Source organism: Manis javanica, chromosome 7, assembly GCF_040802235.1.
Source record: "Manis javanica isolate MJ-LG chromosome 7, MJ_LKY, whole genome shotgun sequence".
In the NCBI taxonomy this organism is placed as follows: Eukaryota; Metazoa; Chordata; class Mammalia; order Pholidota; family Manidae; genus Manis; species Manis javanica.
This window is the reverse complement of record NC_133162.1, coordinates 119,097,850-119,169,938: the sequence shown is the minus strand read 5'-3', so window position 1 is coordinate 119,169,938 and position 72,089 is coordinate 119,097,850.

Below are 72,089 nucleotides of genomic sequence, written 5' to 3'. Positions count from 1 at the left end.
CTGTTTGCCTTCAAAGATGGCTTAGTATCTTTTATCAGAGAAGAGGGAAGATAAAGAGCAGCTTCTCCCACCCAGGTGCAGGCTGCCAGGTGATGAGCTGGACCCAGTGCTTTTGGTTGCCTCCTGAATGGATCAGACAAAGAACTGAGTATTTCTTTATCTTTCCCTGTCCTCCAATTAATTTGTGGCCAAAGAAGCCTGAAATAACTACAAAGAGAAAGAAAGGGAGCTTGTGGTTTGTTTTCAAATTTAAAACTCATTCTAAATATGAAATCAAGTACATTTGAAGATTCTTGACTCTAAACTTCTTCTGGGTGCATGTGTTCCAAACACAAGTCGCTCTCTGTATGACCCTTCCCCCACTTCAACCTGCTTTAGTTTGGAGCATCTTTATTTAATGACCCTTTTACCTTTGCCATTTAATGGGGTTTGAAGAAATTACAGAAAGAAGGTTTGTCTTAGCAACTGTTTGGTAAAGAAATAATAGGAGTATCTATCAAGGATACTTGATACAAGGAGTATCGTATCTACCAATAATAAAAATTTATTATTATTCATCTAATAAAATCAAGGTTCCCAGAATTTATTTGCTTTCTCTTAGCCATGGTTGTGATGAAAGACTGACAGAAACTTTTGAGATTTCAGTAGAACTTCAGAAGCTAATGAAGGAAGGTTTTGAACCAAATACTTGACATGAAGAGATCACTGTTTTTCACAGGCTAGCAGAGAAATCCATTGAGTCCCAAGACTGCCTTCCAGCCAGCGAACTCTAGGCCATGCACCTGCACTGCAGGCTTTTTCAGTACCCTCTGGGCTCAGCCGTGCTTCTAGTCTTTTCCTTATGGGCTGCCTTCCTGCCTTAGGCTGCTGTGCCCCAAAGCACCAACAGTTCTTTAGCCAGGCTCTCTGCCCAGCTTGGAGCCGAGGGGAAGACTTTACACTAGCATCCTCCTTGGCTGGAGGGGTCACTCTGCAATCGCAGCTTCCTAGTGATCTGCAAAATGTGCAGTTCGCCTCTGGTGAACAGTCAGTGGAATCCTCTCAGGGAGCAGTTAGGTTTAGTAGCTTTACTCTTCCTCTGACAAATCCTCAGAACTCAGTGGAGTAGAAACGGCAGGCAACTTTTCATATGAACCAGCTGTTCTGCATGATCTTAGGGGTGACTTGGAGATGGGTATGTGATTTTTGTAGCCTTGAGTGTCTCCATCAGGGCCAACTCTGAACATAATTTCCAAGTCAGCTAAATATTCCTTCGAATTCTTCTCATCTCTTCTAACTTAGCCCTTATGGCTTCTGGTGTCCCCAGGCTTGACATGTGCTTCTTCCCATACTCAGAGTTTCCTATGCTCCAAAATTATCTCCCTTCTCCTTCCCATCAGAATTTAGTACCAAAGTCTCTGTTTCTATTTTCTTTTTACTTGGGTTGTTGATTTGATGTTTAAATTTTCCTCGTTCTCCCCTGGTTTTGCCTTCCATTAGTTGTGCCCTTTTACTTAGAGTCATGGAAGAGTGGAGAATGCACTTGTGCCCAAAGCATGTTCACAATTGGCTCCTTTCCAATGTCTGTGACGGCAGAACAGGAGGGGCAGCATGGAGTGCTCAGTGGGCCCTCCCTGTGAAACTAGAAGCTACGTGGTCTAGCACCGGGGCAGCTCAGCTCCTCAAAGGCAGGTTTTCCCGCTCTGTTCACTGCTCTGTCCCCAGCCCCTGGAACAATGCTTAACCCCTGTAAGGGGCTCCACAAATACTAGTTGACTAAATGAATGAATGATTTGTTTGTTCTCCATTGCCTCCCAAACACCCAGACCTCCCTCCATTGCAACTCACTCAACTCCCAGGCCTCTTCTTCTCAGCCCAGACCCTGGAGAGGGCCTGGGTACCCTGGGTGTTCTGTAAGTTTCCCATGGCAGTGCAGCCCAGCAGTTAACAGAGCTCACCTCAGAGGCTTCTAATGCAGATGCATATGTTAATATATGTAAAGTGCTTAGAATAGTGCATGGCACATAGTGAATCCTCAGTAAATGTTACCTTTTCAAATTATTCTTATTAATTTAGTGTTTACTTTTTATTAAGATTTTTTTTTAAGGTTCACAGCAAAGTTGAGAGAAAATTAAGATTTTCCATCTACTGGCTGCCCCAACTCATGCTTAGCTTCCCTGACTATGAACATTTCACACCAGAGTGTTACATTTGTTATCATTTGTGAACCTACACTGACACATCCCCATTGTCCAAGGTCCATACTTTACATTATAGTTCACTCTTTGGGCTGTTAACTATTATTTTTAACAAGTCCATGGTTATAAAAATTCTATTCAGAATTATTGTTTGTGTATTCATAATACTAAAATAGGAAAAATGTATTTCTGATGTTCTCCAAATCAGGGAAAATGCAAAATGGGTAAGTTTTAGTTACCAGATGCATCATAACAAACTTCCCCCAAATACAGTGACTTAAAGTAACAATAATCATTTATTACCTCTCAGTTTCTGTGGGTTAGGTTGGGGCTTGGCTGGTTGGTTCTGGCTCACGGACTCACAGAGGTTGCAGTTCAGTAGTGGTAGTGTGTACCTGGGGCTGTTAGCCAGGACATACAACCAGCTGGGCCCTTTCCATGTGGTTCGGGCTTTTTGATAACATGGTGGTCAAGTTCCAAGGGCAGCACTGAGAGAAAGACAAGAGTGAGAGAGGCTGAATATGTATTGCCTTTTATGACTTAACCTCAGAAGTCATGCCCCACCATTTCTACCAGATTTTATTGGTCAAAGAATTTACAGGGATGCCCTGAAGTTCAAGAGGAGGAGACAAAGCACCCACGTCTTGATGGAGGAATGCTAACATTTCACCATAAGAAAAGCATGCAGAATGGTATATAAATATAAATTGTGTGACCATTTTTAGGCAATACAATCTTCCATAAGATATGACTCCAGTTCATGTATTCAATACATATATATTTATATGCATACAGTCATGCACACATGCCCTGACTATAGTGGGGTTCAGCCTAACTAGGACTCATCAGTTTAGATTTCAAATAGCAAAGGATTATGGGGTTCCTTCCAAAATGTTTGCCTGTAGAGATGAGAATCGCTATGTGCAGCCGCTTACAAAAGCATTCATTGAATTGCAGTCTGACACTCATTTGAAGGGTGTTTAAAGAAAAAGGAGTCTAGGAGTCAAAATTGAAAGTGCAAATTGCACATGCTTCCCTTCTAGAGTGATAGGGCTATAAATACAGAGGCTGTTTCTGTTAAACAAGAAATGGAAATGCTCCAGAATCAATGAGAGGTGTTAGCAGCAGGGAAAAACAGCATCTTAAATCCTTACGCTAACAATTAAACCAGATGCTTTTGACACTTTATCTGAGACACTCATGGCAGGACTTTATTCTTCGTGGCATGATTCGGGAGCTCCCCGCAGGTGACGAACAGACTTTGGAGGATCGGCTTTCTCAGCACTCTCCCCAAACACAACTCACTACATTTTATTCAAGCCAGTTTCATATTTTTGAGAAAAGCTGATCGGTGAAAATCAGTGGATTTCTAGAAATATACTTAATGGCCTCAAGAACACAAAGAACTGAGCTGCTCAATAACAGTTGGATATTAACACAATCAGAAGAAAGTGACTTATCTATGAGACCTCAAGGACATTCACAGTTTTAGTGAATCATGATAAATCTCCATCTGGAACCTCACTATATGTCATGGTTATTCAATGAGAGGAAAAAATATTTTGTGTGTGATCATTGTAACTGGGTTGGTTTAATAAGGTATCCAAGCCACTCAACAAATAATAAAATGAAAACAATATAACTCAGGATTTTAAGAATCTCATTTCTCTTACATATTCTAAATGCTTTAAGCCTCCAGGAATAAAAATCCTAGATTAGAGACTCTTAAAGCATTGCTCCACCACACCTGGATTATGAGGTGGAGACTGGAGATGTTAATAACAGGAGCAGCCACTACTCAGGGCTCTCACCAGGCCCTGCTGCCAGTTTCTGAGCAGAGCAGCTGACATGGTGGCAGCCAGTGCCCCAGAGGCTGTGTGTGGTAATGCTATAAGCTGTGCAACTTTTCTGGGTGCCTAGACATCTCTGAGCCTCAGTTTCAGCATGGATACAATGGGATGAGAGAACCTGTCACATGTTCAGGACCTAGCCATGTGAACCCAGAGTAAATAAGTGGTAGCAGTTAATGTTATGGGTGACCTCTGACTTCCTCCATCAACCCCATCCTTAGGTACCTAGAGGGAGTTCGAAGACTTACAATGAGGGTTAGAACCAACTATGGAAGTCCTGCAAAGTACCCCTGCTAGGAATCAGGGGGTGTGGCCTGAGGAAGCACAGACCATCGTGTAAACACTGGCAGGCATGCAAATAAACCTAAGCACCTGTGTGCCCTCCAGCTGGCCACCTTATTCCAGTCCATGAAAGACTGACACCAGGCTTGTCTTAGGGATTTTAGGGCAAGGACAGCCTGAGTTCTTGACCTCTGTAATCCTTTAGACTCACAGACAGGGTCAGGCATGTGCTCTGCAACTCAGTACTTTTGTCAGAAAGCTTGATCTGCTCCTGTGGGTCCCTGAGGGAGAGTGGGAAGAGGGCCCTTATACCAACCAGGGGCTCCTTCTACCCTCAAGGTGAGACCGAGGGAAAGGCAAGTCCCAGGCCCATATCCACTGTTCCCCATAGTCTCCTCTGCCATTTAACTGCCATCTTACTTGTTTGGGGAAGGGAGCGATGAGAGAGGACGTACCAGAAACTCTCCAAGCACACAGCAGCAGTCCGGGAGACAGGAGGAACATTCTCAACCCTAAGTCTTAGGTCTTCGTCTCTACGTTCTGTGCAGTCATCAGAATAGAAGCTCCCGGTTTAGCCCTTAGAGTAAAAGCCAAATTTGGTGCTTGTACAGCGGCCAGGATTCCTGGTTTTCTCCTTGTTTTTGATGTCCAAAGCTTCCTACTTTCATGATGCTCAGAAGGTATTTTTGTTTTGTTTTGTTTTGTTTCAAGTTACCCAGAACTTTATTAGTTAACTTTATCGGGGGACTTAGTAAATGTATTCAGAATAGACAAAAGAATCTCCTGGGCTAAGTACAATCCCTCATGACACGAGCATGCCCACTTCGTGGAGAACGCAGTCCCTGAGATGGAGTCCAGCTATTACCTGACTCATGCAGTACTTGCTGCTTGCTCCACAGCTGCTCCATGCCCTTGTGTTATTGTCCTGCCTGTTTGGCATTTTTCTCCAAGACTTGAAAAGAATGAGACTATTTTCATACCTCTTTCCTTAGACAGGGAACAGCGGGTAAGCTACATATGCACGATGGGAGGTGCCTGGAAAAAGACTGAGAAAAACAACTGTCTAATCACATGGTCTTTGAATGACTCAAAACAATCCATGAAATAACGCAATGGGAATGGTGAAATCCAAGGTGAAACAGAGCTTAGGAATGTTGTATCCTTTCCTTGTCCTCTTGAACAATGCTTTCTCTTTGGGCCACCCAACTTTGCCATGTGGTAAGCATTACATTTACATGTCTTTGTAAGATTGCATTGTGCCATTCTTAGTTTCTGGTGCAAATGCTAATTCTATAGCCTCTAGAAAGCTAGACTTTCTAACAGAGAACTTCTGAGTGCTTACTGTTTTTTCAATATCTCATCAGCCCTTAATCTAGATGGCCTCCTTTATTTCCTAGCAATTTATTGTGCTACAACAATCTCTTGTGTTGACCAGAATTTATTGAGCATCGTGTTTAACACAGATTGGGCCCCAGATCTATGTTGAAATCCACCCATTTAAGAGCTGGGTGGCCTAAGACAAAGGGCAGACATATTTTCCTTATGTTTAAATGGAAATAATTACAGTATAATTCATTGGATTTTGAGGAGGTTACATGAGGTGACATAAATACATGTTTAGCTCATGACCTAGTATGTAACAGGTGTTTGATAAATGAAGAATGATTCTGTTATGAATAACTTTTCTTTTTGTGATATTGCTATAACAGTACATAAAATGTTTGCCAGTGTTTTTTCTTCAATTATTCTTTACCAGCCTTGAGTCCAGAGGAATCTGTGTTTCCCATGGAATTTAGAGCATTGTTTTAGGTCATCCCAGTTCAAAAGGGAGAGAGATTTCATAGTGCCTCATTATCCTCTGCAACTCTGATTGCACTGCAGTGTCTGGCACAGGGTAGACACTCAATATATACATATATTTTGAATTAATGACCAAATGAATTATGAAAAGTAAAAAATATGAATGGATTATGACAATAGACATAAAAAATAGAAAATCAGGGTAGATGGTTATGCCACCAGTGACCAAACTCCGCTACAAAGATAAATTCACCTTCCTGGAAAATTTTACACAACAGAATATGAATTTAGTCTAGGAGTTATCACTTTTAATAATTTAAAGTACTAAATGTATACAATGTATATAATGTTAGGGAAGATGAAATATTCCCTTCCTGCAATCAGTATTCAGTCACTTCTCATTTGAATTATACTTTGTAATGTTCTTTGTCGAGAAAATTCTAAGAGTGTAGTTTTGATTTGATCTGTATAGTAGCAAACATCTATGATATTCTGAAATGGACAAATGATTGTGAACAGAAGCTTTTGACTTTTCCGTTAATATGGGATGTTAGTTCCAGATTGAGACAGCAAAGACACATTTTACAATTTGATTTTTAAATATATTTCTAAATTTTGTTTTCTACCTTGTGAAAGAGAGTTTTCCAGGATTAAAAAATTATTATCATTTTCTATTTTGAACTAGATTCATTACCCATATTAGTAAAATTCTTTAATTGCAAAATCTATCCTACTTTGTTTAAATTTTAAGAGCTAGTGGAGGAAACATCATGACATTAGTCAGTTGTAGCTAGATAGGCAATTGTTCTATGGGGAACAATCTTATTTAAGCAAAAAATAGCCGTGAAGTGATTTAATAGGTCATAGATGCGTCTCATTTCCTCTCCACATGGAGAACCACCAAAGGAAGTGTCTCATACAATGGAAAATAGTGTGTTTTTTCCAATTCATGAAAATAGTTATAATGGGGTTTGAAAAAGTAGAATGAATACTAGACAGTCCTGGTTTACTTTTCATATGTTCCAACTGTGAAGTGCTGGAGAATTCAAGGTGTATCCTAAGGAGCTTTTAACTGTTTCAGAGATGAAACTAGAAAGACATTGTGTTTACTGAGCACGGACTGTGTGTCAGACAGTGTAGCCTCACGCTTCCCACAGTTCTCATCCACCTACTTTCCCGAAGTCTCTTGAGGGTGCCACATGATTTATTGCAAGGGCCTGAGGGCAGGGACCTAGTTTTAAGGCATTTTGTACCCACGCACATAGCCCAGCATAGGATTTGTAAAAATATTCCTGTACAAAACATGTGTTCTAGAATCTTAGTTCCAATTGTGACAGCAAAGACACCATATCCTTCAAGTTCAGTCAACAGAGAGAAGGAACAAGACTGTCTCAAGGGATCCATTCATCCTTGCTTTTCAGTAGAAATCCAAGTAAGTGATGACATGGACAAACATTTAAAAATTGTTTCTTCTTGCCTTCCTGTAAAATGTGAACCAAGTCCATGAGAATAATGGCTAGAGGAAAACTTGTTATGAGTTGTTTTAATCATCTCCAAATAACAGTATCTGGCATTTACTAAGACCCTACTTGTTTAAGAAACATTGTTTCAAGTGCTTTCTTAAAGTTAATTCATTCAATCTCAAGGGAACCTCATGAGAAAGGTCCCACTGTTATTCTCATTCTGCATAGCAGAAAGCTAAGGCGTGGAGGGAGGTGCCTTAGTTTGCCCTCAGCTGTGTAGTTAGCAAGAAGCTGAACTTGAATTCAACCCCCAGAAGTCCACCTTTCAGCTTCCTTGCTCACCTCTTCCTACACATTACTTTCTGACTTTCTGTATGGCTGCTAAATGTTAGCTTGTCCAACTTTCTTTCATTAAGAAGCTGAACCTGGATATTTTGGCTGCTTTTAGTTTAACCTTGTATCTCAGAACTCCAATAGTTCCTTAGAATATAAATACTGATTACCTCTTTAACTATCATGAATTAAGCAATGCAAACCCTCATCTGTCTAAGCACTGGATATCTACATTAGTCTGAAAGAGTCCAGACTGGCTTTTTAAAATGTGCACACCACATGAGTGTGCATAAAGAAATGGCAGCCACATTCTGAGTCCACATGGCCCCGGTAATTTTTTTCCTGTTTAGTCTGTGCCCTTCAGTCTTTCTGTATTTGCTATCCGTGGTTCTTAGCTTCTCCCCTGAGTGTCTTGCCTAACACACATACTTACTAAATCAAACTTGTTTCTGACAGATAATTTGTATAATTTATTGGGATTAGGAGTCTCAAAAATGTTTTTGTCTCTCCAGTGACTTGGTATAAACTGGGTGGTGATGGGACAGAAAATTAGTCTCCCATCCCCACAGAAATCACTGGGTGGCTCTCACTGTGGTTATATTGGCAGCTTAAATGTTGTGTTCAACTCTTAACACAATTTGCTGTCAACCCATTCTGAGATAATTATGCAGATTCACAGTGTACTCTGTTCAGTGGGTGGCAGATCTGCTTCTAAAACTATTTCTTCAGGGAGCAAATTCCTACTCAAGTTTATAACTCTTAACTACTCTTCATAGTAACATCATCCCATAAGGGTGTATTTGCCTGTTAGTAGTAAAAGTTGGTGTGTGGGGGATGGGGAATGGGCAAACACCAAATTACATTTATTTACTCTTATTTCTATTTTTATTGTATCATCTGAGATTGACTCATCTTGAAAGGATCAATGGGCAGAATAAATAAAATCAAAACACTAAAGATTTTGGTAATTTCAGGGGAAATACCTGGTTATATGATTCATTCATACAGTAATCTTTAATTTTTTAGTTATTTGGATAAATGCCATTTCCCATGTTATAATGCCAAGTCCAGAAAAAGAAGGCGTGAATTGGGAGATTTACATGCAGATATACTATTAGGGATTGAGAACTGGCATGCATTAAATTAACAAAGTTAACATACTAATTTACCATATCCTTTAGGTCTTAAAATGCTTAATTTGAATGTTTTTTTCTGGTTATTTTTTTTTCAAAGTTTTGGAAGGCATAGATGCTCTGATGCTTGGCCTGTATGGTATCTGACCACTTCAAAATCCCACAGACAAGCAGTTGGTTTGTGGTTTTGTGAAAGGTTTTGAACAATAATAAAATCTAGGCCAATCATAAAAATGATCCTTATGTATATTCTTCTCTGCTGCCAGAACTTCAGAGATGTTACATAAAGTGAAATCCCCACAGGGCTGCTGGTTACCATCAGACTTTGGGAATTTCAATAGAAACCAGGAACAGTTTGTCTAAAAACTTCTTAATATTTTATGAGCATGTTTAACTTTCTACAGTTTATTTTTTCTGAAGGTATGCTTATTATTTCCTATCTGATTTTCCTCAAAGTGTAACAGTAAAATTTTGAAAATGAGAATGGTCCATAATATTTATCTCAGGTCTCTCCTCTAAGTTCTACATGCACAAATACAGCTGCCCAGGAGATGGGTCCACTTGGGTGACTCTCAGAGATCTCAGTGCTCACAAACCCAAATGGGTTGCTTTGGATTCTTCTCTCAAACCCCTGCTGAAAGCTATTCCTACTCTAAGTTGCTCCCCTGAGAAAAGGACACTGATATCTGCATAGTTGCCAAGCCAGAAATCTTAAACATTTTTATCCAAGCATAGTCTGCAGAGCATAAACAGTGTAAAATGCATGCATCTGAAGCATACGGTTTAAGAAACTTCTACTTATGAATATACTATTAGTTTCAAGATGCCAGAAGGTTCCCTTCTGATGCTCTGAGTCACTGATTCTGTCTTTTCCATACTGAAACCTTTGCTAAGTCCTGATTCTTCTTCTTCCATATTTTATCTTGAGCTTCTTCACTTTTCTCCATCTCCACTGTTCTCACCAGGACCATCAACGTCCAATAACTCGGCCCCCCACTTCCCCTTTTGCCAATTCATTGTCTCTACTGAGTGATGTTTAAGAAACCATAACCTGGATCCTTGCACTTTCCACACTCAGAATAAAATGGAAACTCATTATAGATGTTTACAGTGAAGGCCCTTAAAAAGTGGTCCCTTGAAGCCCCCCACCATGTTCCAAGCACCCCAGGCCCCCCTCTCCCCCAAGTCCTATAAATGCCTTTGGGGCATTCTGCACACGCCAAGGATGGGAGAGAACGTGTTTTCTCTTCCTTCCTCCTCACTCCCGCCCCACCCTCACACCCACACCTGTACATTCTCTTCACAAGCCTAGCTAGTTCTTTCTCCTCCTTCTTTCTCAGATTAAATAACTCCGAGCCATGAAGCTTTTTCCTGTCCCCAATGTAAAGGACAGCTCCCTAGTTACTCTTAGAAAGTCATGCCCTTTTCCTTTCTGGCAACTTGCAATTTCTGTATTTAAGAGTTGCCTCTAGTTGTGTGCTGGCTGGCTTCCTGCTAACCAGAGCTCCAGTAGGGAAGGCCCAGGAATGTCATTTCACTCCCTTCTCCCAACAGCTAACCACACACCTGGCATACAAGGACTTAGTAAATAATTGCCGAGTGAGTGAACAGGTCAATGAATGTGTACTTGTCTCTGAGAACAATGCACGGGGGAGAACTAAGAGGAAACAGAGGCTGGTGTGCACAGCCCCTCTGAGGAGAAGTTAGAGCTGAAAAATGATTTTTTTCCTCACAATTGAATGCATTTCACAAATGGTTCCTGGAAGATTCCTGCTTCTTGAGCTGAGGATCAGTCTGAGAAAAGCCTATCTCCCTAGGACATCCCTGGAGAAGAATTCTGCTGGCAAAAGTCAGTTTCTCTCCTGATTGACTCATGTGTCCTTTGACCCCACAGCTAATCTTATTCCACTGGGTGGGAGGATTTTCACAGATAACTCACTGGTTTGTTTCTGTAGTTCCTATTGAATCAGTAGGTGATCTGAATCCGGGAATACATAGGTGGGCCGAGGACACAAGATGGGGTGGAGAGGCTTAAAAGAGAGACGGTGGTCAGTCTTTAGGAAGGAGTATGAAGTTGGATCCTATAAATAGTAATTTTGAATTTTGAATTTTATTTTCTTCTTTTGCAGTGCAGTTTTTTTCTTCTTTTTTTTGTAATTCACTTATGATAGTCCCAAGCCTTAGTAAAATTTTGTAAACACCTAACCTGGTGTTTGTCATGCTTTGGCCATTTCAAAGAGGAAATGGGATGAATATTTAGTGCCTAGCTACTGCATAAGACAGAACGGCAGCAGCCCGGAGCTGGGCTGTGATACGTAGAAAGAGGTATTAGGCAAAGAGGTTCAGAGCAGCAGATCAGAGCAAGAGCTAACAAGTCACTACAGGATGATTTATCCAACATGTCACTAGTCCTTAAGAGCTGCAGGAATACAGGGGGGAGAAAGCTGTCATCTCATGGCTGCACAGGACAGGGCACAGTCCATGTCAGCTGGTATTAAATAGATGAATGATCCCTGAAGGCCAGAGAATGTGGGGACATTGGGTTACTCTCCCTGGACCATATGACTTACATTTCCCACTTAGACATTCCTCTCTCAAAGTAGACCTTCACTCAGAAAAATCCACCCACTCTGGGCTGAAAGCTTATTTAAAAAACTAAAAGAAATTTGGCTGAATTAACTGAACCATCAATCAGGCACACTTTGGACTGAATTAGCTCAATTTGCTTTCCTCAAAATGTTTAACGTCATCTGTCAACATAGGATTTAATTCGCATGCACGGGGTGGTGTCATTTTGGCCCCAATACTATGTGAGAGTGTATGAGGGTGACAGGGTTAGAGCCTTTAGGAATCGGAGAGTTACAAAAAGGGACTAAATATTTAGAGTATGGGGTAGAGAAAAGAGATTGGAGGATGAGAAGTGAGATACTGCCAAAAAGAAATTCTGATGACTTTGTAACTTTTCTGTATATTCAATCACTTTTAAATGAATCGTGATGTCACTAGATGCTGTTGTTAAAATAGCCCAAATAAAATCAGCCCAGCCACATTTGAATATTTCAGAGTAGGAAAGAAAGAGAAAAGATTGCTAATAGGTGGCCTGACTTTCCACACCACTCGTAGAGCCTGCTCTTTGTATTTGACTTGAGTTCTGGAAAATAATGAAGGGGTTGTTTTGCTGGCTTCATTGGATAATTAACCCAAATTGTGTTTATTTCATGCAATATTATGCCTTGATCTAAGAGGGAATAATCAAAACACTTCCTTCCAAGAAGAGACGCCTATGTGTGTCATTTTCAGTTGGAATATGAGCTTAGTGCAAACACGACCTCTCTCTATAACCATCATTTAGAACAGTCGCCAGTATTCAGCAGGGTACCATGGGTCTATGTGCCAGGCTCTGTGCTAGCAACTCTCATGGCATATTTCATGTCAGCCTCACTACTATCCTTCGAGGGGGGAACCATAGATTCCCCTATCTCACAGATACAGAAGGAGATGGTGCTGAGAGAGGTTGGGAGCTTCCCTAACCTACCCAAGTCCTCACTACTATTGAGGGGTCTGGCCAGAAATTGAGGAGCCTGTATGAGTCCATAGCCCCTGAGCCTCCCACTAGGCCTTACTGCTGCTGCACATCAATAGTAGTAGCCAGTGCTACTGTTATTTACCCTGGGTATGTAATAAAATAACTGAGAGAGCAGAGGGCCTTTAGTGTTAGAAATATTCATAATGTGGATTGTAGTTAATTCACAGTCACACGCGGTCAGTCCTAATTTTGATACCTGAATTGGTGAGGCATGGAACTGTGATTTAGGCCTGAAGTCAGCACCCCTGGTCCTGGCCCTGGTTCGTGGTTTGTGTCCTCAGACATATCAGTTAGGCTCACTGGACCCAAGTGTCCACCTCATCTATGGTACAAAGGAATTAGGTGATTTTACAAGTAATAGAGCTTTTCCAGCTATAACATACCAAGAGGGTCTAGGTCATATGAGAATATGAATCTTCCCCATCTGTGCAGCACATGGAAAGAATTTGCAACATGCACTGTGGCAAATTCTAACGTAGTCTGCCTGGTGATGTAGCCCAAGACTGGTGCAGGTCTTGTAAATGGACTTGGGCCAAAGGAAAAGAAAAGTGTGCCAGCTGGCCACTTGGCAGCAGAAAGGAACTTGCAGAAAAGATGGACAAGAAAACATTTTCTACTGTTAATCCAGCACATTTATCTCTATCTTTTCTCTCACAGATTCAAGGTATAAGCCTCAGGATTTCTAGATGGAACCCACCTCCTGGCTGGTCACAGTTCACCCAGTGACCAGTCCTGTTAGCAATTCCCACAGCTAGGAAAGTCTGTCAAGAAGTATAAAGTGTAATTTGTATGTGCATGTGTTTAGTTTTTGTAAATACCTTTATAAAGTCTGAGACATAGGGCCTTTCTCTCTTTGATAAGGTTGCTAAATAAATTCAATTCGAATTTCAAATAAACTAGGGATAATTTGGTTGTTCCCCAAATCACATGGAACAGACTTACACTCAAAAATTACTTTTTGTTTCTCTGAAATACCAGTTTAGTTGGGTGTCTTGCATTTTTGTTTTCTAAATATGGCAAGCCTACTATAGAAGGAAAAATATTTTATTTAGCTTTTTGGGTGGGATTTAGGTCAAGAATATTACAAGCTAGAACACCTATGATTTAGACTTGCATTTTATTCCTTTGCCCATTTCCATACTCTGATGTGAAACATCTGCCATACTGTCAATGTGTTTTCAGTGGGTATATTTATGTTTAAATTTCTCTAGTTATAAGTCTCTCCTTTTTAAGGGAAAAAAAAACCCCACATACAACATGAAACTCATTCATAAAATCAAAGAGATCCTACCATTGATATGAGAACTTCTAAAGGATGGAGCATATTTTGGCCCACATCTGTGGTTGTGCTCTTTGAACTAATTGGGAAATATTGTATGCTGGCAGGCTTTAATCAAAAAATATGTTTCCCCTTAAGGGTGATTTGTCTAAGTGGCTGTAGAAATGCTTTTTCTCTGCTTCAGAAAGCTTTTTCCTATTTGCTAATGGTACAGCTCTCCCATCTTTCTCCTACCCCCAAAGCTGATGTTACATTGAGTTCACTGAACTCTGTTCAGAATTCTGTGATTAAACCAGACAAGGTTACAGATGAATTTAACTTGAACAAGGCATTTTCCCTTTCTGGGCTGCTTTTACCTCCTCTAGAAAATGTGTTGGAAGAGATCATCTCTGAGATTCCACAGTCTACCATTTTCTGATCCAAAGCAGGGCTAGTCTGGAGCTTAGGAAGAGAGTAAAATGATAAAATAAAAAATAGGGTTTCAGTTATGGTTTCATTTCAAGCCCATCCCCTGCCCCCACCACCTTTCCCAGGCCCTTTGGCTGTGGGTGGATTAGGTTACCCAGGAAATTTTTAATATATTTCCCCATTCAATGATAAACACCTTTTGGATTCCAGAGAATTTAACATTCTTCTATGAAAACATAAAATTTATCTAAAAAATTACAGAGTACAAAGAGATATTTCGTCTACATGGTCCTAAATATCTAGGGTTTGAATACATCTAAATATTTCAGTAAAATGTTCAGGCTGATGGCAAAAGAAAGGTGAAATCTATGACATCATACAAATGAACAGAGAAGCTAGTTCATATAAGTTTATTAAATATGAAGAGCCAGACAATTGGTTCCACCAGGAAGCCAAATGAGTCATACTGACTCATATTTTCATATCGTTACAAGACAATGCGTATGGAAAGACTGTGTGTGATCTGTTCTTAGACTGAGTTCATTTCCAGTCTTATAACCCCTATTACCCTTCACACTATAGACAGGTTAGTGATGTCATGGCAGGATGCTACAGAAAAACAGGTGATTGATGATAAACACTATGTCCTTCCTCCCCTTAACAGTCAAACCTCAAAGCAAAGAGAAGGTGGGAGTCTCATTACTTCCTTCCAAAGGATCAAATCAAGGTTATTTCATGGCATTGTCCACACATCTTTGTTGGTGAGAAAATGGTTTTGGTTTCAAACTCAAAGGCACTTGCTTAATATCACTGCAAAATAGCTAAAGGCATATAACACCTCCTAGAAATAAAAATTCTGTATTGCGACATCTACAGCAATAATTTGTAGCTCGTTTCATCTAAAAACTGAGATTTACTTATTTGCTTGTAAGTGCATTACCAAATATATCACCGTTTTGCAGAAATTCAGTGATATAAAATATAAACCATTAGCATGGTAACAGTTCTTCCGTTCAGTGAAGTCTTAAATATTCCTTTTTTTTTTCAAAGTGCATAGAGTATATGATTCAACTCTCTCCTGAGGAAGAGGAGAAAGGAAATCCATGGGGTGGGGCACTTGGAGACCACGTGGACAGAGTTACTGTTAGGAAGAGAAACAGCTCTGAGAGGCGAAGATGTTAGCCCTGCTGGTCCTTGCTGGGTCTTTGAAGTCCCTTCAGATTGAAATTGGCCTAATTTTTCATTTCCTCTCTCTTCTTTTCCCTTCACTGAAAATAAGGGACAAGTGATTCACAAGGGATAAAACTTGCCGCATCACAGAGGAAAAACCCCTGCGGGTCATTCCAGTGATCATTTATCAGTTATGAAGTGAGCAGTGTATTGTTGTCATTGTTTCATATTCAGTTTTTAGTATCTCTTGGTTATTTCCTTTAGAAAGAAAAGTTTTTGAAAAAGGGGAATGGGGGGTGGAATGGATGATTTCCAAATGAGTGTATTCCTGTGGGCTTTTTCTCTTTCCTTTGTGTTCTGAAGGTCTGATGTGGTTTCAAAAATATCAGTGAAAAATAACTTTCTGGTACTTTATTATTGGATTGATGCTGCATTTTTGTCTTTCTTTCAAGATGATCCCTCTTCACACCCTCCACTTTGCAACCTAATCAACAGGAAGAAAAAGAAAAGAGAAACAACATTGCACTTTGCCTTTTGGATGGTCTTGGGGACCGATGCTGGCCTCAGCCCCTCATGAGGAGGCAGTTTCCTTATCATTGGCACCAGTTAGCTTTGTTGGTTAGATGAAATTAGAAACAGTATGAACAGAGTTCTTCTAAGGATGAGAGTTCATAAATTCTTAGAGAACAATGAGCATTTCAAAAGATTTTTATTTGAATGTTTACAGCTTGGCATGGTATTACACTTTTAAAGTAGAGACCTATATAGTTTTTACTGGCTGAGCCAGCCATGAATATATACTTGTAAAACCCAAAACTATTCAGTGTAGACCTAATAAGAAAAATCATAACATTCAACTCTGTCTCTATTGTATTTTTATTCAGTATTCTTGAGTGCTAGTATTTGGTGAAAGAATTTTGTGCTGGTGCAGGTAAGGAGAACAATGTAATGTTTTGATAAATAAAATATTATGGGAATGGCATCAGTAGAAACTAAGTATTTTTAAGTGGTAATATCAAGTGGTAATTCAAACAGAAAGATAACCAAGCCAGCGAAAAACAGAGGTTCATTCCCCTGATAGATAGGGATAATCACTAAAGAGGCTGCTAGGGAAATAATTGTATTAGCCTGACAGTAAGGTGAAGTGGAAAACTAAAATAGTTATCAATTTGAATCAACCAACCATATCTTCCACTTCCAAAAATAAAAGCAAAAGCAAAAATAAGCGCCAAAATACAAATACCAAAATTTAGACCTCAATCATCAAACATTTCAGTTGACAGATGTTTTAGACGGCTGGGTTCTTGTCTTTTCTTTACTAGGAAAAGAAATAGCCTTGGAAATAAAATTAAATGCTTTGATTCTTGTGAAAGCATTCTTATGAAGACCAGAAGAAACCTGGTGGCTAATTTAAAAAAACATACAAATATATCATATCACTTTTAGACTATATCCATACATATGTTCATTTGCTTTCTTGACATAAATTTAAGTGAAAGATTCTGGAGTTGGCATGCAAGCTTGACAGGACACTAGGCTTCCACCTTTATTTTAGGTTATCTTATACACTTTTTCTCTTAGTAGTTGTCTGAAAATTCACTTCTGCAATTTACACTGAAAACTTATTAACAGAATATCGACTGCTATTATCAGTCTGTATCGCTACATGTTCTCATTGCTATCCAACCCTGGCTTCCCTACCTTATTCTTCTGAACAAAAAAGACGTAGGACTAAACATGAGGGGATTATTTTGTCTCTTATAACATTGGTTTGAATTAATTTTCTGAATAAATAACCAGCAAGCTGGAATCCAGTTTGGGTGGGCATCATTCCCACTGTAAGGACATGTGAAAGATTCACCAGCTGCACTTTATGGCCCAGTTGGTCTCTGTCCTTCATTCTAATGATTCCAGTAACTCACATAATGAACTCACCGGCAACTTTCTTCTCATCCTGCTAATTTCCAGGCTTTAGAATTCAGCCATACTGACATTAGTAAGTCTTAGCCTTGAATGCATTTTGATCTTGCTCTGGCTTCAAGCTGTGAGCAGCTTGTTAAACATCCTGGAGACAACGGTTCTTGTCTCTTGGAAGCCCAGAGTGCAACACAATCCATGCCTTAAATCTCTTCTCATGTACCCCTGCTTTTTCACTTCTCCCCCGCCAAAAACCAGAGAAATTCGAAGGAGCAATATGCCCCCTTTTGGAACTAAATTGGCTTGTTCCTACAAATTCCCTTCTTTTTCTTCTCCAGATGTTAGCATCCTCTGTGTTTGTTATGCTCCAGTGCTGTGTCCCTCCCAATTTATTTGCAAACCATTAAAAAGGGAAACATTTGGAAGCAAATCCAATGTAAATATTGGAAGAATTCCTGGTTCTAATTGAGATATATTGACTTAGTTCTCACAAACGAAGACATGCATTTCGGCATTTTCCTTTTCCTGAGAACTGTATCTAAACTGGACACACTCACCTACACACACATCTCTCTCTCTCTCTCACACACACACACACAGGAAAATGGCTCTGTGTTCAAGCAGGAAAATCAAAATGATAGTAGGATGGGGTCCTTAAAGAAAGGTCATAAGAGCATTTCACTGATTTTTAGGGCTAAGTTTCTGGGGCTGGAGAAAAAATAGTTTCTTTTTTCTGATTCCAAAAGCAAATAAATGCTCATAAAAAGAATTTTGAAAATATAGGGGAGAAAGATCAAGAAAAAAAGAAATTTACATATAATCTCACCACTAGAGCAAACCACTGTTGAAACATAGCTGTATTTCCTACATATAGTACAGTAATTTTAAAAGTATAAGTACTCTAGACACACAAGATTGTGCCCAGTTTATGTACGTCCTCTTAGTGTTTGATAATGACCATCACTGCATAATCTGCAAACACATGCAAGCCATGGCACAAGCGTGCCAGCACTCGTTGAACCATACTAAGAACTTTAAAAATGGACTCCTCTCCCAGGGAAAATAATTTCTTATATATGTGTAGCTCTCTAAAGGTCTTTCAGTTACTTTATCCAATTTGGATCCTCAACAGATCAATGTCATCTCCATTTCACAGATGAAGAACTGAGTCCTGGGAAGTTTGTGTGCCTAGTGAAATACCAGAGGGATCCGGACCAGCACCCCTGAGTATCTACTTCTCCCCTGCACATGGTGTTAGAGGCAATCAAAGGGAAGCAGATGCTAACCAAACCGAAAGGCAAAAACTGAACCAAGGGCCATTCTCAATCTCTCCCTCTCATGCTCCATTCTTCTGTTAATGGTGCCTGCTAGGATCTACACTTGGGTGTTTACTTTAATATATCCCTCTCCATTATTTCAATACCAAATATTAAACTTCCAGGAAAAGTAGCTCTTTGTTGACCACAGAATAATGATAGATTCCATGGTCTAAAGTCACGGTTATCTATAGTCTAGACCCTGCCACTTCTCCCACATCTACCCTCTATGCACACAATGCGGGTGCTTCTCAAAGGAAGGACTATGGGCCCTGTGCAAAAGGTTTGTAGTGATGGTTAGAAGACAGGTTTCTGGAGGTAGACCTAGTAATCTTCAACTTTAAATAGTTGAAGATTCTTAAGTTCTCATAGTTATACTCCAGGCAAACAGAGCTGTTCTCTTGCTTGTGTACTGCCAGCAGTTGGGGCGGAAAATTTTCTCTACCCATCAAGGTTTCTTTGGCTGGTCTAAGAATTGAACTGATGTGAGACAGATTAACAGGAGAAAACCAAATTTAATTGCTTACATATGGGAAATCCACATGAACATGAGAGACTGCAAAGACAGTCAGGCCAAATGTGGTATGTATGTCATCTTGAACTAGGGAGAAGGAGGTAGGGGTCTGCGGCTTCAAAGGGAAGGCAGGCATTTCACAGGAAGACTGGAAAGAGTAAACGTTTGCTGGGCCATCCAGAAACAGTGGGACACAGAGAGGACTTTGATCAAACAGGCCTTGCTAGGCTCCTCCCTGTCTACCACACCTAGTTCCTATCATCCTGTAGTTATCTATGGTGATAGCACCCTTCCTGGAACAGGTTCTTTATCTAAATAATTTTAGGCACTTAAGGGGAGGCAGAAAAGGAAAATTTCTTAAAAATAATAAGCCTAAAATAATCCACATGGAAAAGAGACATATTTTGGGGTGACAAATTTTGCTCCCCATACCACATTTTCCCCTTTCTGTGCTTTTCTCAGATTGTTACTTCTACTGATAAGGAAAACTCCTCCTTTCACTTTGTACCTGTTCAGATCCTGCCTACCCTTCAAGACGGGGCCGAAATGCCACCTCTAGGAATTGCACTTCCTCAGGGCTGGCCTCTCCCCACTCTGGGCTCTCATGTACTTCCTGCTTATTAAAGGAATCAGTCCTGCTCTCCATGCCCTTCTCTCCTACTCTATCTCAGAAACTACACTTGCCAGAGTAACTCCACTGCACATTCTCTAAGTTAGTTAGGTAACTTTGGGCAGTGCTTTTTTACCTGGAGGAATTACGGAGCCTCTGCTTATGCTCAAGAGTCTTAATTTGCACACACTTGATCATTTTCTTGGGATTCATAGACATTGATCTGAAGATGTTGCCAAATCTACCAGATACCCCACATCTAGATTCTTCATGAAGTAACACCTTGTCCACCACTTCTCAGAAGTTCCCCATGGATGTTTTAAGAAAGTAAGACACAGGCGACCAGAGTAATCCACAGATGGTGCCCCTTCTGGCAGTCAAACTGGGAGTTGTTCTGTGGAGCAGATACACTAGGCCAGCTATCATGGGCAGCTGGAGAAGTGGCAAGGGGTATGGACAGGGGCTGCATGATATAAAGCAGGAATCGTAAGTTCAAATTTACATGGAAGTCAGGCAGATAATGTAAATGGAGGAAGGTGACTCAGGTTTAGGTGCTACAAAGCTCCAGTCACTCAGCCTTAGCATCAGACTTCCACGGGAGCAGCAGACGCATGATGATCTAGACGATTCACTCCTTGTGAGTCAAATCAACCTCAACTGACTGGCTGCATGTAGGAAGGCAGGCCCTATGGTGCCAAATAGTCAATAATTTTAAGGGAAGCCAGAAATTAATTGATTTTTATAGCACATTCTTTCACTATTTTTTTTTTTAACATTGACAACTAACTCACATTTAAAACACTGGGTAGTCTGTGTAGGTCTAAGGCATCTACGGGTAATTTACCTCATGCAGTGCAGTGCCAGATTTACCACAAAGCAGGATCCCGCTGCCATCTTCTTCCCTGAGTTAGGAATCCATGCTTGAGAGTCAGCACCCTCTATCTAGGGTGAGGGGAAGTAGCAATGACTTCCACAGAATGTTCATTCCAGTCAGAAAAGAAAAAAACATTCTAGGAAGCCCTGGAGTTGGACACTAGAATCTTGAGTCGTAGACCCTGTCAGTGTGCCCTGACTCCCACTCAGAGACCCTGAGAGGGAGGGATGGGGTGTGGGGTGTGGGATTGGTTTGCTCCCAGTAGATCAGGTTGGGTATGCTGCTTTGGCCTAGCACACCCCTCACCAGGTGTGAGGAACTGAGGGGCTACACGTGGCCTCCTGTATCAGCAGCACAGGCCCATGGGAAGCAGTGGACACCAGGCCAGGGACGAACTTCTGAGGTGGCCCCAACACCTTCCAGCTTCAAGCTGTGACCTCAGGACTGTGCTGTATTTTGTACCTCTGATCATAAAATGATAGTTAACTATTACAGCATTGTTAGTATTTTACTGTATAATTTGATTGGCACACACTTAAAAACACTGTGTATCAGTGTGAGTGATGTCCATTTACTAGCATATTGGTTACATTTGGGGAAGAAAGTGCTTTGTGAACCTTTTAAGCCCCAGGAATCCCAATAAATGAGAGAGAAGGAATTTGTTTCAGTTTGTTTGATGTCTGTAATTAGAGGTCATTATAGGAGTTCCTGTTTTCCTTAGGGTTATCACCTCCATGTTCCTCTGGCCATATGTGGAGGCAGCTGTGATTTGCACAAGGTCAGTTAAATCTGTGCCCTAAGTGACAGAGGTAATGAGCAATGTGTACATGAATGCATTAAATGTGTGTGGTGGCCATTCCAAAGGGCGTCCTTCCAACCATGACATCTGACCACCTCCTGACACATTCAACTGAGTTCAGGGGGTCCCTCTGAAGGTAATTTTTTGAGGGTTCATGAACATTTTCATAGCATTCTTTTGTTTAGATATATCTTAATTTTTTAACATCATATCTACTTATTACTAACCCGAATTCAAGCAAGTATGGTTTTTTTTTTTTATACTAGAGTAAATCAGGAAATCAGAGCACAATTGCCATCATCCAATCCTAAACTTCAGGGAACATCGCCATGAGCTTGGCCTAAAAGACACTCAGATTCTAGCAGCTCTGAGATGTTTCACATGTAAGTAGTCTAGGCACAAGTAAGACTTTCAAGTTTTTTTCTGCATCATTATTTGTATCTTTCCAGTAAGATTTTTCTCTTACTTGGAAGTGTGTGAACACACACCATTCACTGACATGCATCAGCCCCTCTTGAAAACGGATTCAGCCTGCACACAGCTGGGGACCAGCTTCTCCCTCCAGCATCCTTAGGACCAGTAAGTGGGGCACAAATGGCCTTGCATTGTGCTGCTCCGCAGGCTGGCTGCACTCCCAGAAGCTGGACAGGCTCCTCTCCTTGTCTGTCAGGTCAGGAGCCCAGGGCTGGGCAGAGCGCTCCTGGCAGGCAGGCGGGCGGGAAGGCATTACAGGAGCCAGCACCATGGCCCGGGTGCCAAAGCTAAGCTGTCCTCTGTTTCCTCATTCCATTTCCAAACTGTGTGCCCAGCACAACATGCCAGGACACAGAGCACTCAGCTCAAGTAAGCTGAGTAGCCAACCGGTTCCCGTAGGCGTTCCTGTGGGGAAGAGAGAGGCCCTGTACTGCCCACCTCATAAACCAGGGGGAGCCGCACCGGGCAGGCAGCAGGTGCAGGAGAGGCTTGCCACTGCCTAGCCGTTGCCACGACCTGACCGCATTCTGAGCGCCTGAATCATCCCACCATCAGCCAAACAACTGTTCAGCAACTATTTTTCTAGGTAATTAACTAGACTAATAAACTAGATGACATTTTTTAATAAAATAAAGTTCATATTTTTGTAAAAACCTTTAATAAAAATTCAAATTTTTAATACAGTGAAATAAAGGAAAATACACTATTTTAAATGAAATAAAATGCATTTGAAATTTTATTTTTAATCAAATCAGAACATTTCTAAAAAAATTCACATTATGATGTTCTCCTCAGAGCACCCAGTTAAGCAGCAGCGTGCACGGGTCTGCTACCCGACCTTCTAGGACTAGCAACTCCAGGGTGGCTGAATGACCTCCGCTCGTCCCTCTCACCTTTGGGAGGAGGACCATGTGTTTGCTTGGTGGCATTTAAGATCCTGGCAGCAACTGGCCGATTTTGTTTGTTTCTTATGTGTCATCTGTGGACCTGCCACATTTTTCACAGAAGGCGGGAAAGAGGAAGCTCATATTCCTGTGGACGCGTCCGGGCGCCAGGGCTCAGAGCACACCTTTCACTGCGGGTGAGAGGCACAGTTCAAAGATTCTGCCCTCTTAATCGGTAATAAATGTCCCCCCTCATGGGAGGGAGACTGAGAAACAATGAGGAAGTGTGAGAAATGGCTCTTAGCTGGCCCGGAGACCTCCACCCTGGGTGCACGTCAAAAAGAACACCATAGATGTTTCAGTGCCAAGCTCGCTGTTCCAAGACATCATCCAAATGTCCGGCTGTGGAGGGAGGGGAACAGTGGGCAAGAAGATTCCAGAAATCTACTGGGAACTGCATCTGATATGCTTCTCTGTGGCTCAAAGCCCTAATACCTAAAAGGGATACAGAAAGATAGCCTTTGAACCACCAGAGTGTGGTGTTTGTCTTGGGCCTGGGATAGCCATTCAGGCCATAGATGTTTTTGTTTTGTTTATACCCCTAATATCTGGGTGTGGAAAGGGTTCAACTCTTTCATAACATTCTTTTATTCTTACATCAGATACCTTGAAACAGCTCATATCCCAGGAGCCCTGGCATGTGGCTGGCTGTTTGAGCCTGGGGCTGCCGAGTAGGTTACTGCTTACTACTAACTGCTTAGGCAACAGGCCTTCAAACTGTCTGTCCTGACCACAGCTTGGACAACTCAGAGCAGCAAGGGTATGCACCACGGACTGGACGCTAAGCCGGAGTTAGTAGTTTTCCATAAAACTCTACCGAAGAGTAGCAGGGACCTCTGTGGGGGGCTGGTAAGGGGGAGAGAATTCTGGGACGCCACACCCAACTAAATCATGATCAGTTTTGATACTTCCTTTCCTTTTACCCTTTTCATTCTGCGAGTCACTTCTCCCAGGCTAACTCCAATTCCTTGTCCTGATTCAGAACTTCCATGGTTTATACCTCCCTGGATCACAGCAGTTCTTCAGCGCAAAGGTTTGTCTTCAGAGCAGAGAACTATGGAATGGCTACACTGGCATTAACATTCAGGGTCTGGGGGAGTGCGTAGCCCCCCTGCCAGAGCGACATCCACCAACCCAGTTGGAAGAAAGGAGCCGAGGGTCCCCTGAGTGGAAGGAGAGGGGAGTCAAGATCCCTGTGGGATCTGTGAGACCAGTCTCCACCACTCCTTGTTGCACGGTGGACCCCCTCCAAAAGCCAAGGAGGAATTTGATGAGAATTTGGTGTTTCAGCAGTATTTCTGACAGGAAGTAATCCAGAGAGACAGCTGTTCCAGCACTTTGACTCAAGTCCTCGACTGTACCTCTCTAGTACCATCCTTCATTGGCCCACCCTTCAGACCTCTGCACAAGCTCTATTTCCTCCATGAAAACAGACTTCAAATGTTGTGGCCACTTTCAGCTCTTTCCCACTCCACCTGGGCATCGCCAAAGAGCTTCCCGGTTCCCGCAGCTTCTGCTTTTCCCTCATTCAGCATTTCATCATCAGGGGTCAATGTAGACTTTTTAAGAATTGCCTTATTGTCTCTTAAGGATAGTAGACAGTGAACAAGGGTTGTCTCTCCTTCTCCTTCCCTGTTAGCTACATAGCAGATATCTAAGAAACATACATTGTTACATTAATTTGTGTTCAATCCATTAATTTAGGAGGAATGAGGCAGAGAGAATCTGATCCTTGCCACTTACGAAAATGCATGCACTTATGCACTTATGCAAAACACTGGAAAGTTCTTCCCTCAGTGAGGAGATAGTCATCACGAGAGCATTGACTTAGAGATTCTTTGCCATTACGCTTTGTTGATTAGTTTGCTAAGAAATGTTTACTAGTCTTCAGTGTGTGTGTGTGTGTGTGATTGCTTCTTGCACCACTCTCAAAGGGTTTCCTATCAGAGTAAAACCTTAAAATTGTTATAGTCCCTTTGAGGGGTAAACCAGTGCTTTCCTCCTCTTTCATTTATGTTTAAATCCTACTTGCAGCAAAATGAATATGAAAACCCTCTCACTCTTGATATAATAGAAACAGATTTCCATGGCTTTGACTTCCTTCCACAGGATGCCCAGGACATCACAACAGAGGAACACTATCATGACCTTCAATGTTTCTTTTTAATAGGGTGGGAGGAGTTTCAGACTGTTATACCAAGTTACTCCCACTGAGAAGCCTGAACTCATGAGTTCTTCGGTCTTTCAAGTTAGGTGACTCTTTTTTGTTGAATTCAAGAAAGTCTTATATTTATTTATTGCAAAACAGAAAAAAACTTACATAGGAAATGTGACTAGGGACTTAATGTGCAGCCTTTAGCTGAGAGAAGCAAACTTTAAAATGGGTTTCACGGTCCAACTGTCTTCTCTACTACTTCAAAATGCTTGCGGTCACATAGGGTTAAGATAATGGCCATCAGGCCATTCCATTCTTCACATTTCTGGTCAAAGATAAATGAGAATATGCTTCCCTGCTGTGCAAACATCCTTTTTATTAATACAGGGTGAACAAGAATGTAAGCACATTTGGCTGCAAAGAAAACTAATAGAATTGGAAACGCAGAATACTAAAGCTCAGAGTCTATGATCAGGCGTTCAAAGTACAAGTGAGTAAAAAGGAAAAGTATAAAAATATTAGAGAAAAAGCTGCATAGCTGAAAGGAAAATGGATCATCTTATTAAAACTGCAGCGTGACACCAGTGTGCTTCGCTGGCATGCCCAGGTGGCCAAGGTGTGGTTTTTGCTCATGTAGGAAACAGTTACCTTGCTTCAGAAGTGCGCACTGCTCTCACAGTCCTCCAAGGTACAATATTTAATTTGAGCTCATGCTATTCACCTGAACTTACGACACCCGTTGTTTATACAAACATTTGGCAAAGAACCGCCCCCCCCACCATGTCTGGTGACACATTTTATATTCTCATATATTGTAACTTAGCTTTTCAATTATTGTTTTAGTTTATATGTCCATGTGGCATATCTTCCAATTTAGAGTCTAAACAACTTGAAATCAAGGGCTGTGTCTTATTTATTTCTGTAGCACCTATTCCAATTCTTTGCACACAGTAATCACAGTACTACAACACCGTAGACTCCTAGGGCATCGTTCACATCGTGTGAATGTCACTCCCCGGAGGTGTGCAGTGGAGCCCTTCTAGGCACTCAGTGAGTACTGGCTGACCTGATGCAATCCAGCCATGTCTTGTGCAATGAAAAAAATCTTTCCTACTGCTGCAGTGGTCTGGGAGAAAGGAAAATCCCTGGACCTTAGTTGAACACAGTACTGCTACTTTGAATAAATGCTTTTTGGAGTCTATAACATTGACAAAAGTCACACATGGTTCTACTTCTGGGTACAAAGTAGTCTCATGTGCATTCTTAAGCTAACTGAAGACATGGATGTAGAGTCACCAGCTACAAAGATTAAAAAAAAAAAGCAGCATGAAAGGACTGCTTACATAGTAGAAAAGTTATCTTATCTATGAAGGAAAGAATATTTAGCTAGTTTCTATATTACTAGGCCAGCCTCCTTGCCTTAAAGATCAGCTTGGGCCTATTGAGAATTAGATGTAATATAGATGCACTGAAATACATATTGCATCTGGGCAAAAAGAACCTGAGGTTTCTGAGAAGGATTCAGCCCATTTTTCATACAAGGCATTCTTTGGAGCTTCAGAAGTTCCATTTCATCAGCAGGAAATGAGATGAATTCCTCTATGGGTCCATAAGAATGTACAGCTCCTATTAAATAATATTGAGCATGATCTCTTTGAAAAGACAGCTCATGTCAAAATCGCAAATGCCCACCTGTAACCATGGATTTCAGCAATATTATTAATGGCCATTGGCTTTCTAGGAATAAAGCAATGTGTTCAAAGTAGACCCATAATTAGGAGATTGTGCTGTATCAAGGGACCACCTCCAGAAAGCCTAGAGAACGCGACCATTTGGTGGCAAATGGTCTCGGCTCTTTTGATTTCGCAGAGTGCTAATAATGTTGGCTCAGTTTGACTTCTCAAGGCTGGAAAGAAACCAATATGTTAGCAATGCTGATTGACTTTGAGGACAGGTCTCTGAAATGAAATCATATGTAGAAGTAAATTAAAATCTTAAAACTTGATTTTCGTAGGTCAGCTGTCTGGATTTGAAAGCATAATCCTATCTGATCATTCTCTGTCGGCTGCCCATTTCCTTTGTTCTCTTTCCCCTCCTGCTTTCTCTCTCTCATTTCTCTTTTTTATTTTGTCTTTTTTGTAATGTGCTTCTGTTAGAATAAGATTTTCATCTTCAAATGCTACACATTTTCAAGGAAATGTGGAATTTTTAAAATACAATAAGCTGATTTGCAATCAGTGAATGCATACCAGCACAGGACACTCTGAATGGTGCTCACATTCCATGGCGCTGAATGGAAACATGCAGGAGTCCAGGTCTTTGTAGACTTCTGGCAGTACAAGGATAAGTAACAAAATAAAGACAGCCTCTCCAGGCACAGTGTGATTTGTGAAGATGAGACAGAGACCCTGGGATCTGAGTGACTCTGAAATATCCCTAATGAACTCTCTGTACGCTGTTTCCTGTGAGCTCCCTCCCCGAGCAAGACTACAAAGCAAGTCATCACGCTTGGAAGTGCGGCTACTAGGAGGAAGAAAGACAAAAGTCTGAGGCTGAAGGGAGATTCTGAATTAGTGATAAGCTGAGGCATGCCACATGCAGGGCCTTCTTTCCATTCCTGGGGAAAGTGTTTTATTAAACACACCATACTCCTTTGCAGTGTCCGTCATTAACTTTTAATTTTGCTAATTTGGTTACTGGAAATAAGCAGAAGCAGATGAATTTTCTACTTTGTATGTTATGTAAACAGCTACTACAGGTTGGTGAGGCAAACAGCAGGGTCATATTTGAAGAGTCTTTTTATATTTATACCAAATCCAGCAAAACACTCATTGGCCACATTCAGTGGTTGTGGTGGTTTACAAAAGATGTGAACCAGAGGGATCCTGGGGTTGGAACATATCAGGTGTGAATATAATTTCATCCACTTTATCCTCCCATTACTCCTCCTTGTCTTCTCTCTCTCTTCCTTGTGCTTCCAATTTTACTTTGTTTCCTCTCCAGAGGTTCATATACAAACATAATGTAATTAATTAATTGAATCAGTTCAGGATGAAAATGTTTAAATGGACAATTTAGATTCATGTAGCAAAAATAAAATAATAAATGAAATAAACCACCATCACAACAGACATTTCACTGCTTTTTTCCCTCTTTTGGTAATTGTGTCCGTGGTACTTGGCAACAGCCTTTTTCAAATGTAAATTTTCAACATCAGGAGTGATTGATTTGGATCAACCTTCCTGGAGCAGTACATTCATAGAGCCAGGCACTGGCATTCAATGAGGCCCCCTCTGTGTAGAGAACAGCCCCTGGACTGCGGTCTAGGTATAGATTATTACTCACTGGTGATAACACACAGTAGCCAATGTCTCTGCCTTCACAAATCAAGTGTCTGATGGAAACAACTGGCAAAAATCACAGGCACAGTACACTTTGATTTTTACAGCATTCACGTGAACACATGTACAACACACACACACACACACAACAGTAATTTAGAAACTATATTGCTTTTGGTAGTCAAATATCCTGTCTTATAAAAATTTGTCAGTTCTCAATGGATTAAATACTATAGATCCTTAATACTAATTTTGGTCTCTTTCTCTGATGGTTCTAAGGCCTGTGAAAGCTTTGTGGCATGTATTAGCTGTGGGACCTGGTATTGTCTCATCCGTTAAATGGAGACAATCTTAGCATTTTCCTTGTATGTATATTGTGAGCATTAAGCAGTAGATTATAAAGACTTAGCAGTGTCTGGCACAATGTAAGCATTTAAAACATGTTGGCTCTTATTAAAATAGTCTTAGAAAATCTTTCAATAATAAAGAATCTGATTGTCAGGAGTAAAATAACATTAACATTTTTTTGTTTGCCTTTAAAAGCCTTTTGATTTTGGAATAACTTAAGATTTATTAAAAAATTGCCAAGATATTAACACTGTTTCTGCATCTACTTTATCTACTTTCTCCTATGTTCACATCTTACTTAATTGTGGTAAACTTGTCAAAACTAAGAAACCAACACTGATACACTGCTATTAATTAAGCTCTTAGGCTTTATTTGGATTTCACCATTTTTACCACAAATGCCCCTTTTCTGTTCCAGGATCCCATCCAGGATGCTACCTCATGCTTAGTTGTCCTGTCACCTGAGTCTCCTCTGGTCTGTGAGTTGCTCAGTCTTTCTTTATTTTTCATGACTTAGTCAGTTTGAGTAACACTGGTCTTTGGAAGACCATTCATTTTGTAGAAAGCCTCTAAATGGGGCTTTGTCTCATGGTTTTTCTCATAGTTAGACTAGGGTCACAGATTTGGGGAAGACACCAGCAGTGAGGCACCCTTCTCATCCTGTCATATCAGGAGGTCCTAATGTCAGTAAGGACTTACAGCTGGTGATGTGCACACTGATCACTTCATTAAGGGGGTGTCTCTCTGTTCCCCACAATAAAGTTACTATGTATCCCTTTCAATACTGTCTTCTTAAGAGGTTGGGCATAAAGTCTAGCCTCAACTTAAGGGGAGGAGAATTAAGCTCCAGGAGCTTTTGTTTTGTTTTGTTTTTTGAAATAATCTTTGGAATTCTCTTCTAAGGAAGATTTGTCCCTTTTCCCCATTTATGGATTTATTTATTCAATAACAATAACAAACTCTAAGGGTGACTTTTGTAGTATAGCTTCAATAATTTCAGCAACTGAAACTGAGTGGAAAGAAATTTTTGAGTGAATCTATAAAAGAAACTCCTAGTCAGGCTGCAGCCAGAAGGCTGCACAAATAGGTTTGGACTGAGGGTGGAATGGCATTCCATGGTGATGGTGAGATACATTAATGAAGGTAATAAAAGGCATGATATTTAACACAGTGGAGAGCCAATTCTGCTTGGCTGCATCTAATCACTGTAGAAAGAGGCTTTGTGTTGACTGATAACAAGTGTGTGTTTTAGACTATTCTGCTTTGGACATGACATCTGTCTAAATGGATCAGAGATACTAACACAAACAATAGATAAGCAAATTTTGGGTTTACTATCATTCATTGTAATGTAGTAAGAATTAATAAAATTTTGATCACTGGGACAATAAAGACACTAAATTCTAACTTACAGTCCTACACATGAACCATTAACTATAGGAGCTAATCAAGTGTAGAAAATAGGTCTTGTAAGCAATATTGATGTTCTGGTTTTTACGAGAGAGAAAATAAATGCCGACAGTTAGATGTCTACTGACAATAAAATTACATTAAATGTTAACAGGGGAGATGAAAGTTAGTTACCAAAATCAGCCTAATTTCCATGCAAACCATCAGTTTCATACATACTGGAAGCACAAAATTTGGAATTAATTCATATAGAATATGTACCTTCCCTTCCCTTGATTTCACATGTCCTTTGCTATTTTTGAAAGTCTTAATGCAGCTGTGTTTTGAATACCACTGGGAAGGTTCTTAAAATGATATGCTCATAAAAATGACTCAACAAAAAAGGCATTTAAGAACAATGTGTACACTATTTCTATGTTATCTTAGGGAACTAAGGCCATTCTTGCCTCTTAAGATTTTTACCCATGCTTTGCCTTTACCTGGAAAGCACCTACTCGCTTGCTCTCACTCTCTCATTCCCTGGCCCCTGTGCCCCTGCAGGACACAGCTCAGCTCTCACTTTCTCATAAAGTGCATCCTGGGCTCACTTTTAAATAGGTCACCCCTCTTATTTTCTCTTCAAACACTCTGTTCTTGACCTCGGTGGCATTTCCCACAGTCTTGCAAAGTTGTATAATATTAGCCTCCCCTGCTAGACGGTAATCTCTTTGAGGCAAGAATCTTGTCTATCATCATCACTGTATACCAAACACAGAAACTGGCCCCCTATAGTTATTGATAAATATAAGTGCAAATGAGATAACACCAAAGCAAAGATGCTTTTTGGTGGGTTCAAATAAGTTGTCTTTTCCTTATTTGAGATTTTAGAAAAGAACTGAGATACTTTGTCAAAGGAAATACTGATACAACCTTAAATTATTTATACTAATAAAAGTATTTTGTAACTTTTCATAAGGGCTTTATGGTTTATTAGTAATTTTCTATGTACAAGTTCAGTCCGCCCCCACATTTTTCTAAAAGATCCTTTGTTTCTCAAAAGAGGAAACTGAATTTGATTTCAAGAGGTTAAATGAGTTTGCAGGACCACAAAATACTTGGGAGAACAGTGAGGAACTGAGCATTGCCTTCTGCTCAAAAAGTCAGCCAGCCAGAGTCAGCGGGCATCTGGCTGATGTGATGATAATGAAGCATCGTGGTATCACCACAGTGTACAGGCCTGTCGTTTATTTTTTCTAGTCTGTGGTTTTAGTTTTATCTTTAAGTGCAGACACTGCACACAAGTTCATGCTAATGTTTGTTAAAAGCAAACATTTCCCTAAATTAGACTCTATCACCTCTTTGTCTGTGGGGTGTATCATAATTATTGCCATTAGAAATTAGCTTTCTGTATCACAGCCATATGTTTGCATATGTAATTGGTTTCACAGAGTTATTCTTAAAAGAAATTTCAGTTTTTCTTTCCTTTAAATTTACCCAAGCCTCCTCTCACCCAGCCAGTGTAAAGGTCTATCTCACTCCTCAATGGAAGATCCTCCCTGCCAACTCCTGTGTAGGGGTCCCAAGGTCTGACACCCCCCCAAAAGACGTAAAACAGGTTGTTTGGACACTGGTTACTCCTGCTTGCTTAATGTCCCGGTGACTGTTGCAGGTAGAGCTCCATCACTCCTGTGCTGTGGGGGAGCAGGGAGCCTCATGTGGGCGAAGCATTGAACCATTTGCTCTGGGATCACCATCTCCCAGGCATGCAGCCAAGGAAGGGAAGAGTTGCTACTCGTCAGAACCCCTAGGCCCAAGCACACACTTTCTCCCAGTCAGAGAATTTCTTCCTCTTTTCTCTTGTTTTTGCAGAGAAACACCCTCTCTTTATTTCCTCTCTGCAACTCATACAACATCCCTTTAATGAGTTTCTGCATTTACAAAAGGCAAGAAGAAACACTGACATCTGCTCCTTCAGTGTTCTGCCCTGGAAAATTCCCCAAAGCCATAAAGGAATAAGGAATTAGTGAGCTATATGAATTAGGGGAAGGAAAAAATATCAGGAGAGAGGCCTACTATTTTTACATAACATCTTACTCTAGATATCTTTTCGCCACTAGAGTGTAAGCATCTTGATGGTACTAAATATTTCTTTTCTGTTTTGATATGATGATATCTAGCGGTGTTTCATTTAGTAGGTTCATACCTGTGTTAGGAAGGAGAAAAAGAAGGAAGGGAGGAAGAAAAGAATGAAGAGAGGGAAGAATGGAGATAGATTGGGAAGAAAGAGAAAAGGTAGGAAATAAGGGGAAAGGAATACAAGAACACATCAGACAAAGAAAGCAGGCCAAGTATGCTGCTAAATACTACCGGTAATAGAAAAATGTACCACCTCCTCATGAACTCAAAACTGAGACCATGAGACATGTATATAAATACATATATATGTAATCAAAATATAGTCGATGTTGAGACATGCTCTACAAGATGCCACGTATCTGCCAAAGACACACCCTCTGCAACAGACACTGTTCTGAGGCACACGCACTTTGGTCGTTGGTGCTGGTCAACCTCCAGTCCCGGATGACTGCACTGGAGGGGCATGTGACCTGAAGGAGTTTCATCAGCAAAGGAAGATGAAGCCTCTTGTGAAAAGATGAGCTGAGCCCATCAGATTCGCTCTCAGAAGTGAAGCAGCAGGAGCTGAGGATGGTAGGTCATTTCAGCAACAGTTTGGGCGCTCCTTACGGATCAGGTAGAAACTGAGGTCATGAAGAGCAGAGATTAAAAGGATGCAGAAGCTTTGTCATAGACAAAAACTTTTAGCCTGTGAAAGATCAGGAAGCATTTCCATACAGAATGGAGAGAGCAGGAGATGTGCCACTAGATGCAGGGATTTTCTGAGAAAGATTTGGTGAGTGAAAAAGAGAGAGAGGTGTGGCTCAGGATAATGAAGGAGCTGGTGGCGTAAGGCTGCCTCATTGTGACAAATTTCCTCTCGGCAGATGTGTGTCCTCATTACTGACTCCCTTTTTATTAAGGTAACTTGTGTGGGGTCTTCTGTTCCTTCAACTGAAGATTCTGACTGAAACAAAAATGTCAAAGAGCAAAGGGAATTGAGTCAAGAAGTTTTCCTGTCTTTTAGGAAAGCTTCAATTTGTGCTTTAATCTATTTGCCTGAAAAGCTTATAGGCCCTGACTCTCCCAAGTGAAAAGGTTCACCATGATGTGAATTGTTTGGGGGTTTATCCTGTGATTTGGTATATAGACAGTCCAACTGAAGAGCCACTGTTATTTCTAATTATCTGCTTTGTCTTGTATTCTTCTCTGCTCTTTCTTCTTTTATTTATTGAGTGTTTGTTATATTCCAGGGATAGAATGTGCAGCCTAGCTGAGGGGAGGATGACACACCAACCTTTGTAATTATAAGTCAAAGTAATAGGCGATAACCCATCATAAGAATGATGGCAATTTAAAGTTAGTTGCACTAATGTTGCAAAATAATGTCCAGTGAAATAACTGATTTCAAGATTTCTTGCTTTGTTCACAAGTCCTTGACTTTTCATTTTCTTTTTAAACCCTGTCCTCTTCCCCAACCTGACTTGAGCATTGGCCTGCTAATGTCTGTGAAATGTTCCCCACTCTGAGATACTGTCCAAATGCTTCTGTCAGCAAAATATTTACCTACAGTCATTGTTATTCAATAACAAAGGTTAAAAAATGCATTATCATTTGTACCCAGTCCAAAAGGAAGGCAGAGGTAAAAATATCATACTTAGGCGTTAGGCTATCCCTGGAAACACATAATAGTTATATCGAATCCTGATTCAATTTGGTAAATATTATCTGACTACTGGGAAATCATGAGACATATTGTAGCAACAGAGCAGCATGTCTCCTACAATAACCTTTTTATTTATTTAATCCAGCTCATTAATAAAGATCTTCTTTTCACTTTCCTGATGTACAAATACTCCAAAACCACAAGTTCACATTTTGACAGCTAATTTTGCAGGATATAATTTTCCTGCTTAACCCAAGAGGAAAAAGAGATGGATGATTGAGATTAATCATTTGTAAAATTATAATTCTGTCACAGATAATAATTTGCAAGATCTTTCCCTTTTCTGAAATCCCCAGAATGCACCATAAATTGTCACACTTTGTAAGGGAACGTGTAACACATTAGGGGACCCCTAATAAGGCAAGTCTGCTAGAAAAACAAACCAATTGCATTATAATTGGCATGTTCCCCACCTGACTATTCTCCTCTGAGGGAACATTGTGCCTTGGGTGAAGAATGGTTTACAAATTATTATTCAAGAGGTAGTTATCTCCATCTCTTATTACTGTTTGAGCTGTAATATGTGGTATTTCTTTACTACTGTAAGCCTGTTAGAACATAGAATTCGCTGCCCAGAAGGATAATGCATCCCTGCAGAAAACTGAGAAAACACAGAAATTTTTAATTATTTTCAATAAAAAAGACTTTCAAAATGGACCTATAAAAATATTGAATTTTTGAGAATGGCTACCTGCTTCCAGGATGGACAGGGGTTATGATTTTACTGGCAGAACTCTGTGTAAACTGTGCTTTATTTTCTAAATCCATTTGATAGGCACTTAATACCATTTCAACCACAAAGGCAAGGAAAGCTTCCAGGATCTTATGTGAGGTTGGCAGCCAGTGCTGAGACTGTGTGGGACTCATTGGAAAGGGGGAATGGATCTCTGCAGCTCCTTGGTCCACATTTAGCTGAATTGATTAGGGCAAAAGCTAATGAGATAGGGCCACGGGTTCAGTGTCTGTGTGGCCCAGCCAGCTTTGCTCTGCTCGCATCTGCAGCCCACACTCAAATCCCACCTGTCCCAGGAATACATGCTGTAGGCTTGGAGGGGTCAGAACACTCCCATCCCTAACGCTTGTTAAAAAACAGCACCCAAAGGCCTGCTCTCCCGAGCAACCACTAGTCACCAACTCCACAGCCCCACTTTGGTTTGAGCCATTACTCTCTCTTGCCAAGATTATCACAGTAGCTCCTCTCCCTGCTATGTCCTTTGTCTTCTTCAGATTATACTCAATGAGGCAGCAGAGCAACCCTGCTGAAATGAGAGTCTACATGTGACCGTAGTGAAATACCACATGCACAGACTACCACCCAGCCAGGGAGGGTCAGCTCTCTTCCTTGTCTCTCAGCAAGCACACAGGGATGACGTAGAAAGTGGTATGACTCGGGAAAATGTTGTTTCAAGTTAAAATAAAGCAGTGAAAATGAAAACAGACAAAAACAAAAGAGGAGGAGAGATCAGCACCTACTAGGAAGTCTGCGTGTTCACTTTGGTTCTCAAAAGAAAATGTGGTACAAAAGCAATCCACCCAGGACAAGTAAATTAACCAGGATTTATGGTGGTAAAAAGCCCGAGTAACATTTGTTTTCTGATTAAGGATAATGCCTCAGAAAATTTTTATTTGTAGTGTGATTTAAGGAAGAGGAAAGTGAAATAATTGCCTACTGTATGGCTCAGAGTCTGAATGGTCTATGAAGTGCAAAAATGATTTGAACTCACCCCTCGGATGACTATTTTTCTGCAGCCATTTGCTTTGGACTGTTGCTTTGTTGGGTCTCTCCTGTTAGAAGGATATGAAATACCCCTGTATCCTGACATCAGTGATCATCCTAAACATCTTGGATGTCTGCCTGAGATCACTCACCATGTGTAAAACCACCAGGCTCCCTCCACCACAGACACTCATGTAGCCCTGCTCAGAATTAACTGATACACTGAGCAACAATCTCATCCTGGGATGGAGAGTCCTGAGTCAAGGAATCAGATGGTGGGTCTAATGGAAAAATGAACACCCTCTGCTATTATTATCTACATCTTCTTTGTTTACACTTTTGGAAGTCTGTGCTTCTACTGGCAAATGCAGCTATGCCTACATAATCAAAACAACTGGTGGACAATTGGAAAATTCAATCAGTCAGGTATTTTTCTTATATAATCTCTTATGGCCAGTTTGACTAATTGTTTTCACTATCTTGATTCTTCTCTTCTGTAATAACTGTTTTTCCTATAAGATAATTTACATTCATTGTGGGAAATATACAGTATAAAGTACAAATGTACATTTTTTTTAATCCAGAATTTTTATACTATTTTTTGTTTAATGCCTACGCATCTTTTAAAAAGTTCCTTTTCTATCTATATGTTTGTATGCATGTATTTTTTTTACACATACTCTCTTCCTACTATTTTATAACCTGTTTCTCTTATCTGAAAATAAATCATGATTGTTTTCCTAAGCTATTAAATATTGTTTTTCAGCATGGTTTTTAATTATTGAATAGCACCATGATTTCCTTTAATCAGTCAACTGTTGTATAACTAAACTGCTTCTGACTTTCAAAGTTATAAATATGAAAAATACTGATGAATAATGTACATATATCAGATTATTAGAATGGATTATAATATAATCTGAATGAATTTTTGCTTGAATAATATTGATAAGATTGACTAGTAATTCCATAAAAGAGCCCATGTAAATCTGCTATATAATTACTTATATTCTTCTTGTCCAGTGAGACAAAAAAACAACTGAATAATATTATCTTAAAATTCTATATGAATATTCAATGAAGTGAATATCTCCTTTTGGTAACAAGACTCATACCATCCTTGGGTGCTTACGAGGAGAAAATGAAGGGGAATACTTCCTGGACTTCCTGGTTCTGTGATAGTCTGTATATGTGTCTCATATACGTACCTTATAATGGTGGGATTTCAAAGAGATGTCTTAGACTTAGCATATTAATATTACTCAAGATAGTAAATGCATATTGATCAAAGGCAATTTGGAGACAGTCTTCCATTGTATGTAAGCCTGAAAGGAGATGTGTCATCAATTCAGGGAATGTGCCTGAGAGTTCTTGTTTTAGAAGTGAACTACTTCTAAAGGAGAAGCATAGATATTAGTCGGGTTGACCTTTAATCAGATTACTACAAAAGAATCAGAATTTGTGTTTGGCTCAATCAACTAAATACCTTTGGATTCTACACTACTCACTGTGTGTGCCTCATACCCACTTGGCTATATCACCCAAAACAAGAGAAACTTCTCCAAGGCACTCCCTTCACAAGGTGTCACGGTGTGGGACTTTTTTTTTTTTCAAGATAATTCTGTGTTTGTTTTTTTTTTTGAGAGGGCATCTCTCATATTTATTGATCACATGGTTGTTAACAACAATAAAATTCTGTATAGGGGGGTCAATGCTCAATGCACAATCATTAATCCACCCCAAGCCTAATTTTCATCAGTCTCCAATCTTCTGAAGCATAACAAACAAGTTCTTACATGGTGAACAAATTCTTACATAGTGAATAAGTTCTTACATGGTGAACAGTACAAGGGCAGTCATCACAGAAACTTTTGGTTTTGATCACGCATTATGAACTATAAACAATCAGGTCAAATATGAATATTCGTTTGATTTTTATACTTGATTTATATGTGGATCCCACATTTCTCCCTTTATTATTACTATTATTATTATTTTTAATAAAATGCTGAGGTGGTAGGTAGATGCAAGATAAAGGTAGAAAACATAGTTTAGTGTTGTAAGAGAGCAAATGTAGATGATCAGGTGTGTGCCTGTAGACTATGTGTTAATCCAAGCTAGACAAGGGCAATAAATATCCATGGATGCAGAAGATTTCTCTCAAAACAGGGGTGGGTGAGGTTCTAAGCCTCACTTCTGTTGATCCCCAATTTCTCACCTGATGGCCCCCCTGCGACCGTGCCTCCTCCCTTGAGGAATCTTACCCATCTCTGGCTAACCAGTCATCTTCCAGGGCCATACAGGGAAATGTAAAGTTGGTTAAGTGAGAGAGAGGCCATATTGTTTGAAAAGGTTAGCTTTTTACTTCTTTGCAGATTTATGCCCTGTGGCTTCTATGCCCAGCATTTGTCTTGAGGTATCTTTACACGGCGTGGGACTTTTGAAAGGTCTCTAAAGGTCCAGCTGATCTGGGTTTCTAGAATTGCATCCATTTGGGCATAGTTATTAGATGTCTCTTGGAACTTAACGAGCACTCAGAGGGACACCAAGTCCTAAGTACTTCAGTCAATCTTTTCCTAATCTGGCTCCCATAATCCTATTACTTCTGATGGGGGTTATGACTTACCAAGGTTGAAGTTACAACACAACTTCTCTAGAGTCACCCTAGCCTTCTGCCCTCCTGCACTATTTAGGACCTGGAATGTAAGACATTTCCCTTTGGTGGGAAGCAAGACTGCTTACAGCATATCTTAACCCCTTGGGCAGAAGCCGGGAGGAGACAGTCTGTACTGCAGTCCTTTGTGGAGACGGCTGCCCATGGAGACCAAGCATGGACTTCCAATGTGCTGTCATAGAACAAATTATACACCTGGACATTACTCTGTCAGTAGAAACTAGATTGCATGGAAATATAGTATATTTTAGAAGTGATTAACTGTTTTATTAACTACAGAAGGTAATCAGTGGATTGAACAAATGCTAAATAGAATTTGTCTATATACATTCTAAACAAGCACTAAATAAATAATATGAAAAGAGTGTAAAAGATTATTTTCTCGGTCATGCATGGAGAAAGGTTCAATATTTGGAGCCATTTGGCGGTCAAGAAATACAAAGCATGTGAAATAAAAAGGTAGCTTGAATTTCTTTACAAGTTTCTGCATAAATCTAAACGGCTCTTTGGTAATTCAAGCATATACTAATTGCCCTGAGTCTAACCGCCTGGAATAAACATTGGCGACTTTGTCCATTCCCTGTGGGAGAGTCAGCTCCCCGTCATTGTAGGAGACTTGAGGGAAGCTATAGCTGGGCCTCTAACCCTAGCCCCACAATGCACTCCTTTGACAATGCACTGAGGGGTGCAGCTGGGCCATTCAACAAGCACCCGTCTCAGGGAAGTGAAGATGAGAACTAGGGACAGATAACCACAGCAATGATGAACCTTACAGACACAAGTGGAAAAGTTCTTCAACATCCTTTATGGCTTTCAATTTGTAGGTTCGTGCAAAAAGAAGAATTAGTAATGGCTAAAGAATGAAATGGTGAGACTAAAAATATGAGTTCAGATGTATGGGATACTCTTATATACAACATCCCAACTCTGCCAAGGAGAGAATTCTGCAAGAAAGGTCACATGGTGCAGTTGCTGCCTTTAGAGGTACCAGTCTGCTTACTTTCTTTTTACAAATTCTGTTGTTCATCCTCTTGAACTTGTCAGCACAAGGACTTCAGTAGGCTTGTTTTACTGTGTAGCCTGGGAGTTCTAGAATTGTATTTATTGTATTTACTGTTATAAATAAAAACAAAACAGAAAACAAAGAAACAAAAAAAACCCAGCATCATTTTAAGGGACACTGGCTGTCATATCAACATTGCTTTGAACATAATAAAAGACTGTACACTTTAACATCCGATTTAGAAATTAAATGCGTGCCATTCTAATTAAACCAACTAATGTTCTCTCAGAGCCCGTTGGATCCTACAAAGCTAGGAAACCCAAATCTATTGCATTCTCACAGGAAGGAAGGTAGCATGCCTCAGAAGTGCATATTTCATTTTGGGTTGGTGTTCGTGATGGCCAGGAGTGTCACCCTTGTTTCCAAAGACCTGAGGTGAATTGGAACATACTTCAGTTTGTGGATAGTGTTAACTTAGAGCAAATAAAACGGAACAATCTAATGTGACACTATTTAAGAAACTAATGCAAGAAGGAAAGATCATAAACTCCACCATATCTATTAGTAACCTGAATGATACAAACAGCACTCTCTGAGTTGATGACCTAAATAAATTTATACCTAGGAAATTAAAGATTTACGGTAATGCAGTTGAGCCAAATATCCCCAAATAAAAATGTATGACACTTTTAAGGGTGCTGCATCCATCCATTCTCCATCAATAGAAATGTTTTTTACAAGTTACACAAAGGAGAGGGAATGGAACAATAAGATATTCATCAAAAGATGTATATCTTGCTCTGTCATGAGAACTGTTACCAGCTGTTATTTTGTCATACTTCTGTTAGAAAAGAGAGGATGTCCTCATCTTGGGGCCCCATAAAAGAAATGAGATGGGATTGGATGTCATCACTATCTATCATTCATGTATAAAGGAGGGAGGTGGGTCATCCAGTCCCTAGAGAAGTAAGATCAGATAGCTGTATCATCTCTGCTGGCTCCCTTACTGATTTAACTTTTCTAATATAATTCAAAGAAAGAAAGAGAGATAGCTGAGAATCCAATGTGGGGAATGTGCGAATAACAGCGAATTTTATTTAAAGCAGAAATGAAAAGAACTTGTAGGAAATCTTTTGGGGCTCATCTTAGAGCTCTAAAGAGTTCCCTCAAGGCTTATAAAATGAGTAGCTTAATTAAGAGTAGGGCCTAGAAAAGAAAAGAAACTCTCCCCTGATCTTTAGCCAAGAATGCTCCTTAAACACTTTCCAACCATCTAGCAAGGTAGCATTATATCATCATTCCACAAACGAGAAAATTGAGACTGAGAAAGATCAGACGTCTTCTGCATGAACAGCCAGGCAGACAGTAGGATGGAAACCTTGTCCGCTGGCTCTGGCTAATCCTCTTTCAGAGAGAAGAGTGAGCATGGCTAGATAATCATGAAAGATGTGACAGTAAAGAACATGTATTTAGCTGATTAAACAAAAAAGAGGGTTTGAAAATTGGAGGTAATGTGATTTATGTGTCACTGCTATAAACTCCAGCCCTCCTGAAGGCAAAGAAGAGGCATTTTCCTCTTCAAAACAGAGATGAGACTTCTTTTAGACCAGAGATAAAGCTCATGCAGTAAACTAAGGTGATGATACCTCTTGAGAATAAAAGTGCTAAATTACTGTCAGAACTGCTGAAACAAATAAGTTACTTCATTTTCTGGATTTGGAATTGCATGAGTTCCCAGAGCCAAATTCTTTCTGACTGTGCAAACATGTCAGGCTTGGGTGAGCCATGAATCTTTTACCAGGCTAGCAAAAGTCTGCACATCTTAGGAGCCTTTTCTTGGAATCAAACTTAGGAATATTTTTGGAGATAGACAACATAATTACTCTCACTTTTTTTAGTCAGCTATGCCTGATTATTGAACAACAAAAATGTTATTATTCATATCGCAAATCCTCTGTAGTGCTTTCAAATCCCAAAGTGCTTTCAAATTATTTATAGGTACTAAAAACTTAGAACCCCTCCATTGGACAAATATCTGACCCCTTATACATATTCAAAATAATATCTCAAATTCTAGGAAGACAGTTTCTAAGATGGAGTACCAGCAATTTAGAGGGCAACATCCGTGCAATCTGAACATGACCTTCCAGATGACAAGTTTCAGTGACTTCACTTGCTTGGATGTTTGGGTCCAGAATTGTGTATATAATTAATTTAAGCATTCTTCTCATAGTGGAGCCTTCCTCAAAGGAGATAATGGCTAAAAGTGTTATAAATTTCAATAGTAATTTCACATTTTGATTATGTATTATTAGAGTTCACCACTGATTTTTTTCTTTCTAATTTAAAGGGCACAAACCTCATGTGTACAGTCTGAAGGATTTTAATATAAGGATGTATACTTCTGTGCAATCAACCCCAAAATCAAGGTCATAAACATTTCAAGCAGCCCACAAGGTTCCTATATTCCCTACCAGTCAGCACCTCCCTCTCCAGGATGACCACTGATCTGACCTCTAATCCTAACAGGCTAGTTTAGCTTACTTTTGAATCTCACATAAATGGAAGCATACAGTTTTACCCTTTTGTGTCTGACTTTCTTTCACTTAACGTCACGTCCACGAGATTGCTCTGTGTTGTTGTATGTAACAGTATTCTGTTCTTTCGTTGCTATGAATATTCCATTCTGTGATCAGATCACAATTTATTGCCATTCTGCTGTTGGTGCATGTATGGGGATAAAGCTGGTAATGGCACTATGGATGGCATGCCTCTGGGTTGAATTAAGCATTCATTTCTATGGGGTATGTTGTCAGGAGACAAATTGCTGGTCCATCCTTATGATTAACTTTCATAGGTACTGCCAAACATTGTCCTAAAGTGTTTGTACCAATTTACACACACATTTCTTTTTTTTTCAAAACATAATTTTTTATTGAGTTGCATACAATAAAATGCACAAATCTTAGTGTACAGCTTAATGAATTTTGATGTGTATATATACTCATATAACCATCACCCTTATCAAGATACCAAACTTACTAATGTTTTTTCCATTCACCTATTTCCTCCATTCCCTGCCCCTACTGGCAACCAATAGTCCATTGTCTGTGTTTATCAGTTTATTTCAGTTTCATTTGTTTGTTTTGTTTTTGAGAGTCCACATAAAAGTGAAATCATATAGTATTTGTCTTCCTCTGTCTGACTTATCTCACTTAGCATAATATCTCTAGACCCATCTATGTTGTTGCAAATGGGAAGATTTCATTCTTTTTTATGGCTGAATGATATTCCATTGTATATATGTAACAATTATTTTTATCCATTCATCTTTCAATGGACATTAAGGTTGTTTCCATATTTTGGCTATTTTAAATAATGCTGCAATAAATATAGGAGTGCATATATCTTTTCAGACTAGTGATTTTGTTTTCTTCGGGTAAATTCCCATAAGTGAAATTGCTGAATCATATGGTATTTCTATTTTTAGTTTTTGTGAAACAGTGGCTGCAGCAATTTACTCTCCCATATTTCTCAAATGGCATAAAAGGCAAGGCTATTTGAGCAATATACTTCCTATTACTTACCAGTGTTTCTTTATATGAACTGTTTGGGTTTTTATTTTTTTAAGGGGAGGTTAGAGGTATTAAAACAAAATTATTGCCATATTATTTTCCTCTTTGCTTTCCAGGACTATTTCTAACCCACTGGATCTGTAAAGTCTCCGTCCTCTTCCTTGCTCTTTCCTCCAGAGATACAAGCTGAGTCCTCAATGGCACTTCACTGTTCACTCGTGTGGTCTGTATCTGCGCTTGGGGTGAACTGCTGGTGAGAGAGAGGGCCGTGCTCTTCTCTCTCACCTCCCGCACGTGTGGTTGAGCCTCCAGTCAGCCTCAGACAGGGAGGGCCGTGACTTACTCTGCGTGTGAGCAGACACGAGACTCAGGAGCTTGGACAAAGGCAGTGAGGAGTCTTCAAGAAGCATCTCATAAAACACAGAGCAACATGGTGACAAATGCAGTTCCAAAGCTGGTGGGTGCCAGTACCTGAGCCTCTGTCGTTCGCTCACTCCTCAGGAGTTCATCAGTAACTTGCCCAGATAATTACCCTTTGGGGAGGCCAAGGTTCTCATGCTTAGACAAGAAAACAAAACATCACTGGCAGCTCTTCCCAGCTGTACGTTTTAGTGGTTCCAGATGTGCAAATCAAAGGAATGCTGGCAACAATGTGCCGTCTAAATAAAAAGGAAATGAAATGTGCAGACTGTTTTCTAAACATTTCAAAGACCCTGGAAATCCAGCCAGCACCAAAATCAATATTTGCATTTTAATCTTTGCTTAATTTGAACTATTAGAGCTTGTACCAAAGATAAAAGCCATTTGAAGTTGAATCTATTTATTTTCTCCTATTATTATTTTGTTCTTACTACTTTTTTGTAAAACATGTTGGAGGAAGCAGATATTTGATTTAAATCTTTCATGTTGAAGACAAATATCCTTCTTTTCTGGGAACATATATCAGGAATCCCATATTGGGGGTTCTTTTTATAATGTATTATTACGTGTGTCTTAACAGAGCTTTAATTCTTTTTTAATTTTATGAACCTTACTCAAATCAAAATCAGTTGGTACTAATTTGATACTAATTTCATGTATGTGTGCTAAATGTAACTCTTGGATAACAAAATAAAGCTACAGTAATTGGCAAAATGCTATAATATGACATAATTTAAAAATTTTTACCTCATTACAAAATAATAATAGCAATGAGTAGTAAGTTACTTTGTACAATTGTAATAATAGCCCATGTTAAACCCAAACAGTAGCTGATGTTAGATTATTATTTAGCTCTCTGATCATTTCACCTAAATAAAACATGAGAATAAGAAATTGAGAGGAAATAAAGGGCCACTGTGAAGGCTAAATAGACATATCAAAAGTCATAACATCATGTGCTTTTTTAATTTTTAAAAATTATTTTCCAGTTTTATTGAGATGTGTTTAACATTAATCAGTGTATAAATTAAAAATGTACAGGATATACTGCGAAATGACTGCCACAATAAGTCACCATCCTCATGAGCTTTTTAAAGATCACTTCAGGCTTCCACTCAGAGCCTATTTACTCTTTATTTATGCACAACCCTAGCCAACTATACAATTGGCTTTCAAATTTAAGGTAGAAGAGAAACAGTGCCATAGAAAAGCAGTAAGAAATGACAGCTCATCGCAAAAAGTAATACTTACAAAAAGTATAAAAGCAATAGTAATTATTTTGTTACTATTACTAAAGAAGCATGACTAGCTGCAGTCAGTAGCAGGTACAGTGACTGGCTGCAGGCAGGTGGCACTTGAAAGCCCCTTGCTTGGGTAGTGCCATGTGGACCCCTTCCTGACCTCAGGCTTCTCCGGTATTGCCACATGAACACAAGAAGGGGTCTGCCTGGCCATTCTTGTGCATAAGCAAACCTGGATTTAATATTCCTGGAGGCCACTCTTTACCCACGGGGCAGAGTCAGTGAATAAACAGCCCCCTCTTCTGTCCCCTGGTAGTAGCCAGTACTGAAGTGCAACCTCAGAAGGTCCCAAGCCAAGACGAAGCCCAGTTGCCCATTGAGGGAGCAACATGAGAATGGCTCATGGACCGCTTCCCCTACTTCCAGTTCCATTCTTCCTGGTCCTTGGGACTGCTTCCCACAATTAATGGCTTGTCCCACAGTTAATGAGGTACAGGCAAGCACCTCGCTGTTTTTCCAGAGAACCTACACTGATAGGGTTGATACCTAAAGGTAACTCTAAAGAGCAGACTGTCAGCATGGGATTCAAGAATTGGGTCACTTTATTTCTAGGGGCAGTACAACCAGCCCTGTCACCCAGCCTACAAGATGCAGATGTACTGGTGCTAAAGGTACTCCTGGTGACCAGATGCCATTCCCAACAGAAGAGTCATAGCAGAGAGCCCTAGCAGTCTAGAGCAAGACTAGGCCTTATATGGTAGAAAGCTACGTACTGCTGGCAAAGTAGCTCCTAGCCTCGTAGAGAGTGGGCTCTGACCATGGGACATCAAGTGACTATGTACCCTGAGCCTACATGATTCCATTAGATCCCCAAGTCATAAAGTCAGACGTGCCCCTGTCATCTATTGTTTGATAGAAATGGTGCATATGCTAGTTGGGCACCATCAAGTAAGTTGATGAACAGATGTCACCTCCCTCTGTTGTATTACTGCCTCTCCCTCACCTTATACATCTGGCCTCACAGAGGGGCACAACACCCATCCAACAGAGGAGGAAACCCCTACGGCTGCAACAGAAATGGGTCAGCTTTTTATATTGATCCCAGTTAGAAATGTACTTCAGTTCCACTCAAGGAAGGCCCTGAAGTAGTGGTGAAGGTAAATCCCCTCGTTTGGCAGATGTGTGAGCAGGGAAGTTGTCTGTAAACGGGGTGCATGGATTTGTGTGTGCAACTAGCAGACTCAGCGACTCCTTTTCCCTATATCTGTGATACAAATGATTTGGTACTTCCTGCGTGGCACACATTACTATATTTAATTTTTATACTCAACTCTGCAAATTAGGTGGCATTCTGATAAAAGAATTTTGTTTTTAAGTGACTAAGAAAGGTTAAGTTTTACTTTAGGATACAGCTGTTAAACGAGTTATATACTATGGACTCCACAGTCCATGCTCTTTCTACTGTGTTGTATTAACTATCAAGTATAATAGCATATATTAGTTTCCAAAATGATGTTTCTAAGCCAAGTAAAATTAAAATTCATTTAGCATACTGCTTAAGGAAATACACAATACACTTTTAAAAGATTTTAACTCAGAAGGTCCATATTAAAAACCTGCTGTTAGTAGTTTAAAACCTATACATGCTTAAGTTACTCTACAAGAAGATATGTCAAAGAAATAATCAATCCTCCCATGTTTTCTTCCATCTGCTACCTCTACAGCTTTTCTTCTTCCTTCCTAATTACAACCCTTAAATAGAATTTGTGCCTCATATCGAATTTACCGAGTATCATAATTCCTCCAAGTGGTAAAGATACCTCAAGACAAATGCTGGGCATAGAAGCCACAGGGCATAAATATGCAAAGAAGTAAAAAGCTAACCTCTTCAAACAATATGGCTTCTCTCTCACTTACCAACTTTACATTTCCCTGTATGGCCCCGGAAGATGACTGGTTAGCCAGAGACGGGTAAGATTCCTCAAGGGAGGAACAACCTAAGACAGGCACAGTCTCAGGGGGACCATCAGGTGAGTAATTGCCAATCAACAGTGGTGAAACTTAGAACCTCAACCCCCCTGTTTTGAGAGAAATCTTCTGCATCCGTGGATATTTTATTGCCCTTGTCTAGCTCGGATTAACACATAGTCTACAGGCACACACCTGATCATCTACAATTGCTCTCTTACAACACTGAACTATGTTTTCTACCTTTATCTTGCATCTACCTACCACTTCAGCATTTTATTAAAAATAAAAATAATAATAATAATAAAGGGAGAAATGTGGGATCCACATATAAATCAAGTATAAAAATCAAACAAATATTCATATTTGACCTGATTGTTTATAGTTCATAATGCGTGATCAAAACCGAAAGTTTCTGTGATGAATGCCCTTGTACTGTTCACCATGTAAGAATTTATTCACTATGTAAGAATTTGTTCACCATGTAAGAGCTTGTTCGTTATGCTTCAGAAGATTGGAGACTGACGAGAATTAGGCTTGAGATGGATCAATGATTGTGCATTGAGCATTGACTCCCCTATACAGAATTTTACTGTTGTTAACAACCATGTGATCAATAAACCTGAGAGACACCCTCTCAAAAAAAAAAAAGAAAAATTAAAAAAAAAAATTAAAAACCTGCTGTTTATAAGTGTGGGTCTCCCAATATCAAGAAGAAACCTGTTTTGAGTGATATGCAATGTATGAATTAAAGAATATATGGATCTACCAGGAGATCTAAAGAAAGTAGGGAAACAGAACACCAAATTAAAGTTGGTTTTCATCTGCACCAGTAGTTTGTAAATTATGTTCCAGGGAGTCCCAGGATTGTATAATTGTCCTTCAAAGTACACCATGAGATCAGAGGCAGTCATAACAGCGTAGATTTGGGCCCAGTTATCTGCTTTAATAGCATTCTCATTTTTCTGTTCTAAATGTTGAGGTTCTACCTAAAATTATATTTGAAGAAAGAACTTACTACCATAACAATAAAATGTGTAAAACACAACTGGGGAGCTTTACATATACCATAGGGACATATCAAAATACTGGGGTCCTCCATTCTTTGGAGGCAACTCGCAAATCAGTTCTTCGAAGTACCAACCATTTCTAGTCCAACAGTGAGCTATTATTAGTACCTGGCTAACAGGGTCTCTGCCATTACATGTTAACATCAGAATCAGCCGGGTTACAATATTATAATAATGTTCTTATCTAGTAATATAAAGTTCATTTCTTTGGAGTAACACTATATCTAATTTCAGGTTTGGGCCTGGCTTTTTGTGGTTGTGGGAGTGAAAAAGGTTAAGACAAATAATATTTAAAATTGGCACAAGCTGAGTCCTACCTGCCCTTCCCTGCCTGCTGTAGGGAGTGCCTGTGGCATTGAACTATGTCAGACAGATAGGATTTGATTGGACTTTGGGCCTAAAGTGCTCAGAAAATGCTTCAACAAGTGGAGACAGGGAGGTCTTGGATGTTGAGACTGGTTATTTGGAGATCGTACGCTGCAGAATGTGTCTGAGAATAAAAGTCAGAGCTCAGTAGTAGGGAAGGCTGCCTACAAAATGGAGACTCATTTTTCTAGGCCACTGAGAAGCCAAATGAATCCATTGCTTGAATGGCCTTAGAGCCATTAGAAGGCAGGCTCTAAGGTCATATTGAGTTGTATCAGGCTCATTTGTTCTTCAGGGACATCACTAGAGTCACAGCTTAATATGAACAAGCACAGTTTTCAGGTTTTATCTGTGCTGAATTTTTTTCCCCCAAGGTCATCTTTTTATATTTCTTTCCTCTCTTCTGGTTTAGATTATAGATTTTTCTTAACTAGGTGAGCCCCTCTTGGATAATTTGCCCTCTAATAAGATCAATTTCTTTTCCACTGACCTCTGTAACCAATTAGGCTATTTTAACCAATCATGCTATTTTTAAAAGCCCCCAAAGTTAAAAATTTTCATATTCTGCTGTGAGCATCAAGGGATGACATTAATCCTGTCATTAAATAAAACCATCAAATGTCTTTTTTTAAACTTTCTGCCTAAAACACAACATCGTCAGGCAGCTATGCCTGGAGAGGTCCATCCCTGCACACAAGGTTGAAACCTCAGCCTGGATGGGAGGAGGGTTCTTGACTCTAATGGAGAAAGAATTCTCAAACAGGCTGGACAGTGTGGGTAAGGAAGGAATTCATTAAAGGGAGAGTTGTAGTGAATGGCAGCAGCTGTGCAGGCAGCACAGCACAAGGAGAAACAGAGGGAGGGAAGGGAAGCTCATTGAACTCCTGCTCGGTGGAGGGCACATCCCTTGCCAACTCCTGAAGCCAGAGTCACCTGATGTCCAGTGTCTGCTTGAATCTGCACAGAGTGGGAACGAAGGCCTTACCACCCCAGGATTTGGGGCTGCTGCGGAGCACTGGATGGAGTAAGATTATATTTTGAGAACTTCCCCAAAGCACAGAAAGGAGATTTTCAGGCAGGCTACTAAAGAGCATGACTGTACAGCTGCAGTCCCATCTGGGTCACCCAGGCAACAGGAAATTGCAAGCCCATAGATCTTAGTAGCCTTTCCCTACTTGCCTGATGTAGGACAGAGAGAAAGAACACTAGTGCTGAAATCCAGAAAGTTAAATTAAACAGCGAAGCAACAAAGATGTTTAGCACTGGAAGAGCACAGAGACAAAATGCAGTAAGTTGAGCAGTGAGAAGTCTTTATTTAAGGCAAAGTACACATTTGAAGAAAGGGGTGTGCAGACATCCTCAGAAAGCAAGCATGCTTAACGGCTTAGGATGCTGTCTTTTAAGGATTTCAAGAATGGGGCAAAGGGCCAGGGGTGGCATAGGCTTGACATGTCTCATGATCTCTATCACCATCCATAGTCTGTCCTCGAAATATTCTGTAAGATAAACTTAACACAAGGAATTTCTTGTTCCTGTTCTTTTCCAAGGTAGTGGTTACCCTCAAGCAGTAGGGACATACCATTTTAAGACTACTCACCCCTCTCTTAAGATAGGGTATGTTATTGGCTGATTACTACAAAATATGTTAGAAATCTTACCTCCTAGCTCCCTGGTTTTTAAAATGGAATCTTAGCTTTAGGATGGAGTCCTGTTCTTACTATACTGTTTATATCTCAGCATTTTTCATCATAGGCAGAAAAATAAATCACAATGCTTGTCCCACATCCCTGCCCTACCTCAACAATATGAGCAGAACAATAGCAACAAATAACCCATCCAACTCCCTGACATCCCAGCCCCTTCCCCAGATGCTGAGGAAACTGCAGCAAAGCCAGTTAGGCTCTCTCACATCTGGTGACTGTCCCCAAGCCCCACAGTGTCTTGTAGATTGGGGTCATCAAGGAGGGGGTAGGAAAACCCAGGAAGTGAGGAGGAACTAATTTGGATAACTAAGATTTATTCTCAAAGGTTAAACAGAAAGGTGACTGACAAAGAAAAGACCATCAATAGGATGCACATCAGAAGGAGTTTGAGTAAAAGGGGAGAGAGGCTGGGTGTAGTTGCCCACCTCAGGAGGGGCAGGTGAGGGAAGGGGAGAGCTGAGGGGTGGGAAGAGAGGAAGGTTCAGTGCATGGAAGCCAGGCTGGAAAAGCTGTGGCTTTCCATCTAGATGGATTTGCCCCAGCCCCCATGCCCCTGGCCAGTGCTTCTCAAACTCTGCATCTTCTTAAAATGCAAATTCTGATTCTATAGGACTGGAGTGGGGCCTGAGATTCTGCATTTCTAACTCACTCCCAGCTTGACGCTGCAGGGCTAGAAGCCAAACTCGGAGTAACAAGTTTACCCAACCACTGTTCCTGTACTCTTGAATGTCCTTTCAGAGGCAGTCACTGACTATATAATCAGAACATGTACAAGGTTTTTTAAAGAAATCCTGTATCAGCCAGCATTCTCCAGGGAGAGAGACTGATTTTTAAGAAATGAACTCACATCATTCATGGGGACTTGGAACTCTGAAATCTATTGGGCAGGCTGGAAATGAAGGTCATTTTTGTGCTACAAAATACAGGTGAGATGTTTGATGTTACTCTACCGTTCTATTTTGTTAGGTTTTAGTAATAGCAGCTTCATAAAACAAATACATGAACTTCCTTTTTATATGCTCAGAAATATTTTTAAGTACAGTCAGAATTCCTTATTTTGTACAGATTTTATAGATTGGCAATGAAAAATGTTTCTTGTTGTTGTTGTTAATGATTCCTTGGCAACTTTCTTTGCTTTATTTAACCATCTTTTCTCCAGATGTATTTTGGTAATTTACTCCTTTCACCCCAGGTTTTTAATTTATTTCTACAGAGTTGACTAAAGCACTCTCCTAAAATTCCTGTACAGTTCTTTACATCATTGTCTATTTCCTCCATACATAATTCTCTCTATATAATTTTGTGCATTTGTGCTTTCTCCCCCTCTCCACACACACACCCCTTTCCGTTTTCTCTCTCCCTCCCCCTTTCTCCCGCTGTCCCCCCCAGCCAACTGTCTTTCTCTCTCCCTCTTACTTTTGCTCTTACGTTATCATTCTTTCTCTTTTTACTCTCAGTTAATCAATTCTTGGACCCAGTTATTAGTTTTATTTTTGTTGTTGTTGTTTACAATTTTACAACTTATTTTTACTTTATATTTACAATTTTCTTCCTTGTTCTTTCTTCATGTGTGATGAGTTTCCTAAAGCTAGAGTCCTTTTCCATCATGCAAGCCACTTGACCTTGGCCTCCAGCTAAGGGACCTTTTCCGGACTTGGTGAGGGAGGTGAGGAGCGTTCAGCACTTAGGGCATTCAACAGGAAGTCTTCCTTGTCCTGCTCTGACCTTGTGACCCTCTTGTAATGTGACATCTGTTGCTCCTTAAGTCCTTACCATGGACTTACTACCTGGCCTCGAGTACTTTTCCTGATGAGCTGTCTACTGTCCATCTCCATTCAACTGGTGCTGGTCTTGGTTTCCAGGACCTTCTCCAACCTGCCCAGCAGATATGAGACCTCTCCCCTGACACCGTGATGCCAGACTTCCATACATTCATTTATTTACTTATTCATTCATCAAGCATGTATTGAATTCTTACTTTGATTTAAGCAGTATGCTAGAAAGCAGAGATTTAAAAAAGAGCAAGGTGTGCTCCCTCCCTTCCAGTAGCACCCAGCCTAGAGGCAGGTGACCCACCCTCATGGACCGAATGGTGATTGAATCTAGATGCTTGGTACTGGGTTCTTATATGACATCCTAGAACTTTTTGCTGGTTTTGCTGGTTACTTGCCTCTGTGGTTATATGTGGGCTGTTTTCCTGGGTCTTGATTTTTCTTTCCCCTTGTTTGACAACATCTGCCCTTAATTCACAATGCCTGCCTCTTCCTTATCAGGTCTCTGTTCCACACACATTGCTCCTTGTGCTAAAGTTAACCTTTCCATGTCTAATCATGCAAGAGGCCTTACATGTACTTTAATATATTAATTCTACATGTGCTTCACTGATGTAGAAAAAACAGCTCAGGAAAAAATGCATAAAATACTTTAAATAACATTTTATATATATACTTAGTATATATGACACCATACAGGTGGCCTGAGGTGCTTTGCTGTAATTTATTTGAAGTATTAAACTATGAGTTCGTATATAATTTTCCTCTTTGGAGAGAGAGATAAAGCAAGACTGCCAGTATTCATAAGGGTTATATCCCAGATACTTGGAAAATTTCCAAATTTGTAAACACTGCTATTAAAGTTAATTTTCCCTATGAAAAGCATATGCAACAATAATTAGAGAACAAAACTGTGGCACCAAGATGGGGACACATGACATTCAGATAGTATCTCAACAAAAATGACAAATGATTGCCCGCCATGGCACAGTGGTCATTAGCAAATAATAGAAACTGTGATAGTTAAATCCATGGATGTAAGGATCTCCTGCATATTATAATCTCATTGTTATGTGACAAAAAAAGGCATGGGATTATCTCTAAAGCAGGTTAATTGGTTTAGGTTTATAAGGGATTTACTGTTGTGAAGAGCATCAGAAGGAATTTATCCAGCTTCTCCCCTATATCGTGGTCCCCAGCATGTACCCCGGGGTGGCCTCTGGGTGAGATTCTAGAATATCACTACACAGTGGAGAGGAAGCAACACACTGACTAAACTCACTTTTTATAAATTCTCAGAGTAAAACTTTTGACACACACAACCAAACATCAAGATGAAAACTGAAGAAACAAAAAAAACTCTCCAGAGATGTTTTCCCAAAGTAAATGTAGAGGGATTACTGTTCTTAGCCTTTCTTTTTGAGAATAACTCATGCAGCATAACAGAACAAGGACCAGGTGAACTATTAGGATCAAAAAAGGCCATGCAGATTCTGAACAGGAAAACTGCGCAGGTGATAAAGGATGACCAGGACATTGAGGTCATCACCAGACCTCATCCTGGTAGGTTAACATTATCGCCCAAATTTCCCACTCTTCTCTGTATCCATGCTTTTAGGTATTTAACTCATGAAACCTTATATTTCCTTCTACTCTAGACAGAGTGCACTTCCCAGCCTCCTGGCTTTGGGCCAGTGGGACATAAGCAGACATAATCATATAGAGGCTTACCCACCTATGTGTTTGCTGTGGCCATGAGAGAAACTATGCCAGGTAAACCACTGGTCCAGTGAAGATGGGAGACTTGTGGAGTCAATCTGTAATTCTGGCCCCACCCTGCAGCTTAGGACGAAGCCCACTCTAGATCAGCCAGATCCCAGCCAAATCAAAGATGCATGTGTGAGACAATAATTGTGTTTTAAGCCACTAAGTTTTGGGGTGGTTTGTTACACAGAATTATTGTGGAAATTGTTGATCTCTACAACAGAGCCAAAACAGATTGAAGGTGAGTAGATTTCTATCACTTTCTGTTGGTCCATCGTGACCCATCGTGACGCTGTGGGCTAGGGATACCTGAGCCACTCACCCGGGCCCATACTGCTTTCAGGGAGCCACCGGAGACATTTCCCTAACTGGATCCAATGTTGTGGCTGGACAGGCCTGTTGTTCTTTTTACAATTAGGAATGCACTTCAGCAACAAACACCAGGGAACTTTGAAATAACAAGGTTTATTAATCACAAACCCAGAGGGCACGTGACATGTCCAATGGCCACAGAGTGAGGTTGCAGGTAGAGAAAGAAAGAGCAGCAGCCTGGGGTTCAGCCTTTATTTAGTGGCGCTGAGGGTGGGGTGCCTGGGGTCTTATGGGCTTACTCTTTAGTGGTGAACTTAAAACAAGAGCGGAGTTAGGGTGCAGGAGGGGCAAAGTGGGGTCACTCGCTGCCAGTCATCCAGGTCACCCAGGGCTTTCTAGCAGGGGAACTTCAAGGTGGGGCGGCCTGATTCTTTATCCAGTTATTTAGCTAGTAGCTGTATCATACAACTGGCAATATGTTTGAGACAGATGTATTTTGAAATGGATGCCTTGGTGATCAAAGCTTAATGTCAGCCACTCACATTATAATAAAAAAAAAAAGCTCATTGTCAGGCTATCCTACACAGTCACCTTGAGGAATCAAGTCTGCACAAAGAAGCCCACCTGCACCTAGGTATCTCGCCAGCCTCTCTGACTGATGGGCCCCATTTCCCTTTCTGAGTCGGCCAGACTATCCATCCTGCAGTTTCTTGGCAATGCCAAGCACTGTCCTACCTCCAGGTCTTGGACATGCTGCTTCCTCTCTGTGCATCTCCTCCTCCGCCCCACCCTCCTGGACCTCTTAACACAGCTATTACCTCTTCAGGTAATGGACACTCTTGTCCTAAGTATATCTCCAGGGGCCTTAAGAGGAAAACTCAAGCATATTGACCCACAAATCAATAAAGGTAACTCTATTGAGCAATACATAATTTATACAATTTCTTTTAGGTTTGAACATGATGTATATGAACATATATTCAAGAGCACAGTCTCATGATGAAAATACTCAGAGCTATAATAAAACATTATTTTAATGCTGGCCAGGATTTTGAGCTAAACAAATTTCTTTTGGGTGTCTACTGTGAGTGATGAGAGACTATAGATAAAAAATAGATTAATAATATACCTAATCAAGTGAAATATTCACCTTTGAATAAGGCCTGAATTCTCACATGTGAACCTCCTAGAACTATTCATGTGTAGAACACAGAAACTGTGACTCACTAAAACAATCCTGACTTTAATATCTACATGTCTAAGGAAGGAACGGTTTTGTCAGTTAGACCTGATGTGCTTAAGCACAGAAGTTGGCTATAATAATTTAGAAAAATCCAAATCAATTAGATTTCTTTAAAGTGAAGTTCAGGTTGATCCTCAGTTAACTAGAAAATTCCTGTGACTTTATTAATTTGTGGATTGATTATAGAGTTGTGATGCAGTATGTGTGCGTGCATGCACACACAGTTGGAATTCATATTTATTTGAGACCTTATTCTTGCCAGGAACTATACTGTGACATTTATAGATATTATCTCATTTGATCCTTATAATAACCTTAAAAGATATATGAAATTTTTGCATCCATAAGTGTAAAAATGCTAATTTGTACCGGAGCAGTTTATAAACTACACTCTAGGGCTGTGAATATCAATCTTGGCTGTACAGTAGAATCATGTGGGGCCTTAAAAAAATCCCCACAGCCAGACCCCTCCCCAGGACATCCAGACTGGAATGCATGAGGGTGGGGTGCAGGCACCAGTACTTTTAAACTCCCCAGGTGAACGCAATGGGCCGCAAAGTAGATTTGTGAATCACTGGATTTATAATCCCAGTGAGGAGTTAAGAACTTGGACACTCAGTAATACATTGCATGGTCCTAAACATGGCTTCACTTTTGCTGCTGTGAGAGAAGTTAGCAACACAGAAGGCATCAGCCCATGTCATAGTGGAAGGTGCATCTGCTGTGCCTGCTTCAAGTAATTCAGACTCAAATTCAAACTGTTTCCCACAGGAGATCACTAGAATAAAGATGCTTGACACATGCTTGCATTATCTCCTAAGAAAAGAACTAATCCTGTACCACTTTAAACCCTTTTCCCAATTAGCATTTGCCAAAGCCAAGCAGGGAAAATGTTGATCTGCATTTTCTACTACCCAGGTGTCAGACAAGGACACAGTGTTATGGCCAGATTAAAAATGAGGTGTAGTTTCAGAGTCAGAGCATGCACACTTAAAATATGTTACCACACTTGCTAAGGTGCTATTCATCTGCTGAGTTATCTGAAGCCGCCCCTTCTTTGACCTATCTGGATAACCAGTTTTCCTGTGAGCTCTAGCTTCTGTAATGCCCCAGAATCTGGCGTCACATGCATGGCTGAAGTCTGCAGGACCCCTGACCTGCCTTCCACCGGTGCCAGTCACCAGTGGAAGAAAGGAAAAAGAAAACCAAGGTACCTGGCTCTTTAGCATTCTCAGTACCACCACCAACCAACTGCACATTTGCAAAGGACTACAGATGGACTTACAGAAAGACCCAGAGGGCCTGATGGCCAGGTTGGGAGGTGACTGCTTTATAAAGCCACTCTATTTTATAGCAGCTGTAAACAAGCTTTTGACTCATGTTTGGGGAGAGGCTGTTTGGTGTGGTGCTTAACAGCACAGACAGTAGATCCAGACCCTTGTGCAGCCTCCCTATCTGTCTATTGAAGATACATAATTGTACTTATTTTTTGATGTATGGTTTATGTGAGTAAATACACAGATGAAAAGTGTTTAGAATAATATCTGTACGTAGTTAGAGTTATATAGCTATTAGCTCTTTTTATTTATCTATTCTTTTATCCATGCAATTGTTTATTAATTTTTTTTGGCTAATGTGTTCAGAAAGCTCTGTTATGTGTCACACACTTTGTTAAGCTCTGGTAATGCAAAGGGAACAAGATAGCATAGTTCCTGCACTGTCAGGGAAGAGAGGAAGATAGACATGTAAAAATTATCTAGTATCATGTTAGGAGTTTAGTAATTTCTGTAAATATCTACCTTGGGGGCCTGTCTTCAGGTAATGGCTACATCCAGAGGTCCAGGAAGATGGGGAGGGTGGGAGGAGGAGCTCTACAGAGAGAGGGATCACTTGGGAATCATTAACCCTCTTTTCTGTGGGTACCAATGAAGGCAAACTGATTGCTCTTTGCCTTAGGGTTCCCTTACATATATGGTAATGGACAATAGTTTATTCTCCAAAATGACTGTCCTCACAAAACTTAGTTTGGAATAAAACAGAATCGATATGTTCTCTTTCTATGGTATATGGTCCCCAACCACATCCCTTTATCTGTTTGGCTTTAGCTAAATCATTGGCCTCTTTGTCAGTATTTTCCACTATAAAATGGAAATAATAACATCAACTTGGCAAAGTTGTTGTGAGACTGATAGATACATGAAAAACACTTAGAGGTCCCTTTATATTTGTAGCTTCCACTAGTTTGAAGTAACCACCCTGGGTCAGCCAACCTCAAGTCCTAAGGAATGGCCCTTCTCAAGCAGTTGCTATATGGTTGGTGACAGAGCAAATGCTCCCCCTGAGAAGTCCTCAGGTCTAGTCCTGTATTCTGGAAAGGTCTACTTCCCTTCTCCTTTCTGCCTCTTTTGCTGTCCCTGATACTTTCTTACCTTTTTCACATTGGGATCTCTGAGCCGAGAAAGGCACAGGTTTATCTGTGCCATATAGCATGGAGGTTGATCCAACCCCTTATCTCTTGGGGTTCACAGGATGATGAGAGCAATGTCCTCTCCTCACATTTACATCAGTTCATTGTCATAGACTAATAAAAATGCAATTTGTGAGCTAGTCTGGATTGTTTCTTAATTGGGCTAATATTACACATACAAATCACCAGGACTGTTGGGATCTTTTAACCATACTGAAATGTGAACATTTCTGCCTTTTTTGCTTTCCTTTGCTAGGGCTGTTATCATATGATTCAAGGAGATGCAAAGTCTGACTGTTGCCTAGCTCAGCATCTGCCAAGGTGTTTTAAAAGATGTCTCCATTGACATGAAGTAGTATTGGAAAATTTGCAATTAAATACAAATGGATACTTTCTAAAAAATCACTGTAGGATCATACTCTAAAGAAAATGAGAAAATATTTCCAAGTCATGTATCTGATAAGGGTCTAGTATCTATAAACATAAACTCCTACAACTCAAAAATGAAAAGACAAATAACCCAATTTTAAAATGAGGAAGGGATTTGAACAGACATTTCTCCAAAGAAGATATATAAATGGCCAGTGAGCACATGAAAAAAAAAAAAGTTCAATATCATTAGCCTTCAGGGAAATGCAAATGAAAACCACACTGAGATCCCACTTCACATCCGCTAGGCTGACTTGAAAATAAAAAGTGTTGGTGAGAATTTGGAGAAACTGGAACCCTCCTGTACTGCCAGTGGGAATGTAAAATGGGGCAGCTGCTGTGAGAAACAGATGGCACTTCCTCAGAAAGCTAACTAAACATAAGTACTGTATCGCCTAACAACTTTTCTCTTACATATACACCCAGGAGAACTGAAACATACATTCATACAAAAATTATATACACAAAGGTACCAATATTATTCATAATAGCCAAAAAGTAGAAGCAATCCTTAAAGTGATGAATGGGCAAGCAAACTGGTACAATGGATTAATGTGGTATCCATAAATGTGATGTGTATCTATCTATCTATCTATCTATCTATCTATCTATCTATCTATATATATATCCATACAACTATTACTCAGCCATAAAAAGAAATAAAGTATTGATATGTACTATAACATAGATGAACTTTGAGAACATAATGCTAAGTGAAAGAAGCCAGACCAAAAAGATCATATATCATATATTTCTATTTATATGAAATTTCCAGAATAGACAAATCCATTTAGGTGGACAGCAGATTAGTGACTGCCAGAGGCTAGGCAGAAGGGGTGAATAGGCAGGAACTACTAAAGGGTAAAACATTTCCTTTTGGAATGATGAAAATATTTTGGAATTAACTAGTGGTGATAACTGTGTAACCTTGTGAATACTCAAAAAAACACTGAATTTTACACTTTAAAATGGTGATTTTATGGTATACAAATTATATTTCAATTAAAAAAAAACCCTGCAGGACCTCTAAGGAGTTCTTTGGCTAATTTTACACCTAAAATTTGTATGGAACTACAAAAGACCTTGAATAGCCAAAGTAAACTTAAACAAACAGAGCAAAGCTGGAGGAATCGAATGCTCTGTTTTAAACACTACAAAGTTATAGTTATCAAAACAACATGGCACTGGCACAAAAACAGACATATAGATGAATGGAACAGAATAGAGAGCCCAGAAATAAACCCAGGCACATATGGTCAATTAATTTGGACAAAAGAGCCAAGAATATACAATGGGGAAAGGATCATCTCTTCAATAAATGATGTTGAGAAAACTGGAAGCCACATACAAAAGAATGAAACTGGTCCACTATTTTATACCATACACAAACATTAACTCAAAATGTATTAAAAGGTTGAATGTGTTACCTGAAACCATAACACTCATAGAAGAAAATATGGAGGCTAAGTTCCTTGGCATTTGTCTTAGCTATGGTTATTTTGGATTTGACACCAAAAGCAAAAATAAACAAGTGGGACCACATCAAATTAAAAAGCTTCTGCACAACAAAGGAAACCACCAACAAAAAACAAGGTAACCTATGGCATGGGCGAAAAGTATTTATAAGCCACCTATCTGATAATGGGTATATCCAAAATGCATATTCAAATGGCCAACAGATTCGTGAAAAGGTGCTCAACATCACTTATCATCAGGAAAATGCAAATTAAAACACAAGGAGATATCACCTCATACTTGTTAGAATGGCTGTCATAAAAAAAAAGACAAGAGATTATAAGAGTTGGTAAAGATGTGGAGAAAGTGAATCCCTTCACACTGTTGGTAGGAATGTAATGGTACATGAGCTATGGAAACACAGAAGTTCCTGGAAAATTTTTTTTATAATATTCCATAAGATCTAACAATCCCACTTCTGGGTATATATCCAAAGGAAATGAAAGCAGGATATCAAAGAGATATCTGTACCCTAACATTCACTGGACTCTAAGTGCTGTGAACAGGTGAATGGATAAAGAAGATGGGCATGCATATATATATATATATATATATATATATATAATGGAATATATATAATGGAATATTATTCAGCCATAAGAAAGGACAGCCTGCCATTTGTGACACTATGGGTAGAACTTGAGGGCATTATGCTAAATGAAATATGTCAAACAAAGACAAAAACTATGTGATATCATTTATATGTAGAATCTAGAAAAGCCAAACTCATAGAAACAGAGACTAGAATCATGGTTACGAGAGGCTAGGCGTGGAAAGAAAGGGAACATGTTGGTCAAAGAGTACAAACTTCCAGCTACAAAATGAGCAATTTCTAGGAATCTAATGTGCAGCATAGTGATTATTATTAATAATACTGTATTATATGCCTGAAAGTTGAAAAGAGAATAAATCTTAAATGTTTTCATGTGTAATGGTAATTATGTGATGTAATGCAGGTGTTATTTAATACATTTTGGTAATTATTTTGCAATATATAAATGTATCAAATCAATACATTAAACACCTTATACTTACACAATGTTATGTATCTGTTATATATCAGTAAAACTGGAGAAAAAAGTAAAATAACAAGTGTTGGTGAGAATATAGAGGGACTGAAACCTTCTTCCATTGCTAGAGGGAATGTAAAATGGTTCAGCTGCTGTGGAAAACAGTTTGGCTGTTTCTCAAAAGGTTAAATATAGAACTACAATATAACTCAGCGATTCCACTCCCTAGGTATATACCTGAGAGAACTGAAAACATATATTCACACAAAAACTTGTGCATGAATGTTCATAGCAGCATTATTCATAATAGTAAAAAAGTAGAAACAATCCAATGTCCACAAAGTGATGACTATGTAAACAATATGTGGTATATCCAGACAACAGAATATTATTCAGCTATAAAGAGGAAAGAAATGCTATTACATAATACAACATGGATTAACTTTGAAAACATTTTGCTAAGTGAATGAAGCCAGCCACAAAGACTGCACAGGGTATGATTCCATTTACATAAAATGTTTAGAACAGACAAATCCATAGAGACAGAAAGTAGATTGGCAGTTGCTAGGGGATGGAGGGAAGGAGGAAATTTAGACTGTTAACAGGTACAGGATTTCTTTTGAGGTGATAGAAATGTTCTGGAATTAGGTGGTAGTGATGGTTATACAACATAGTGAATTGACTAACAAACACTGAAGAGGTACCACGTTTACATGGTAAAACTTTATGTTATATAAATTGTATCTCAATAAAAATGCTAAAACAAAACAAAAATAAATTGCTAACTTTAAGAGTATTTAGCACTGAGGTGACTATTTGTATGAATTTTTCTTAAACTGACTTTTATTCTTGAAAATAGCTGAATATTCTTATCTCTATATTATAAACTTGAAAATTTTTACATGTGTATGTACAGGTGGGTTTGAGAATATGTCTCCTGGGAGATAAAAAAAGAGTTCAAAAGAAAGAAAAGGAGTAACATGTTGCTAAGAATATTTACTCAAACTTATGACTGATAAAATTATTTCTTCCTTTGGGCCCTAGAGTATGTAAAAAATAAATAAAATAAACAATAAACATTAAAATGGTGACTTTAATAGTATGTGAATGTTAACTCAATTAAAAAAAAACTGCAGCGCCTTTCTAAGGAGTTCTTGGTGAATGTGAACTATAAATTTCCAAAATGTAGATGGAGAATTGCATGTTTTCCATCTTATTGAACAGTGGAAATCTTCTTTCATGGGACAGCTCTATGGGAATTGTTTTGGGAAATATTGCTTTAGTGAATCCACCCCAAATAAATATTAATGTCGGAGCATCCAGTACTTGGAATTGACGGTTTGGCTTAAATGATTCATCACTACTGATTCTAGGTCACTGCCATCTCTTCATTGCATTTTGGCTCTGTTGACAGTATTCCTCCTCATTTTATGTTAAGCTTTTTGTTGCCCTGCGTTTAATTGCTGCTGGTATGAGAAATGTGACTTCAAAAAGCTCTTTCAAAGATAAGGTAGTAATCCTGGAAAGTGAGCACAAGGTATCTAAGACAACTGTAATTTAATAAGACATGTGAAGCTTAAAATATACATGGACTTTTAATCCAGCTAAGGCTATAATGCACAAAGCATGACGTTTTAAGTCTATTAAGTCATTCTAACAAGATTAGCCTTCAGGTTAGGCGTATTACTCTGGGAACTGTTGTCACAATGTCATGGGGACATTTATGCCAGTGGATTTCCCTGGGACACACTTGTGCCTATACCACAGTAACCAGAACAGCCTCAAAAAAAACCCCAAAAACCTTTTCATTTTAAATCAGGCTTATAAAAAAGTAATATTGACCCATGATTCTTTTTTCCTAAATGATAAAATAAATACACCTTCCACGATTAAGCAAATAGCCTGAAAGCAACACACAGATTGCATTCTTGATATCTACATAACTTTAGAGAATACAAAAGAGCATTGAATTACAAAAATGAAATAAGAGAAGGGGGAAGGAGAAAGTAGAGGAGGATAAAGAGGGGGGGAGCAGGGAGGGGGTTACAGGGGAAGCAGTAACCCAAGAGAGACAAGAAAATATTTTCCTCAGTGCCCCTGCTTGGTTATAACTCTATCAGGAGAACTAGTTTGACTAATTATCTGCAGAACTCATATTTGCAGACAAATGTCATTTCTAACTGTCTTGTGCATTACCAATTATTTTGTTTCCTCTTTTCAAGTAGCCATAACCGATTTTCATTTTTGCATGTTTAGATTCTAAACATATTGTTATACCAGAAAAAAAAAAGATTTTTTTTTGGTGGTGGTGTGGAAAACAAAGCTTGGTATCATGTGAACCAGATGTACTTGTTTGGATGGAGTGCAAGAAAACCTGTGAAGATTAATAGTAAATCTTTTTCTGTGCTCATGCACTGGTGAACAAATTGGCAAAAATGTGCCACTATCAAACAAGTTATGTATATCTTCCTGGCTACATATGAGTGAATGACCAAGGTAATATTTGCTCTTTAGTAGAAAGAGGCTTAAACAGAGTCAAGGGTTTATTTCACATCCCAAAGCAAGTCTTCCAAGGTCCTCATTATGTAAATTACTCTCTGAAATTTAGCTGCTTCAGGTGGAACTTCTGCCCTTACAGGACATTCTCTATACAAGTCTTACGTGATGATTTGGAAACAAAGGTATTGCTTCTTTCCTACTCACCTGTCACAATTATTGAATTACATTCGGAAACTAATCTTGTATAGTATATATTTTAACATATTTTGAATTGTTATCTTTGTTATTATCTTTTATATATGCATGTCCTGCTTCTCCAACTAGATTATAATTTCCTTGAGATCAAGGTCCCTATTTTATTTACCTTTCTACATGTCCACAGCATTAGGATAATATAGTTAAATGTTCATTAAACTAAAAAAAGTCCTCCAATTTATAAGAGAGATTTTCTCTTGGAGAATATATGGTAAAATATTGAAGAAGTGTTAGAAGACTTCTTTATTGATCGAATATTCACGTAATGCTTACCATGTGCCAGCCACCAGTATGTTAATATATTTGAAAAATACATTAATTTATAATCTTTGCAGCAATCTATTTTAGATTAGTTCTACTATAATCATTCCAATTTTACAGATAAAAGAATTGAGGCACAGAGAAGCATTATTGCCCTCAGAGAATAAACAGCAGATGCAGAATTCAGCCCCACACAGTTGGGCTCTAGAACCCAAGCAGCTGTGAACCACCACGATCTGCTGCCTGGGATGGCTGTGCTGTGCTGTGCTGAGTCTGGTTTTTCTTCACCTCATATTAGTCTTGGCCACTGTCAATGACATATCATCCCTCCTCTTATCTTCAGCATTGATTGCGAGGTCTCTTAGACTAGCCTGTTTCACATTCAGGACAGAACACATTTGCAAAGGCATTCCAAATACTACGGGGTCTCTCCTCTCTTGCCAATTTCTTGCTAGTAATGGCCATTGGTGCTTTGATTCTGCTCTGCTAACTGTAATGTACAACAATGCGACCCTGTTCCTTTTTAATTATTATTTAGTCATTGAGGATATAACTATTCCTATTCTGGGTTCTTTTCCTCTAATCTGTTCTGGCTATGTGTACAGTGTTGATGCCTTTTGATGGAAAATAGAACACCAAAAACTTCTATCTTGGCATCAGTTTCAGGTCCCATAAACACAGACCTGCATCAGACTCTCCCTGGCGCTACACTGTAGCTGAGATGGGAAATCATGGCAGTATCCTCAGTCTGCTCCCAACTCAGCAGCTCCAGCCAAGCTGTCCTGAACCAGGAGTTCACTCTGAGAATCTGCATCTATTAAAAGCAGTCTTTTAAAGTCTCCTTTATGCTAATAAATAAAAGGTCCATTGTGAAGACATTTGCACTTGAAACAGAGAGATGGTGTCCTATGTGAATGTTGCCACTGCATTCTCCCCGGCCCGTCCACCAGCCACAGGATGCCTTTCTCTACTTCTAAGTGCCTGAGCGTCTGTATAATGCAAGTGGATTTGATGTGAACCAGGGAAGAAAGGGGCCAGGGATGGGAGACCCTTTGTGGAAGAGACCTTTAAGCGTGTGGCCCCTGTTGAGAGCGGAAAAGAGAAACGATCAAAGGGCTCAAGAGAGGCCAAGTCTCCTCTAAGAGGACATATAACGGACAAAGATTGTTATATTAAAATATCTAAGGAACTCTCAATGCATTGTGGAGAAACAGAACACTGGCACAGCGCCTCATTTATGCAGGCCAGCCTGCTTTGTTTAACAGTATTACAAAAGCATTTAGGGCCAACCCTTCATTCAGGCCTTCATCCCCAAAGTCTATGTAGAAGAATCTCAGAATGCTCATGAAGATCTTATCCCCCAAACTGCAAATTTGGTAGCCATTTAAACAGACTTACCTTAAATATGGCTGGTATGAACATTTTAGAAACCTCACATTGCTTAAAATTGCTACTAGCAACTTAGCTCCTTAACTTCCAATCTGTGCCCTCTGTTATGCGCACAGGGCATAAGGTTGAAAATAGACACGGCAACACAATTTTCTCTAGAAATACGGAGCCTATACTATAGCTGATAAGAGAATACATCATAGACTGCTCTCAGGAAACATCCCTCGCTGACTAGCAAAGACAAGAAGCATTACGATGATAATTATAATATAATGTCAAAAACACTGCTCTAGAAGGATCTGTCTCCAGGGTGTTATGGACACATGGAGGAGTATAGAGCATGGGCTTCATGGAGGAGTCAAAAATCTATGACTTTGACCTTATTGGGCATATGCATATCATGGATTCCCTGCCTGGGGAATTGTGTTACAAATTATGTTACAACTAGTTTGACATGCTTAACTCTAGCCCTTAATATCTCACCTGCTTTTCTGATCCTGCCATTGACACAATTTCCTGTCCCCAAATCTGGCTGGGACTATTGCCAACAAAACCTCAGCTATGAAAGAGTTAAAAATGGGCCAAAATCCCATTACACCAATTTTTCAATTAGGAATATTCACCTCTATGTTTCCCCCTTTGCTCAGTACCTTTTCTGCCTGGTTTTCTCTCCTTACTTGTGCTTTTTTATGTATTTCTCTTTTTCTTTGTAACAGACTTCCTACTTTCTCCCTGACTCCCACCCTACCACAAACACAGAAACACACATACCACACACCCAGGGGCACATCACACCTGGTGATGTACACCTAGAACATGTTCCACTCATCTCTTAACAATTAAACACAAAAAGGGAACTTAAAGAGAAGGCAGTGGGAGAATCATTCTGGAGACAAAACAATAGCTGTATTTCAGTTCTAATTCCCAGATGTGCTTGGTTGTTATGTTTATGAAAAAAGCCCAGGCTAGGATTTCCATTGCCATCCCTGGTGAAATGAAAAGGCCAGGCTGAGACAGTACCCAGGGAAATCCGGGTCAGTACAGGAAATAAATAACAGGTGTAGTTCATGAGCCAAAAAGCCAATGGCCAGTCCTTCTCTAAGGCCTTTATGGACAGCGAACTATTTAATCACAATTGCCTTATGAGATAAATACTGTAATTATCACCCTCACTTTACAGCTGATAAATGGAGGCATGGAAAGATAAGGAGATATGATCAAGGTGAGACAGCCCTGAACTGGCAGAGCCAGGATTTGAAACCAGGCGGGATGGCACAGGAGCACTCACCACGTGCTGGGTGCAGCACAGCAAGTTGTCAAGGGCTTTCCCCTGCAGCTTGTCTTACAGGGTTGGGAGCCCTGGTCCAGGAAGGGAACCTTAATCAAAAGGCAGGCATGAGCTTGTGTTCCACTATAGGGCATCCTTAGGGCTCCCACCAAAGGCTTTCTCCTTGCCTGGAGCTGTTTTGTTACTTTAATTTACTCTATTTTGCTTATACAATTTAAAGGTTACTGCTAGGCTTTGACACACATTTTAAAAGCAGCTACAATAATCAAGAAAAAAAATAAAAAGGACGCACACCAAGAAATTGACTTGGTTTCTGACACACTAAGAGGGGAGGAATTTACTGTAATTGAGGACTTCATGCTAGAGACCTTTAATCACCTACATTTTTACCTAAACACACTGACCTGCTTTCTTAAAAATCTGCTTGGAGCTCATCGAGCCAAAGTAATACTTTTGTATATCACCCCACTTTCTGGTTTTCATCAAATGTAAGAGATTTTTGCCCTGTCTTCTTCAAAATTAGATGGAGTTATTTCTCAAGAGAATTTATTCTGTATTTGGACACTCAAATAATTAGAAAGCTTGTCCTTATATTGAGGAAACTCTCATATAGCATTCGGAACAGCAGCTGGTACATTACGAAAGTGCCCCAAATGTTGGCTTTAATATTATTCATTACGGGCAGTTTGCATTAGATGCCTCATAGAGGCATGCCTATGTATTGAATATTTTTTAACAATAGTGTGCCTGTTAGGAAAATTACCTGAACAGCACATAGAAGAAATCGTTCGCTTCTGGGAGACAAATCCTACAACAAAATACCTCCTAATTAACCAGTATCAAAATCCATTCATTCATAAACTGTTGCTATCACCAGCAGTAAACGTGTTTCTTGAACATACTGTTGACGATATGCCAGTCGGTAATGTTCACATAACATGAGATGAGCTTGACCAAAGCAGCCCCTCCCCCATCGGGAGCAGATGGGATGGAAATCTCCCCCTCCACCCCCTCCACCCCCGCAATGGCCACTGGGATCCCGGACAAGATCTCCCATGTCTGCTGAGAATTTGATATTCCTCACAGAAAGAAGCTACCTGGAGACTGAGAAGAACAATTGTTGACTGAAGTACAAATGCAGTGTTACCTTTTGATGGTCCCACGGAAATAACCCAGGAGTCTGAATTATTTATCGCCACCCCCTTTCTGCCCCTGCAGGCCCCCACTGGCTTTGTTAGGCAATGACAGTTATTACTAGTTTGGTTGCTAGAGAATCTGGCAAACAAGCTGCTATTCTCAAAACTAGTCTGGAAAATATTAATTTCAGTTTGGGGGAAGACTTTATAAATGGCTGTCAGGAATGCGTTTGAAGTGGAACGAAAGGATGAATTAAATAGAGTTTCAATTTTCACAGTTTCCTATCAGGACAAGGAAAACAAAAGGAAACATTGTTTTCTAGAAAGCATTATTTCATTGTGATTATAATGAGCGATTCTGGCCATTTATTTTTTTTCCTGCCTGGGGCCACCTTTTGTCACAGTATATTTTGCATAATAAGTAGGGGAAAAAATTGATCTTAATAACGGCACAAAAGAATACATTTTTGAGAGGAAAGGGGCACTCATGTTTAGAGTTTATCATGCATTTAAAACAGATATTTAACCTTTACATCTAGCCCTCTTTTCTTATGAAAAATCACCTTATGTCTTACATTTTTGCCTTACTGTCCAAACCTAAATGCAAGTAGACATGAAGAAGTATAGATACATTATAATTACCAGAATTTTGGGAAAGCCTATAGTATTCTTCTGAAATTAACCTGAAATATTGCTGTACCACAAACACCACAATTCAGTGGTCACATTTGGAGTCTTTCCTTAATTAATTTATTTTAGCATTTACTGTTATTGATCATCATCATAATAATAACAAATGCCATTTATTGAGCACCTGTTCTAGGTCAGACACCAAGGTAGGTCTTTAATATTCATGATAGCCTGCAAAATGGGCATTATTAAATCCCATTTAAGAGTTGAGGAAAATAAAGCTCAGAGAGGTTAAATAAGTAGCATAAAGCACACAGCAAGTTAACTTTGGGTCTTAGGACTATTACACCTACCTGGGTGTTTCTGTAGCCTATGCCCATTGTACTACATTCCACTGTCTCCTGTCCTCTAAAACAGCATGCGCATGACGCGCCTTCTGTGATGATAGAAATGTTCTGCTCCTTCCGATGTTAGGCATTAGACGCATGTGGCTACTGAGCCCTTGAAATGTGGATAGTGGGACTTTGGAAATGAAGTTTTCATTTTATTTATTTAATTTAAATTGAAATAGCCACATGTGGCTAGCTGCTACTATATTAGACAGTGTGACTTGGGAACAAACGAGAACTGTGAGGCAGAGGCTATCAACCCTAGCACACCTGACAAGGGTGACACTTGCACCTGACACTTTTTGGTTGGAATCATCCTACCTTCATTCTTTTCCTTTGAAATTCACTTGTTGGCAGTGGGCATTATGAGGAGCACTCTGCCCTTGAAGAGCGAGGCTGGCGAGGTTGCCCATCACACCCCCACCCCTTCCCTGAGTCCTCCCCGTTAGTATTCATGCTTACAGTCCACATCTACTGCCCACTTTTTCTTCTGTCTTCCAAAACACCATATACCCATAGAATTAAATATCCTTCTCACCCATACCTTTCATTTTCCAAATGGTAAGGGGTAGACACTTAAGAATTTCCTCTAAAAAAAATTACAATTTCTACTTCGAAGCATTATTAAATATTTGCTGACACCAGCTTAACATCAGCTCTCAGCCTTTAGAACTTAATGAGCGTAGCCATTTCTCAATGTCTCCTCTGAGTCAAGCATCTATCTCATTCAATCATTAACCACAGCCCTATAAGTTAAATATTATATTATATATCCCCATTTTGCCAATGAGGAACTTGTCTGGTTCACCTCAAGGTCCTAAAGTCTTTTCACCTCTCTACCCTGTCATTAGCTTTCAAACTTGTCACTGCCTCTTACCTCTGTTACATATTCATCTTGGTTATGGAACAAATGTATCACACACAAGGAGAAGCAATTAGACAAATGTCGATACTAGAGAGGCCTAGAAAAGGCCCTTGTAGAATCCTAATCTTCTCTAGATCAATGTTGGCTGAACAAGGAGAATATACAGAAGTTGAAACACAGTTGAACTTATTTGGATTAAAAATGAAATCTGATTATTGCTAAAGATAAACTGCTGAGACCACATCCATAAAAGTAAAATTAGATTAATGGAAAGATGAGATTTGATTAACTACTTAGGATCATCCATCAAGATTTCATTGTGTTAAACTTGATTCTATTAGGTAAGAAAAAAATACCAGCTGGTGTTAAATTATGCTCCTAATATTCATCCTTGCAGTGCAACCTTTGATACGCATTCTAGGTTGAACCTAAAGATCTCAAAAACATCTCAAAAGACCTGCAGCAGCAAAGAAGAAAGCAAGAACATGTTTCAACAACCTACCACATAGTTCGTAGATTTCTCCCTGAAGCTGTCAGCCAGGAACTGGCACTTGCATTTGGACTGGCGTCTAGGATTTCCAGTGGAAGATGTTCTTAAGAAAACATGTCTGAATCTTCCGCACTGCTTCTTCATGGGAAAGCAGAGGATAGAAGCAATTAGTCTCTGGGTTTTGTGCTAGTAGATCTAAAGATATTTTTCCCCACTTAATGTTTACCTACAGAATGTTATTTAATGTGAACTGTGTGTGCATCGTGTGTGTGTGTGTGTGTGTGTGTGTGTGTGTGTGTGTGTGTGTGTGTGTGTGTGTCTATATGAATGTACACATTTTATTCTGGCTTAATCCAACTCAGACTCTCACCATCATGCCCCTGAAAATAGACATGTTTGCAATCAGAGACAGGATCTACATTTTTAAAAATTAAAAGACAGGACATATTCTGCTTTGCTCTTACTCATTCAATTTTTTCCATATTAATTCTTAGCATAGATATGAAATTATAGTAACTGTTTCTAAATCTGTTAGAGTACAATCCCAAAGAGTAGGACTGCTTCCCTCGATCCTAATTTCCTGAACAGAGATAGGAAGACATTTCTATGCATCACTGCCATAGTTTTTTTCTTGGTGCCTGTGACATTGATTTCCCTATGTACCAACTAATCTTATTTTTCTCTGCAAGTCTGCATGAAACTACAGGGCTGCAGCTAGTCACTGCTCTGCACCCTTCTTCAAATGTAAAAGCTCCATCTCTGGGAGTGCTCAGATTCTGTCTAGGGGCCCATTACAAATGAAGATAAATTGACACTGTGCCTGGGGAGCTCTGGTCAGAAATGCAATTTTCAGGAAGACGGTGACTAGCCTCCAAAAGTATTCATGTCAATGAAACAAGACAGGTGTCATCAGGAACAGAGATCTGAGGCAAAGGGAAATTAGGGCCTCTCATGTCCCTACTCATCTGTGGTTTCCTAATTGCAATCGTGGGCATTAATTGATGCTGGTGCCATTTTTGATCATGTGAGGTTGTCTTGAGTGCCTTGCCTTTCCAAGGGCTTGACATTCTGAGAGCCACAGCATGTTTGGATCAAATTTGCTTTCAGCATGCCATGTTCAAGAATCTTCTTCCGGAAGGCTATTAGTGAAAATGACCTGGAAAATTCATTGCCCCCTGAAATTGCACACACTGCCGAGGAAACCATTCATGACCTCTCTTTCCTATGGCTGTAAGAGATGCAGGGATTGTAATAATTCATCAGTGTGGCTGTGGAGTTGTATAATCAGTAGATTTCTGAAAGCTATCCTCTCTTCCAAATGAGCTCTCCTTTAGGCACACTCTGGAGGGCAACTGCATTTAATAAATATTTTTATTGGTTTGAATGAGACAAATGTACTTCTGAGTTGCAAACAAGATTTCTTCTTTAGGAGCCGAGTAACTTTATGACTTTCAATGCAGCATAAAAGTTTTTCATCAAGAAAAGAAGAAAGCCCATATAGCTTTTCTATTGATCTTAAATGTAGCAAAGCAAAGGAATTTATCCTCAAGGGCCAGTTTATTTTCTAGGAAACATGTAAATGCAGATCTCATGAAATACTGCCCTATTAGCCATGGGTGACCTCCTGTTGGGTCTATTGAAGGCTTACACAATTCACAGGACCCAGGGCTATGATTTGCTTCCTTTGTGCCAAGAGTTTAAGGATTAACATTGTTTCAATATTCAAAGCTTCATGATGTTAATGAAAAGCTGGGTCCACAGGTACAATGACATGCTGTCCCTGGTCCTTGGCTCTGCATTTCCAATCTGATATGTTTGTCATTTAAGATAATAAAGAATAATAGATACATCCATCAGCAGCAATGAAATCAATTAAAATGTATTTTTTATTATCACCATGATCATTATATGATTACCAGCATCATTGTATAAATAGTAATATCCTTTATATCTTTCATTCAGTTTAATCAGAAGTACTTTTTGCCTTTGTCATATATTTAATACATACCTTCTGGCACTTGGATTCAAACATGGTTAAGATTTACTTGTGTAAAACAGCCGTGTGAAGATATCATCTCTTAATACCTCTTCATGTGAGAATAACTAGGTATTCTGGCAAATCTGTCTTCAGGGACAAAGTATATATTTCATGAATCTGTTTCATAAATAAAGTCTACGAATTTCTGTTGAATGTCTACTAGGTGATTTAAGGAAAATGGTCTCGTCCTCAGCCACCCAGATGCATTTGTGTCTAAGATCAGTGATTGCTTCTGAAGAATTTCAGGTCCTTTTCTGCTCTGCAACCCGCCGGTGCTGCCCTCCGGGCTCGCCTCTTTTTCCTTCTTCAGGGAACTCAGCTGGAACCTGAAAACTTCCCCCATGAAGAGGTTTCCAGGAGACAGTGCAAGAGCTGGATGGCACATGTAAAAAAAGTAGTTATGAAGAACTTGACAGACACACTTCTGATTGTGGAAAATAAGGCCCCGAGAATCTTCTAGAAGTTTAGAATAGGGATAATGGGAAAACAAGATTTTAGGTTTCTCCAAATTGTTTCCATTACCCCTCTGCCCTGAGCAAAGAGCTACTGCAACTAGGAAAAAATACAATGTAACAAAATATTCAAGGTACATATTTG